Source organism: Mustelus asterias, chromosome 16 (assembly GCF_964213995.1).
Source record: "Mustelus asterias chromosome 16, sMusAst1.hap1.1, whole genome shotgun sequence".
NCBI classification, from domain to species: Eukaryota; Metazoa; Chordata; class Chondrichthyes; order Carcharhiniformes; family Triakidae; genus Mustelus; species Mustelus asterias.
This window is the reverse complement of record NC_135816.1, coordinates 102975289-103047377: the sequence shown is the minus strand read 5'-3', so window position 1 is coordinate 103047377 and position 72089 is coordinate 102975289. Positions and strand designations below refer to the sequence as shown.

Below are 72089 nucleotides of genomic sequence, written 5' to 3'. Positions count from 1 at the left end.
CTCCTACACTAAACAGAGACTTTAAACAGTGTCCTACACTAAACAGAGATTTTAAACAGTGCCCTACACTAAACAGAGACTTTAAACAGTGTCCTACACTAAACAGAGATTTAAAACAGTGTCCTACACTAAACAGAGATTTAAAACAGTGACCTACACTAAACAGAGATTTTAAACAGTGTCCTACACTAAACAGAGACTTTAAACAGAGTCCTACACTAAACAGAGATTTAAAACAGTCTCCTACACTAAACAGAGACTTTAAACACTGTCCTACACTAAACAGAGATTTAAAACAGTCTCCTACACTAAACAGAGACTTTAAACACTGTCCTACACTAAACAGAGATTTAAAACAGTCTCCTACACTAAACAGAGATTTTAAACAGTGTCCTACACTAAACAGAGATTTTAAACAGTGTCCGACACTAAACAGAGATTTTAAACAGTGCCCGACACTAAACAGAGATTTTAAACAGTACCCTATGATAAACAGATCTTTTAGACAGTGTCCTACATTAAACAGAGATTTTAAGCAGTGTCATCCACTAAACAGAGATTTTAAGCAGTGTCATCAACTAAACAGAGATTTTAAGCAGTGTCCTACACTAAACAGAGATTTTAAACAGTTGCCTACTCTAAACAGGTATTTTAAGCAGTGTCTTACATGAAACAGTGATATTAAACAACGTCCTACACAAAACAGCGATTTTAAACAGTGTTCTACCCGAGACATATATTTTAAACTGTGTCGTGCACTTAACAGAGATTTTAATCACTGTCATAGACTAAACAGAGATTTTATGTGTGGAAAGAATTTTGGCCCAGACTAAACCGAGATTTTAGCAGTGTCGTACACTGAACAGAGATTTTAAACAGTGTTCGACACTAAACCGAGATTTGAAACAGTGCCCTAAACTAAACAGAGATTTTAAACAGTTTTCGACACGAAACAGATTTTAAACAGTGCCCAACACTAAACAGAGATTTTAAACAGTGTCCTACACTAAACAGAGATTTTAAACAGTGTCCGACACTAAACAGAGATTTTAAACAGTGCCCTACACTAAACAGAGATTTTAAACAGTGCCCTACACTAAACAGAGATTTTAAACAGTGTCTGACACTAAACAGAGATTTTGAACAGTGTCCGACACTAAACAGAGATTTTAAACAGTGCCCGACACTAAACAGAGATTTTGAACAGTGTCCGACACTAAACAGAGATTTTGAACAGTGTCCGACACTAAACAGAGATTTTAAACAGTGCCCGACACTAAACAGAGATTTTAAACAGTGCCCGACACTAAACAGAGATTTTAAACAGTGCCCGACACTAAACAGAGATTTTAAACAGTGTCCGACACGAAACAGATTTTAAACAGTGCCCCACACTAAACAGAGATTTTGAACAGTGTCCTACACTAAACAGAGATTTTAAACAGTGTCCGACACTAAACAGAGATTTTAAACAGTGCCCTACACTAAACAGAGATTTTAAACAGTGCCCGACACTAAACAGAGATTTTAAACAGTGCCCGACACTAAACAGAGATTTTAAACAGTGTCCTACACTAAACAGAGATTTTAAACAGTGCCCGACACTAAACAGAGATTAAACAGTACCCCACACTAAACAGAGATTTTAAACAGTGTCCTACACTAAACAGAGATTTTGAACAGTGTCCTACACTAAACAGAGATTTTAAACAGTGCCCCACACTAAACAGAGATTTTAAACAGTGTCCTACACTAAACAGAGATTTTAAACAGTACCCTACACTAAACAGAGATTTTGAACAGTGCCCGACACTAAACAGAGATTTTAAACAGTGCCCGACACTAAACAGAGATTTTAAACAGTACCCGACACTAAACAGAGATTTTAAACAGTGTCCTACACTAAACAGAGATTTTGAACAGTGTCCTACACTAAACAGAGATTTCAAACAGTGTCCTACACTAAACAGAGATTTTAAACAGTGCCCCACACTAAACAGAGATTTTAAACAGTGTCCTACACTAAACAGAGATTTTAAACAGTACCCTACACTAAACAGAGATTTTGAACAGTGCCCGACACTAAACAGAGATTTTAAACAGTGCCCGACACTAAACAGAGATTTTAAACAGTACCCGACACTAAACAGAGATTTTAAACAGTGTCCTACACTAAACAGAGATTTTGAACAGTGTCCTACACTAAACAGAGATTTTAAACAGTGCCGCACACTAAACAGAGATTTTAAACAGTGTCCTACACTAAACAGAGATTTTAAACAGTGCCGCACACTAAACAGAGATTTTAAACAGTTTCCTACACTAAACAGAGATTTTAAACAGTGTCCTACACTAAACAGAGATTTTAAACAGTGTCCTACACTAAACAGAGATTTTAAACAGTGTCCTACACTAAACAGAGATTTTGAACAGTGTCCTACACTGAACAGAGATTTTAAACAGTGCCCGACACTAAACAGAGATTTTAAACAGTACCCGACACTAAACAGAGATTTTAAACAGTGCCCTACACTAAACAGAGATTTTAAACAGTGCCCGACACTAAACAGAGATTTTAAACAGTGCCCTACACTAAACAGAGATTTTAAACAGTGTCCTACACTAAACAGAGATTTTAAACAGTGCCTCACACTAAACAGAGATTTTAAACAGTGTCCTACACTAAACAGAGATTTTAAACAGTACCCTACACTAAACAGAGATTTTAAACAGTGCCCTACACTAAACAGAGATTTTAAACAGTGCCTCACACTAAACAGAGATTTTAAACAGTGTCCTACACTAAACAGAGATTTTAAACAGTGCCCGACACTAAACAGAGATTTTAAACAGTGCCCTACACTAAACAGAGATTTTAAACAGTGTCCTACACTAAACAGAGATTTTAAACAGTGCCTCACACTAAACAGAGATTTTAAACAGTGTCCTACACTAAACAGAGATTTTAAACAGTACCCGACACTAAACAGATTTTAAACAGTACCCTACACTAAACAGAGATTTTAAACAGTACCCGACACTAAACAGAGATTTTAAACAGTGCCCTACACTAAACAGAGATTTTAAACAGTGTCCTACACTAAACAGAGATTTTGAACAGTGTCCTACACTAAACAGAGATTTTAAACAGTGTCCTACACTAAACAGAGATTTTAAACAGTGCCCGACACTAAACAGAGATTTTAAACAGTGCCCGACACAAAACAGAGATTTTAAACAGTACCCGACACTAAACAGAGATTTTAAACAGTGTCCTACACTAAACAGAGATTTTAAACAGTGTCCTACACTAAACAGAGATTTTAAACAGTGCCGCACACTAAACAGAGATTTTAAACAGTGTCCTACACTAAACAGAGATTTTAAACAGTGCCGCACACTAAACAGAGATTTTAAACAGTTTCCTACACTAAACAGAGATTTTAAACAGTGTCCTACACTAAACAGAGATTTTAAACAGTGTCCTACACTAAACAGAGATTTTAAACAGTGTCCTACACTAAACAGAGATTTTGAACAGTGTCCTACACTGAACAGAGATTTTAAACAGTGCCCGACACTAAACAGAGATTTTAAACAGTACCCGACACTAAACAGAGATTTTAAACAGTGCCCTACACTAAACAGAGATTTTAAACAGTGCCCGACACTAAACAGAGATTTTAAACAGTGCCCTACACTAAACAGAGATTTTAAACAGTGTCCTACACTAAACAGAGATTTTAAACAGTGCCTCACACTAAACAGAGATTTTAAACAGTGTCCTACACTAAACAGAGATTTTAAACAGTACCCTACACTAAACAGAGATTTTAAACAGTGCCCTACACTAAACAGAGATTTTAAACAGTGCCTCACACTAAACAGAGATTTTAAACAGTGTCCTACACTAAACAGAGATTTTAAACAGTGCCCGACACTAAACAGAGATTTTAAACAGTGCCCTACACTAAACAGAGATTTTAAACAGTGTCCTACACTAAACAGAGATTTTAAACAGTGCCTCACACTAAACAGAGATTTTAAACAGTGTCCTACACTAAACAGAGATTTTAAACAGTACCCGACACTAAACAGATTTTAAACAGTACCCTACACTAAACAGAGATTTTAAACAGTACCCGACACTAAACAGAGATTTTAAACAGTGCCCTACACTAAACAGAGATTTTAAACAGTGTCCTACACTAAACAGAGATTTTGAACAGTGTCCTACACTAAACAGAGATTTTAAACAGTGTCCTACACTAAACAGAGATTTTAAACAGTGCCCGACACTAAACAGAGATTTTAAACAGTGCCCGACACAAAACAGAGATTTTAAACAGTACCCGACACTAAACAGAGATTTTAAACAGTGTCCTACACTAAACAGAGATTTTAAACAGTGTCCTACACTAAACAGAGATTTTAAACAGTACCCTACACTAAACAGAGATTTTGAACAGTGTCCTACACTAAACAGAGATTTTAAACAGTGCCTGCACTAAACAGAGATTTTAAACAGTGCCTGCACTAAACAGAGATTTTAAACAGTGTCCTACACTAAACAGAGATTTTAAACAGTGTCCCACACTAAACAGAGATTTTAAACAGTATCCGACACTAAACAGAGATTTTAAACAGTGTCTGACAATAAACAGAGATTTTAAACAGTGCCCGACACTAAACAGAGATTTTAAACAGTGCCCGACACTAAACAGAGATTTTAAACAGTACCCGACACTAAACAGAGATTTTAAACAGTGTCCTACACTAAACAGAGATTTTGAACAGTGTCCTACACTAAACAGAGATTTTAAACAGTGCCGCACACTAAACAGAGATTTTAAACAGTGTCCTACACTAAACAGAGATTTTAAACAGTGCCGCACACTAAACAGAGATTTTAAACAGTTTCCTACACTAAACAGAGATTTTAAACAGTGTCCTACACTAAACAGAGATTTTAAACAGTGTCCTACACTAAACAGAGATTTTAAACAGTGTCCTACACTAAACAGAGATTTTGAACAGTGTCCTACACTGAACAGAGATTTTAAACAGTGCCCGACACTAAACAGAGATTTTAAACAGTACCCGACACTAAACAGAGATTTTAAACAGTGCCCTACACTAAACAGAGATTTTAAACAGTGCCCGACACTAAACAGAGATTTTAAACAGTGCCCTACACTAAACAGAGATTTTAAACAGTGTCCTACACTAAACAGAGATTTTAAACAGTGCCTCACACTAAACAGAGATTTTAAACAGTGTCCTACACTAAACAGAGATTTTAAACAGTACCCTACACTAAACAGAGATTTTAAACAGTGCCCTACACTAAACAGAGATTTTAAACAGTGCCTCACACTAAACAGAGATTTTAAACAGTGTCCTACACTAAACAGAGATTTTAAACAGTGCCCGACACTAAACAGAGATTTTAAACAGTGCCCTACACTAAACAGAGATTTTAAACAGTGTCCTACACTAAACAGAGATTTTAAACAGTGCCTCACACTAAACAGAGATTTTAAACAGTGTCCTACACTAAACAGAGATTTTAAACAGTACCCGACACTAAACAGATTTTAAACAGTACCCTACACTAAACAGAGATTTTAAACAGTACCCGACACTAAACAGAGATTTTAAACAGTGCCCTACACTAAACAGAGATTTTAAACAGTGTCCTACACTAAACAGAGATTTTGAACAGTGTCCTACACTAAACAGAGATTTTAAACAGTGTCCTACACTAAACAGAGATTTTAAACAGTGCCCGACACTAAACAGAGATTTTAAACAGTGCCCGACACAAAACAGAGATTTTAAACAGTACCCGACACTAAACAGAGATTTTAAACAGTGTCCTGCACTAAACAGAGATTTTAAACAGTGTCCTACACTAAACAGAGATTTTAAACAGTACCCTACACTAAACAGAGATTTTGAACAGTGTCCTACACTAAACAGAGATTTTAAACAGTGCCTGCACTAAACAGAGATTTTAAACAGTGCCTGCACTAAACAGAGATTTTAAACAGTGTCCTACACTAAACAGAGATTTTAAACAGTGTCCCACACTAAACAGAGATTTTAAACAGTATCCGACACTAAACAGAGATTTTAAACAGTGTCTGACAATAAACAGAGATTTTAAACAGTGTCTGACAATAAACAGAGATTTTAAACAGTGTCTGACAATAAACAGAGATTTTAAACAGTGCCCGACACTAAACAGAGATTTTAAACAGTGTCCCACACTAAACAGAGATTTTAAACAGTATCCGACACTAAACAGAGATTTTAAACAGTATCCGACACTAAACAGAGATTTTAAACAGTGTCTGACAATAAACAGAGATTTTAAACAGTGTCCTACACTAAACAGAGGTTTTAAACAGTGCCCGACACTAAACAGAGATTTTAAACAGTGTCCGACAATAAACAGAGATTTTAAACAGTGTCCTACACTAAACAGAGATTTTAAACAGTGTCCTACAATAAACAGAGATTTTAAACAGTGTCCTACACTAAACAGAGATTTTAAACAGTGTCTGACGCTAAAGAGAGATTTGAAACAGTGCCCTACACTAAACAGAGGTTTTAAACAGTGCCCTACACTAAACAGATTTTAAACAGTGTTGTGGTGAACCATCGTTGGTTCCCACTGGATAGTACTGAGCCAGGGTCTGGCCAGTACTACAAGGATGTATGTATGTTGCTGTTGGGTTAGGGATGGGTTATGCTACTTGTTGCTGTTGGGGTTAGGGTGGGGTTGTTACACCTTTGTACTGTAGTGCTGTGGTACATCCCAGTCGGGCTCCGCCTACTGGGAGAGGTATAAAAGTCCCTGCTCTGGCTGGGACCCCTTCAGTCTGGGATAGTGTATATAATTATTGGCTGCTTCATTACAGTAAATAAAAGCCTTTTATTTCCCGAGCATCTGGCCTCGTGTTTGAGAAGCGCATCAATTTTATTTACTGTTGTTAAACTCTCGTCGAAGAAAAAAAAAGAGAGTATGGAGCAGATCCTGAAGCCGGAACGCCTTACACTAGATCCACGTGCGGTGGGCGCTTCTAACACCTTCGACCACTGGCTGAAGTGCTTCGAAGACTACCTGGCAGCCTCCGCAGCGGTCACCACAGATGATGATAGACTCCAGGTCCTCCATGCGAGGGTAAGCGACACTGTCTACCTCGCGATCCGTGCGGCCACCGATTACACAAAGGCCCTCGAGCTTCTGAAGAAGCATTATATCAAACCACCCAATGAAATACACGCTCGTTACCTCCTAGCCACTCGACGACGGCAGTCTGGCGAAACGATGGAGGAATATGCGAACGAGCTCCTACAGCTAGCCAGGGGCTGTAACTGCAAAGCTGTGTCGGCTGAGCAGAGCATGTACGACCTCGCCCGAGATGCGTTTGTGGCGGGAGTCGGATCGTCGTACATTCGACTTAAACTATTGGAGAAGGGTAACCTTAATCTTACCCAGGCAATCCAGCTAGCGGAGATGCTGGAGACGGCCTCCAAAAGCTTAGTATTGTATCCGGAAGACCACGTGGAGACAACGTGGCAGGAGCAGTCGCCAATCCCTCCTCGTCCCTCGGGTTCGGAATGCTGCGTAATGGCGTGCTCACACTCGGGCCAGACGACGGCAGCAGCTCCGGGCGGCCCGCGGTGCTACTTCTGTGGGGGAGCGAAGCATGCTCGGCAACGGTGTCCCGCTAAGGCTGTGTTGTGCACCGCATGCGGTAAGAAAGGGCACTATTCGAAAGTGTGCCGATCTAAACCTAGGAATGGCAGTGCGGCCTCCGATTCTTCAGAGCTCGGGTCTTCGTCGTCGAAGTCATCGAGGGGTTCGTCCACGTGCGAGACCAGGACGACGCCATTACGGTCGACGGAGTCGGAGGTGTGTGAGCACCAGGGGTCGCTGAGTTTGGCGCCAACACCCACGTGCAACTCATGGGAGCGGCCATGTTCGTCGGCACTGACCGCGAACGACCAGCAGGGATCCTCCTCATCAATTTCAGCTGCCTGCAGTGGCGCTCATGAACCAACGGTGGCGTCGATCATCCCAGACCAGGCCAAGCCTCATAGACTTGACAAATCTATGATGAATATCCAGGTAAATGACCACGTGATTTATTGTCTGTTTGACAGCGGGAGCACTGAGAGCTTTATCCACCCAGACACTGTGAAGCGGTGTGGACTCCAGATTCAACCTGCCAAACAGACAATCTCTATGGCATCGAGGTCCCAGTCTGTCACCGTGCTAGGGAGTTGCGTGGTAACTTTGAAGGTGCAAGGCACAGTTTACGAGCGTTTCAAGCTCCTAGTATTGCCGTATCTTTGCGCGCCAATACTTCTGGGACTAAACAATACGGTCCACTTGAGGAGTGTAACCCGACAGTACGGTGGGCCACTCCCTTCACTGGCAGTGGGAAAACAGCAGCAGCCTCCAAATTGCCTGTAACTTCTCGACGCTGAAGGTCACCACACCCTCCTTGTTCCAGAATCTTGTGCCAGGCTGCAAGCCCATCGCGACTAAAAGTAGGCGTTACAGCGCTGAGGATCGGATCTTCATTAGATCTGAGGTTCAGCGGCTCCTCAAAGAAAGGATCATACAACCCAGCGCTAGTCCGTGGAGAGAGCAGGTCGAGGTGGTCAAGAGCGGGATCAAACCCCGGATGGTCATTGACTACAGTCAGACCATTAATCGATATACGCAGCTGGATGCGTATCCCCTCCCGCGCATATCTGATATGGTCAATCAGATTGCGCAGTACCGGGTGTTCTCCACCATAGACCTCAAGTCTGCCTACCACCAACTCCCCATTCGCCCAGAGGACCGACAATACACGGCTTTTGAGGCGGATGGTCGCTTGTATCACTTTCTCAGGGTTCCCTTTGGTGTCACCAATGGGGTCTCGGTCTTCCAGCGTGCTATGGACCGAATGGTGGACCAGAACGGGCTGCGGGCTACCTTCCCGTACCTGGATAATGTCACCATCTGCGGCCATGACCAGCAGGACCACAACACGAATCTCCTGAACTTCTTACGCACTGCATCTCGCCTGAACTTGACCTACAACAGGGAGAAGTGTGTGTTTCGTACGCGCCGTTTAGCCATCCTAGGATACGTGGTGGAAAACGGGGTCATTGGCCCTGATCCAGACCGTATGCGCCCCCTTTCTGAACTTCCCTTGCCTGTGAGTGCAAAAACACTGAGAAGATGCTTAGGCTTCTTCTCTTATTATGCGCAGTGGGTTCCCAATTACGCGGACAAAGCCCGTCCGCTCATTAAGTCAACGACTTTTCCCCTAATGCCAGAGGTCCGATTGGCCTTCGATAAATTGAAAGCCGACATCGCGAAAGCTACGATGCATGCTGTTGACGAGTCCATCCCCTTTCAGGTGGAGAGCGATGCATCTGATTTCGCCCTGGCCGCCACACTTAAGCAGGCGGGGAGGCCCGTCGCATTTTTTTCCCGCACCCTCCAAGGCCCCGAAATTCGGCATTCAGCGATGGAAAAGGAGGCCCAGGCCATTGTGGAGGCCGTCAGGCACTGGCGCCATTACTTGGCGGGAAAACGGTTCACCCTGATCACGGTCCAGCGGTCCGTGCCGTTCATGTTTAACAACACGCAGAGGGGCAAGATCAAGAATGACAAGATCTTGCGGTGGAGAATTGAACTCTCCACCTATAACTACGATATCATGTACCGTCCAGGGAAACTCAATGAGCCCTCGGATGCCCTCTCACGTGGAACATGCGCCAGTATACAGGAGGACCGTTTGCAGGCTCTCCATAATGACCTATGCCATCCTGGGGTCACTCGGCTCTACCACTTTGTAAAAGCCCGCAACCTGCCTTACTCGGTGGAGGACGTCAGGTCCATAACAAGAAGCTGTCGGGTATGCGCGGAATGCAAACCGCACTTTTACCGACCTGACCGGGCACATTTAGTCAAGGCCACTCGTCCCTTCGAGAGACTGAGTGTGGATTTTAAGGGCCCACTTCCCTCAACAGATTGGAATGTGTACTTCCTCAATATCATTGACAAGTACTCTCGGTTCCCTTTTGTTGTTCCCTGCTCTGATACATCCGCTGCCACGGTTATCAAGGCATTCCGTGATCTCTTTACCCTGTTCGGGTACCCCGGCTACATCCATAGCGACAGGGGCTCGTCGTTCATGAGCGATGACTTGAGGCAATTCCTGTTCTCATACGGGATTGCCTCTAGTAGGACCACGAGCTACAACCCTAGGGGTAACGGACAGGTGGAACGTGAGAATGCTACAGTCTGGAAGGCTGTCTTACTGGCGTTGAAGTCAAAAAGTCTTCCAGTCTCCCGTTGGCAAGAGGTGCTCCCTGATGCGCTCCATTCTATTCGCTCCCTCCTGTGTACGGCAACCAATGCTACTCCCCACGAGAGGATGTTCTCATTCCCTCGGAAGTCTTCCTCGGGGACCTCATTACCGTCTTGGTTGACGTACTCAGGACCCGTCCTCCTGCGGCGACATGTAAGGGCCCGCAAGTCCGACCCTTTGGTCAAACAGGTCCATCTCCTCCACGCCAACCCTCAGTATGCCTATGTGGCATACCCTGACGGGCGAGAGGACACGGTCTCGATCCGAGACCTGGCGCCAGCAGGGGACGTAGCAACCCCTGTCGCTCCCATACCCCCTGTTACAAACCCCTTAACTCTTGTTTCCCCCCCGGACACGGCGCGGGCAGCATCGGGACCATTGCTTAACCCTTTTACTCCCGTGTACAGCTTGCCTGAGCCCAGAAGATGGTCGCCACTGCAAGGCGTGTCAGGACCCCATGGACTACCGTCACCTCAGGGTCAACCGGCCTGTGAGTCCGTGGAAGAACAGCTGGACGCCGCCTTGGGGAGAACGCCACCGCAAGTGCCTACTCCGGTGTCACCGCCGGTATTGAGGAGGTCACAACGACGGTGCGGTCCCCCTGACCGTCTGAACTTATAGCCTGATGACACTTTATTCTGTTTTGTACCCCGCCGGCCTTTGTTCTCAAAGGAGGGGTGAATGTGGTGAACCATCGTTGGTTCCCACTGGATAGTGCTGAGCCAGGGTCTGGCCAGTACTACAAGGATGTACATATGTTACTGTGGGATTGTGCTATTGTTGCTATTGGGTTAGGGTGGGGTTGTTACACCTTTGTACTGTAGTGTTGTGGTACATCCAAGTCGGGCTCCGCCTCCTGGGAGAGGTATAAAAGTCCCTGCTCTGGCAGGGATCCCTTCAGTTTGGGATCGTGTATATAATTATTGGCTGCTTCATTACAGTAAATAAAAGCCTTTTATTTCCCGAGCATCTGGCCTCGTGTTTGAGAAGCGCATCAAGCGTCCGACACTAAACAGAGATTTTAAACAGTGCCCACACTGAACAGAGATTTTAAACAGTGCCCACACTGAACAGAGATTTTAAACAGTGCCCACACTGAACAGAGATGTGAAATTGTGCCCACAATAAACAGAGATTATAAACAGTGTCCTACACTAAACGGAGATTTTAAACAGTGTCCTACACTAAACAGAGATTTTAAACAGCACCCTACATGAAACAGAGATTTTAAACAGTGCCCAGCAATAAACAGAGATTATAAACAGTGTCCTACACTAAACGGAGATTTTAAACAGTACCCAGCAATAAACAGAGATTTTAAACTGTCGCCAACACTAAACAGATGTTTTAAGCAGTGTCCTACACTAAAGAGAGATTTTAAACAGTGTCCTACGCCAAACAGAGATTTTAAACAGTGTCCTACAGTAAACAGAGATTTTAAACAGTGTCCTACACTAAACAGAGATTTTAAACAGTGTCCTACAGTAAACAGAGATTTTAAACAGTGTCCTACAGTAAACAGATTTTAAACAGTGCCCGACACTAAACAGATATCTTAAACAGTACCCTACATTAAGCAGAGATTTTAAACAGTGCCCGACGCTAAACAGAGATTTTAAACAGTGTCCTACACTAAACAGCCATTTTAACAGTCTCCTACATTAAGCAGACATTTTAAACAGCATCCAACACAAAGCAGAGATTTAAAACAGTCTCCTACATGAAACAGAGATTTTATACAGTCTCCTATACTCAGCAGAGATTTTAAACAGTGCCTTACGCTAAACAGGGATTTTAAACAGTGTCCTACGCTAAACAGATCTTTCAGACAGTGTCCTACACTAAGCAGAGATTTTAAACAGTGCCCCACACTAAACAGAGATGTTAAACAGTGTCCGACACTAAACAGAGATTTCAAACGGTGTCCTGCACTAAACAGAGATTTTAATCAGTGCCCGACACTAAACAGAGATTTTAAACAGTGCCCTACACTATACAGAAATTTTCAACAGTTGCCGACACTAAACAGATATTTTAAGCAGTGTCCTACACTAAGTAGAGATTTTAAACAGTGTCCTACACTAAACAGAGATTTTGAACAGTGTCCTACACTAAGTAGAGATTTTAAACAGTGTCCTACACTAAACAGAGATTTTAAACAGTGCCCTACACTAAACAGAGATTTTAAACACTGTCCTACACTAAGCAGAGATTTTAAACAGTGTCCTACACTAAACAGAGATTTTAAACAGTGCCCTACACTAAACACCTATGTGGTGAACCAAAAATGGTTACCACTATGGGTACTGAACCATAGATGGTTATCATGATGGGTACTTGTACACATGTTACTCTTGTCACTGTTGGGGTTAGGGTTGGGCTGTTCCACCTGTTGGTATTGTTCTGTGGGACACTCCAGTTGGCTCCACCTACCTGTAGGAGTATAAAGGTCACTGCGCTGCCTCGTGACCCTTTAGTCTGGGATTGTATTGTTAAGCAGTGTGCTCCATTCTTGTTACTAATAAAAGCCTTTATTTCCCGGGTACGATCCAGCCTCCCGAGTGATTTAATCGCGCATCAATTTTATTAGTAACAATTTTGGTTGAAGAAAAAAAACCATGGAGCAAATGTTAAAACCCGATCGGCTTACCTTAGATCCGCGTGCCGCTGGAGCGTCGAACACTTTCGACCATTGGTTGAAGTGTTTCCAGGATTATATCGATGCCTCAACAGCAATTCAAAACGACACTGATAGATTGCGGGTCCTCCACGCAAGGGTAAGCGACACTGTGTATGCAACAATCCGTGATTCCCAAGACTACAAAGGGGCCATTGAATTACTTAAGAAGCTGTACAACAAACCGCCAAACGAGGTTCATGCTCGGCACCAACTAGCCACTCGACGGCGGCAGCCCGGCGAAACGACGGGACAGTACCTGTGCGAACTTCAGCAGCTAGCCAGAGCCTGCAATTGCAAGTCAGTGTCGGCTACTCAATATACTAACGATTTGATCCGAGATGCGTTCGTGGCGGGAATCGGCTCATCCTATATTCGCCTGCGGCTGCTAGAGCAAGGTAACTTAGACCTAGCTAAGAGGGTGGAATTGGCTGATGCGATGGAAACGGCCTCCAGAAGTCTTGAAACTTACCCCACCGACCACGTGGGAACATCATGGCAAGTACAGCCACCGACTCAACGCTACCCAGCGGCTCCTAGGAACTGCGCGATCGTGCTTTCAACCTCGGACCTGACGGCGGCGGCAGCTCCAGGTGGCCCGCGGTGCTATTTCTGTGGATTGGCAAAGCACCCTCGTCAGCGATGTCCGGCCAGAACGGTATTTTGCTCCGCGTGTGGGAAGAAAGGGCACTATGCTAAAGTGTGCCAAGCTAAACCACCTTTGAAGCCAAGCAGTGCGGCGTGTGACTCTCCAGGATCTGTCTCCTCGTCTCCGGCTTCATCGAGGTCTTCAACCACGTGCGATTCACGAGCGCCACCATTCCTGAGGACGCAAGACACGTGCGACCTGCGAGTGCCACCACTTTCAACGTCATCGACCACGTGCGATCCATGGGCGCAGCCATTTTGGTCGACACCGACCGCAGACGACCAGCAGGGGTCATCATCATCGACCATCTCAGCTGCCTGCAGTTGCACTCAAGATTCAACGGTGGCGTCAATCATCCTGGACCAGGCCAAGCCTCACAGACTCGACAAGTCCATGATGGACATAGAGGTAAACGGATGCCTGATACATTGTCTGTTTGACAGCAGGAGCACGGAGAGTTTCATTCACCCTGACACCATGAAACGGTGTGGTCTCCGAGTACAGACTGTCAGACAGACAATTTCGATGGCGTCGAGGTCCCGATCTGTTACCGTTCTTGGGAGCTGCGTGGTAAATCTTACGGTGCGGGGCAGAGTTTATGAGAACTTCAGGCTCCTCGTGTTACCGCACCTTTGCGCTCCGATACTCCTGGGACTAGACTTTATGGTCTAAACCATAAAGGGCAATTCGGCCCATCGAGTCTGCACCGACCACAATCCCACCCAGGCCCTACCCCCACATATTTACCCACTAATCCCTCTAACTACGCATCTCAGGGACAATTTTTAACCTGGCCAATCAACCTAACCCGCACATCTTTGGACTGTGGGAGGAAACCGGAGCACCCGGAGGAAACCCACGCAGACACGAGGAGAATATGCAAACTCCACACAGACAGTGACCCAAGCCGGGAATCGAACCCGGGACCCTGGAGCTGTGAAACAGCAGTGCTAACCACTGTGCTACCGTGCCGCCCACATTCAGGTTCAGCGGCTCCTCAGGGAAGGGATCATTCAACCTAGCACTAGCCCATGGAGAGCGCAAGTCGTGGTGGTTAAGACTGGAGATGGTCATAGACTATAGTCAGACCATTAACAGATATACGCAGCTGGATGCGTATCCCCTCCCGCGCATATCTGACATGGTCAACCAGATTGCGCAGTACCGGGTGTTCTCCACCATTGACTTGAAGTCAGCCTATCACCAGCTCCCCATTCGCCCAGAGGACCGAAAATATACGGCCTTTGAGGCGGATGGTCGTCTCTACCACTTCTTAAGGGTTCCTTTGGCGTCACGAATGGGGTCTTGGTCTTCCAGCGTGCAATGGACCGAATGGTGGACCAAAACGGGCTACGGGCTACCTTCCCGTACCTGGACAACGTCACTATCTGCAGCCATGACCAGCAGGACCATGATGCCAACCTCCTAAAGTTTTTATGCACTGCGTCTCGCCTGAATCTGACCTATAACAGGAAGAAGTGTGTATTCAGCAAGCGTCGCCTAGCAATTCTCGGATACGTGGTGGAAAACGGGGTCCTTGGTCCTGATTCAGACTGTATGCGTCCCCGCCTTGAACTTCCCCTACCTACTAGCGTCAAAGCACTGAGAAGATGCTTAGGCTTCTTTTCGTATTACGCACAGTGGGTTCCCAATTATGCGGACAAAGCCCGTCCGCTCATAAAATCTACCTCTTTTCCCCTGGCAGCAGAGGCTCGCTTAGCCTTTGAAGGGATAAAAGCTGACATTGCGAAAGCCACGATGCACGCTGTCGATGAGTCCATCCCCTTCCAGGTGGAGAGCGATGCATCTGATTTCGCCCTGGCCGCCACACTTAACCAGGCGGGCAGGCCCGTCGCCTTTTTCTCTCGCACCCTCCTAGGCCCTGAAATTCGGCACTCCGCTGTGGAAAAAGAGGCTCAGGCCATTGTGGAGGCCGTCCGGCATTGGCGCCATTACTTGGTGGGAAAACGATTCACCCTGCTCACGGACCAGCGGTCCGTGGCGTTCATGTTCAACAACACGTTAAGGGGTAAGATCAAAAATGATAAAATATTGAGGTGGAGAATCGAACTCTCCATCTACAACTATGATATCATGTACCGTCCGGGGAAGCTCAATGAGCCCTCAGATGCCCTGTCGCGTGGAACATGTGCCAGTGTGCAGGAGGACCGGCTACAGGCCCTCCACAATGATCTCTGCCATCCGGGGATCACTCGGCTCTTCCATTTTGTAAAGGCCCGGAATCTACCCTACTCCGTAGAGGATGTTAGGTCGATAACTCGAAGCTGCCAGGTATGTGCTGAATGCAAGCCGCACTTCCACCGACCTGACAGGGCACACCTCATTAAGGCCACTCGCCCTTTTGAAAGACTGAGTGTTGATTTCAAGGGCCCCCTTCCTTCGACAGACCGGAATGTGTACTTCCTCAACGTGGTTGACGAGTACTCCCGATTCCCTTTTGCCATTCCCTGTTCAGACATGACCGCTGCCACGGTTATCAAAGCTTTGCGGGAACTTTTCACCCTGTTTGGTTACCCCAGTTATATCCACAGTGATAGGGGTTCGTCGTTTATGAGTGACGACTTGAGGCAATACCTGCTCTCTAAAGGGATTGCCTCAAGTAGGACTACGAGTTACAACCCCAGGGGTAACGGGCAGGTCGAAAGAGAAAATGCTACAGTCTGGAAGGCTGTCTTATTGGCGTTGAGGTCTAAGGGTCTTCCAGTCTTCCGTTGGCAAGAGATACTTTCTGATGCGCTCCATTCCATCCGGTCCCTCCTGTGTACGGCAACCAACGCTACCCCACATGAGCGGATGTTTACCTTCCCTAGGAAGTCTTCCTCTGGGACCTCACTGCCATCTTGGTTGACGTACTCAGGACCTGTCCTCCTGCGGCGGCATGTTAGGACCCGCAAGTCCGACCCTTTGGTTGAACAGGTCCATCTCCTCCACGCCAACCCTCAATATGCCTATGTAGCATATCCTGACGGGCGAGAGGACACGGTCTCTATTCGAGATCTGGCACCTGCAGGGGACCTGGAAACACCCGTCGCTCCCGCACCCCTGGTTAGGGACCCCTTGCCCTTTCTCTCCCCTCCTGACACGGCGCGGGCAGTATCGGGACCACAACTTAATCCTCTTATTCCCGTGTACAGCTTTCCTGAGTCCAGGAGATTGTCGCCACCTCGTGGTCCACCCGTCGGTGAGGATCTGGAGGAGTCACTGGACACCGCCTTGGAGAGAGGGTCATCACGGACACCAGAACCAGCGCTACCGCCAGTGTTGAGGAGGTCGCAGAGACGGTGCGGCCCACCAATACGACTGAACTTGTGAATATATGGACAGTTCGTACTGTTTTTTTGACCCACCAGCCTTTGTTTTAAAGGAGGGGTGAATGTGGTGAACCATAGATGGTTACCACTATGGGTACTGAACCATAGATGGTTATCATGATGGGTACTTGTCACTGTTGGGGTTAGGGTTAGGGTGTTCCACCTGTTGGTATTGTTCTGTGGTACACTCCAGTTGGCTCCGCCTACCTGTAGGAGTATAAATGTCACTGCGCTGCCCAGTGACCCTTTAGTCTGGGATTGTATTGTTAAGCAGTATGCTCCATTCTTGTTACTAATAAAAGCCTTTATTTCTCGGGTATGATCCAGCCTCCCGAGTGAATTAATCGCGCATAACCCTACACTAAACAGAGATTTTAAACAGTGCCCTACACTAAACAGAGATTTTAAAGTGTCCGACACTAAACAGAGATTTTAATCAGCGCCCTACAGTAAACAGAGATTTTAAACAGTACCCGACACTAAACAGAGATTTTAAACAGTGCCCTACACTAAACAGAGATTTTAAACAGTGACCTACACTAAACAGAGATTTTAAACAGTGACCAACACTAAACAGAGATTTTAAACAGTGACCAACATTAAACAGAGATTTTAAACAGTGTCCTACACTTAACAGTGATTTTAAACAGTGACCAACACTAAACAGAGATTTTAAACATTGTCCGATGCTGAAGAGAGCTTTTAAACAGTGCCCCACACTAATCAGAGGATTTAAACAGTGCCCTACATTAAACAGAGGTTTTAAACAGTGCCCTACACTGAACAGAGATTTTAAACAGTACCCTACACTAAACAGAGATTTTAAACAGTGTCCTCCACTAAACAGAGGTTTTAAACAGTGCCCCACATTAAACAGAGATTTTAATCAGTGTCTGACGCTAAAGAGAGATTTTAAACAGTGCCCTACACTAAACAGAGATTTTAAACAGTGCCCTACACTAAACAGAGATTTTAAACAGCGCCCTACACTAAACACAGATTTTAAACAGTGCCTACACTAAACAGAGATTTTAAACAGTGTCCTCCACTAAACAGAGGTTTTAAACAGTGCCCCACATTAAACAGAGATTTTAATCAGTGTCTGACGCTAAAGAGAGATTTTAAACAGTGCCCTACACTAAACAGAGATTTTAAACAGTGCCCTACACTAAACAGAGATTTTAAACAGCGCCCTACACTAAACACAGATTTTAAACAGTGCCCGACACTAAACAGAGATTTTAAACAGTGCCCCACACTAATCAGAGGTTTTTAACAGTGCCCTACACTAAACACAGATTTTAAACAGTGCCCTACACTAAACAGAGATTTTAAACAGTGCCCTACACTAAACAGAGATTTTAAACAGTGCCTCACACTAAACAGAGATTTTAAACAGCGCCCTACACTAAACACAGATTTTAAACAGCGCCCTACACTAAACACAGATTTTAAACAGTGCCTACACTAAACAGAGATTTTAAACAGTGTCCCACACTAAACAGAGGTTTTAAACAGTGCCCTACACTAAACAGAGATTTTAATCAGTGTCCTACACTAAAGAGAGATTTTAAACAGTGTCCTACACTAAACAGAGATTTTAAACATTGTCCTACACTAAACAGAGATTTTAAACAGTGTCCTACACTAAACAGAGATTTTAAACAGTGTCCTACACTAAACAGAGATATTAAACAGTGTCCTACACTAAACAGAGATTTTAAACAGTGCCTCACACTAAACAGAGAATGTAAAATTTGACCCACACTAAACAGATATTTTAAACATTGTCCGATGCTAAACAGAGCTTTTAAACAGTGCCCGACACTAAACAGAGATTTTAAACAGTGCCCGACACTAAACAGAGAATGTAAAATTTGACCCACACTAAACAGAGATTTTAAACATTGTCCGATGCTAAACAGAGCTTTTAAACAGTGCCCTACACTAAACAGATATTTTAAACAGTGCCCCACACTAAACAGAGATTTTAAACAGTGCCCTACACTAAACAGATATTTTAAACAGTGTCCTACACTAAACAGATATTTTAAACAGTGTCCTATACTAAACAGAGATTTTAAACAGTTCCATGCACGAAACAGAGATTTTAAACAGTGTCCTACACTAAACAGAGATTTTAAACAGCGCCGCACACTAAACAGAGATTTTAAACAGTGCCCTACACTAAACAGAGATTTTAAACAGTGTCCTACACTAAACAGAGATTTTAAACAGTGCCCTACACTAAACAGTACCTACACTAATCAGAGATTTGAAACGGTGCCCCACACTAATCAGAGATTTTAAACAGTGTCCAAAACTAAACAGAGATTTTAAACAGTGCCCTGCACTAAACAGACATTTTAATCAGTGCCCTACACTAAACAGAGATTTTAAACAGTGTCCTACACTAAACAGACATTTTAAGCAGTGCCCGATACTAAACAGAGATTTTAAACAGTGTCCTACACTCAACAGAGATTTTAAACAATGTCCGACACTCAACAGAGATTTTAAACAGTGCCCTACACTAAACAGAGATTTTAAACAGTGCCCTACACTAAACAGAGTTTTTAAACAGTGCCCCGCACTAAACAGAGATTTTAAACAGTGCCCTACTAATGCGCTTCTCAAACACGAGGCCAGATGCTCGGGAAATAAAAGGCTTTTATTTACTGTAATGAAGCAGCCAATAATTATATACACTATCCCAGACTGAAGGGATCCCTGCCAGAGCAGGGACTTTTATACCTCTCCCAGGAGGCGGAGCCCGACTGGGATGTGCCACAACACTACAGTACAAAGGTGTAACAACCCCACCCTAACCCCAACAGCAACAAGTAGCACAACCCAACAGTAACATATGTACATCCTTGTAGTACTGGCCAGACCCTGGCTCAGTACTATCCAGTGGGAACCAACGATGGTTCACCACATTCACCCCTCCTTTGAGAACAAAGGCCGGCGGGGTACAAAACAGAATAAAGTGTCATCAGGCTGTAAGTTCAGACGGTCAGGGGGACCGCACCGTCGTTGTGTCCTCCTCAATACCGGCGGTGACACCGGAGTAGGCACTTGCGGTGGCACTTGCGATGGGCTTGCAGCCTGGCACAAGATTCTGGAACAGGGAGGGTGTGGTGATCTTCAGCGTCGAGAGGCTACAGGCGGGGCACGTTGGGCAATTTGGAGGCTGCTGCTGTTCACTGCCAGTGAAGGGAGTGGCCCACCGTACTGTAGGGTTACACTCCTCAAGTGGACCATGAAGTTTAGTCCGAGAAGTATTGGCGCGCAAAGGTACGGCAACACTAGGAGCTTGAAATGCTCGTAAACTGTGCCTTGCACCTTCAAAGTTACCACGCAACTCCCTAGCACGGTGACAGACCGGGACCTCGATGCCAGAGAGATTGTCTGTTTGGCAGGTTGAATCCGGAGTCCACACCGCTTCACAGTGTCTGGGTGGATAAAGCTCTCAGTGCTCCCGCTGTCAAACAGACAATAAATCACGTGGTCATTTACCTGGATATTCATCATAGATTTGTCAAGTCTATGAGGCTTGGCCTGGTCCAGGATGATCGACGCCACCGTTGGTTCCTGAGCGCCACTGCAGGCAGCTGAAATCGATGAGGAGGACCCCTGCTGGTCGTTCGCGGTCGGTGCCGACCAACATGGCTGCTCCCATAAGTCGCACGTGGGTGATGGCGCCAAACTCAGCGACCCCTGGTGGTCACACACCTCCGACTCCGTCGACCGTAATGGCGTCGTCCTGGCCTCGCACGTGGACGAACCCCTCGATGATTTCGACGACGAAGAGCCGAGCTCTGAAGAATCGCAGGCCGCACTACCGTTCCTAGATTTAGATCGGCACACTTTCGAATAGTGCCCTTTCTTACCGCAGGCGGAGCACAACACAGCCTTAGCGGGACACAGTTGCCGAGTATGCTTCGCTCCCCCACAGAAGTAACACCGCGGGCCGCCCGGAGCTGCTGCCGTTGTAGGTAGGTGGTGTTGTGGATAGTTTGGAGGGATGTCAGAAGTTGCAGCGAGACATAGATAGAATGCAAGACTGGGCGGAGAAGTGGCAGATGGACTTCAACCCGGATAAGTGTGTGGTGATCCATTTTGGCAGATCCAATGGGATGAAGCAGCAGTATAATATGAAGGGTACCATTCTTAGCAGTGTAGAGGATCAGAAGGACCTTGGGGTCCGGGTCCATAGGACTCTTAAATCGGCCTCGCAAGTGGAGGATGCGGTCAAGAAGGCGTACGGCGTACTGGCCTTCATTAATCGAGGGATTGAGTTTAGGAGTCGGGAGATAATGCTGCAGCTTTATAGGACCCTGGTTAGACCCCACTTGGAGTACTGCGCGCAGTTCTGGTCACCTCATTACAGGAAAGATGTTGAAGCCATTGAAAGGGTGCAGAGGAGATTTACAAGGATGTTGCCTGGATTGGGGGGCATGCCTTATGAGGATAGGTTGAGGGAGCTTGGTCTCTTCTCCCTGGAGAGACGAAGGATGAGAGGTGACCTGATAGAGGTTTACAAGATGTTGAGAGGTCTGGATAGGGTAGACTCCCAGAGGCTATTTCCAAGGGCTGAAATGGTTGCTACGAGAGGACACAGGTTTAAGGTGCTGGGGGGTAGGTACAGAGGAGATGTCAGGGGTAAGTTTTTCACTCAGAGGGTGGTGGGTGAGTGGAATCGGCTGACGTCGGTGGTGGTGGAGGCAAACTCGTTGGGGTCTTTTAAGAGACTTCTGGATGAGTACATGGGATTTAATGGGATTGAGGGCTATAGATAGGCCTAGAGGTGGGGATGTGATCGGCGCAACTTGTGGGCCGAAGGGCCTGTTTGTGCTGTGGCTTTCTATGTTCTATGTTCTATGTCTGGCCCGAGTGTGAGCACGCCATTACGCAGCATTTCGAACCCGAGGGACGAGGAGGGATTGGCGACTGCTCCTGCCACGTTGTCTCCACGTGGTCTTCCGGGTACAATACTAAGCTTTGGAGGCCGTCTCCGCTAGCTCGATTGCCTGGGTAAGGTCAAGGTTACCTTTCTCCAATAGTTTAAGTCGAATGTACGACGATCCGACTCCCGCCACAAACGCATCTCGGGCGAGGTCGTTCATGCTCTGCTCAGCTGACACAGCTTTGCAGTTACAGCCCCTGGCTAGCTGTAGGAGCTTGTTCGCATATTCCTCCATCGTTTCGCCAGACTGCCGTCGTCGAGTGGCTAAGAGGTAACGAGCGTGTATTTCATTGGGTGGTTTGATATAACGCTTCTTCAGAAGCTCGAGGGCCATAGTATAATCGGTGTCCACACGGATCGCGAGGTAGACAGTGTCGCTTACCCTCGCATGGAGGACCCGGAGTCTGTCATCATCTGTGGTGACCGCTGCGGAGGCTGCCAGGTAGTCTTCGAAGCACTTCAGCCAGTGGTCGAAGGTGTTAGAAGCGCCCACCGCACGTGGATCTAGTGTAAGGCGTTCCGGCTTCAGGATCTGCTCCATACTCTTTTTTTTTTCGACGAGAGTTTAACAACATTTCCCAAACATAGATTGGAATATCCCTAGGGCTAGGGGTTTGGATGGAGAGGAGTTTGTTAGGTGTGTCCAGGAGAGTTTCCTGACACAGTATGTGGATAAGCCTACTAGAGGAGAGGCTGTACTTGATCTGGTGCTGGCTAATGAACCTGGACAGGTGGAGGATCTCTCGGTGGGTGAGCATCTTGGGGATAGCGATCATAATTCTATCTCCTTCACGATAGCATTGGAAAGAGAAAGGATCAGGCAGGCTAGGAAAGTGTTTCTCTGGAGTAAAGGGAAATACAGTGTCATCAGGGAGGAAATTAGACGGGTAAATTGGAAGGAGGCATTCTTGGGGAAAAGTACCGAAGGAAAGTGGAGGATTTTCAAGGAATGTTTGTCTGGAGCTCTGCATGACAACGTTCCGATGAGACAGGGGGGTGTTGGTAGGGTACGGGAACCGTGGTGCACGAAGGTTGTGATGAACCTGGTGAATAAGAAAAGAGAGGCGTACAGAAGGTTCAGAGAGCTAGGAGGTGTTAAGGATTTAGAGGAGTATACGGGATGTAGGAAGGAGCTTAAGAAGGAAATTAGGAGAGCGAGAAGGGGTCATGAGAAGGCCTTGGCGGGTAAGATTAAGGAGAATCCCAAGGCTTTCTACAAATATGTCAAGAGTAAAAGGATGAGATGTGAAGGCATAGGACCCTTAAAAGGTGAAGGGGGAAAAGTTTGTGCGGAACCGTTAGAAATGGCGGAGCTGCTTAATGAATACTTTACCTCGGTATTCACGGTGGAAAGGGATCTGGGTGGTTGTACTGCTGGTTTGCGGTGGACAGAAAGGATCGAGCATGTGGACATAAAGAAAGAGGATGTGTTGGAACTATTGAATTGCATCAAGGTTGGTAAGTCGCCGGGACCGGATGGGATGTACCCCAGGTTACTGTGGGAGGCGAGGGAGGAGATTGCGGAGCCTTTGGCGATGATCTTTGCATCGTCGATGGAGACGGGAGAGGTTCCGGAGGATTGGAGGATTGCAGATGTGGTCCCTATATTCAAGAAAGGGAACAGGGACAGCCCGGGAAATTACCGACCGGTGAGTCTAACCTCAGTGGTTGGTAAGTTGATGGAGAGGATCCTGAGAGACAGGATTTATGATCATCTAGAGAAGTTTAGTATGATCAAAAGTAGTCAGCACGGCTTTGTCAAGGGCAGGTAATGCATTTTGGTCGATCAAACCAGGGCAGGACTTACTCAATTAATGGTAGGGTGTTTGGAGGAGTTATAGAACAAAGATACCTCGGAGTACTGGTTCATAGCTCCTTGAAAGTGGAATCACAGGTGGACAGAGTGGTGAAGAAGGCATTCGGCATGCTTGGTTTCATTGGCCAGATCATTGAATACAGGAGTTGAGATGTCTTGTTGAAGTTGTACAAGACATTGGTAAGGTTAGGTGGATTGGCCATGCTAAATTACCCCTTAGTGTCATGGGGACGAGCTAGAGTAAATGCATCGGTTAATTGGGATAGGGCCTGCTTGGGATTGTTGTCTGTGCAGACTCTGTGCAGACTCGATGGGCCGAATGGCCTCTTTCTGCACTGTTGAAGACTATGATTCTATTCTAAATGTCACAAATCAAACTTGATAACATGCATTACAGACTGCAGGCAAACTATACATTGCATTTCCATCCTGGGAAATGGGGATATTTTTATATTATCTAATTTCACAATAAAAATCACACAGAATTTTAACTTTGCTTGTGTTATTCTTCCAATGTCCTAATGTGACTAAACTGGAATTTGATATCGGGGGGAGAGCATTAAGATCAAGGTGCTGCTCTGACAAAGCAGCCTGGCTTTAAAAACCCTGCAGTGATGAGACTGGAGAGGGGTGAGGAGCAGAGGCCGGCATTGCAGCTTCTCACCATTGAAACTGGGATTTTTGCTCCATCTCCTCACCATCCAATGGGGCAATGTGAGCAATGGCGAGAGGAAGCCTGTACTGAGCATGCGCGCCCGGCACCCCCACCCAGATCGGCGGCCATCTTGCGTTGCCCGGGGAGACAGTGTCAATGAGCGAAAGGTGCTGCGCAGGGGCAGCTTTTTAAAAACTCTTGATTTACTTTCACATCCTCTCCGTTCTGAGCTGTCGCCGCCTGGGTTTTTAATTCTGTCATTCGATTTTTTTTTGAGTTGGTGGTTGGTCCGCGCGGTGCGCTGTGGGAGATGCTGCGCCGCATGCGCAGTTCCGCCGCTGCGCATTAAAAAAATTTTTTTTTTCCAAATTTGTTTTTAAATTCCCCTCGCAGCTCTGACGTCATTCCAATATAGCGGTTGCTCTGACATCACTCCAAGATGGCGGCCGCGCCTCGGGCTCCGCCTCCCTTCCCCGAGGCACCGGATGTTCTGACCTCACCAATATGGCGGACACTGACGTCACGTTAATATGGCGTTCCCGCTGACGTCACTCCATTTTGTCGGACGCTTCTATGGCCACGCCCCCATCACTTGGGCCCCGGATGTTCCAGCACAGAGCAGCCGCCCAGCCCCAGTTGTCCACAAAACCACAGTAAGGAGTCTACCAACACCAGGTTAAAGTTCAACAGGTTTATTTGGTAGCAAAAGCCACCAGCTTTCGGAACAGGCTGCTCCTTCGTCAAGTGCGTGGGAGTTCTGATCACAAACAGGGCACAAAGACACAAACTCAATTTACAGAATAATGGTTGGAATGCGAGTCTTTACAGCTAATCAAGTCTGAAAGGTACAGACAATGTGAGTGGAGAGAGGGTTAAGCACAGGTTAAAGAGATGTGTATTGTCTCCAGACAGGACAGTTAGTGAGATTTTGCAGCCCAGGCAAGTCGTGGGGGTTACAGATAGTGTGACATGAACCCAACATCCCGGTTGAGGCCGTCCTCATGTGTGCGGAACTTGGCTATCAGTCTCTGCTCAGCGACTCTGCGCTGTCGTGTGTCGTGAAGGCCGCCTTGGAGAACGCTTACCCGGAGATCAGAAGCCGAATGCCCGTGACCGCTGAAGTGCTCCCCAACAGGAAGAGAACACTCCTGCCTGGTGATTGTCGAGCGGTGTTCATTCATCCGTTGTCGTAGCATCTGCATGGTCTTCGAGCTGACACTGGGTGGTGCTGCAGCAGTGGCGGTGACCCCTAGCGGCCAGGAGGGGAAACAGCAGCAGCAGGCTCAGTCTCTCTTCCCCAAAGGCTTCCCCAATTCAGTTTGTTCAGGGAGACTGGGGATCCTCTTCAAATCTAAACTTCAGCTTCTCAAATTCACCCCATTCATCCATCCACACAACAAGAACCATTCACCCTGCAGCAGCTTCACCCTCACTCTGTATCCCCCCCCCTCTGTGTGAAGTGGTGGCGGTTGGCATTTTGCAGAATTGACAGATTGAAAACAGGTATTTGGGCCGTGCTGCCTGGCAGTGGCCTTTCTGTTCTGCATGAGCCTCCTCTCATCCCTGCCTCCCCCCCATTTCATCTCACCCCGCCAACATATCCTCCTGTTACCCTCCCCTGGGGCATTTATCCACCTTCCTCTCAAATGCAACGAGCAAGACTGGGCAAATTCAAAGGTAATGCCAATGAGCTCCACAAATCAGCCAGAACCGGGGTCCGGGGTTGTTTTCCTGACAGCAAAGGTGAGATACAGCAGAGGTGTAACTCACCCCCTGACTCCCCAAAGCCTGTCCACCACCTACACGGCACAAGTCAGGAGTGTGATGGAATACTTCCCCAGTTGCCTGGAAGGGTGTGGCTCCCAACAACACTCAAGAAGCTTGACACCATCCAGCACAAAGCAGCCTATTTGATTGGCAACACATCGACAAACATTCAATCCCTCCAGCACCGACTCTCAGGTCCATCCACTACTATCCACAAGATGCACTGCAGTAACTTACCAAAGATCCTTAAACAGCACCTTCCAAACCCACGACCATTTCCATCTAGGACAAGGGCAGCAGATAAATGGAAACACCACCTCCTGCAAGTTCCCCTCCGAGCCACTCACTATCCTGACTTGGAAATATATCGCCGTTCCTTCGCAGTCGCTGTGTCAAAATCCTGGAATTCCCTCCCTAACGACATTGTGGGTCATCCCACAGAATATGGACTGCAGCGATTCAAGAAGGCAGCTCACCACCACCTTCTCAAGGGCAACTAGGGGTGGGCAATAAATGCTGTCCCAGCCAGCAATGCCCACATTCCACAAATGAATAAAACAAGGTGTTCAACATGAGGTCCTGTGTGGTCGTATGATTGCTTTGAGTGCCATGATTTGATGGTGATGTCATTGGGGTGTTTCAGAGCTTTCAGTTTGGATTCTGCACAGGGAACATTTCGTTCAGGATCTGTTTCTCCGGATGTTGCCCCATCTCAAGGGCATTGGCTGTGAGGAGAGGTTGAATAAACTTGGATTTTCTTTCCACTGGAAAGACGGAGGCTGAGGGGAGCCCTGATAGAGGTCTACAAAATTATGAGAGGCATAGACAGGGTGGATAATCAGAGGCTTTTTCCCAGGGTGGAAGTGTCAGTTACACGGGGGAGGGGGGGGGGCACAGGTTCAAGGTGAGAGGGGGAGAGTTTAAGGGAGATGTGCGGGGGAAGTTTTTCACGCAGAGAGTGGTGGGTGCCTGGAACGCGCTGCCAGAGGAGGTGGTGGAAGCAGGCACATTAGCAACTTTTAAGAGGCATCTGGATGGGTGAATGAATAGGGAGGGAATGGAGGGATACGGACCGAGTAAGGGCAGAAGGTTTTTTTTTGTTTAGCTGGGGTATCATGATCGGCACAGGCTTGGACGGCTGAAGGGCCTGTTCGTGCGCTGTTCTTTGTTCTTTCAATAAACCTGTTGTGCGTTATTCTGAATCCATGTGTGCAAACCATGTCATAGAAGTCATCGAAGCACTACAGTACAGAAAGAGGCCATTTGGCCCATCGAGTCTGCACTGACCACAATCCCACCCAGGCCCTACCCCCATATCCCTACATATTTACCCACTAATCCCTCTAATCTATGCATCTCAGGACACTAAGGGGAAATTTTAGCATGGCCAATCAACCTAACCCGCACATCTTTGGACTGTGGGAGGAAACCGGAGCACCCGGAGGAAACCCACGCAGACAAGAGGAGAATGTGCAAACTCCACACAGACAGTGACCCAAGCCGGGAATCGAACCCAGGTCCTTGGAGCTGGGAAGCAGCAGTGTTAACCACTGTGCGACCGTGCCGCCCACCTCATTTTCGGAACACGTTAGGACATTTACAGGTGCATTAGCAGAGTGAGTACAGAGAAACTGCTTTTCCTGGCAAAATATCGAGTGGGTGATGAGGAGGAATCTCTTCGTACATCACAGGTTGTGATCTCGAACTGCACAGGTACGTGGAGAGATGAATTTGCAGGACTATGGAGCGAGAGTTAGTATCTTAGACAAAAATGGACAGTTGTTTCAAGACATTGGCAGAGGCGCCATTATAATTCAGTGAGACAGAGGGAGCTGGAAAGAGTAAGGGAGAATTCCCAAGCTGAGGTCTTGGATGGCTGGGGGCCAGACCGCCAATGAGGACGGGATGAATGTTGCAAATGTGACGGGAAGCCAGATGCAGAGGAGGCAGAGTTCCTGGAGGGGCTTACGGGAGGTAACAGAGATAGAGAGGAATGCAGGGGCTGGAAGAGGTTACAGAGATAGGGAGGGGTGCAGGGGCTGGAGGAGGTTACAGAGATAGGGAGGAGTGTAGGGGCTGGAGGAGGTTACAGAGATAGGGAGGGGTGTAGGGGCTGGAGGAGGTTACAGAGATAGGGAGGAGTGTAGGGGCTGGAGGAGGTTACAGAGATAGGGAGGGGTGTAGGGGCTGGAGGAGGTTACAGAGATAGGGAGGGTTGTAGTGGCTGGAGGAGGTTACAGAGGAGGGAGGGGTGTAGGGGCTGGAGGAGGTTACAGAGGTAGGGAGGGGTGTAGGGGCTGGAGCAGGTTACAGAGATAGGGAGGGGTGTAGGGGCTGGAGGAGGTTACAGAGGTAGGGAGGGGTGTAGGGGCTGGAGGATGTTACAGAGATGGGGAAGGTTGTAGGGGCTGGAGGAGGTTACAGAGATAGGGAGGGGTGTAGGGGCTGGAGGAGGTTGCAAAGATAGGGAGGGGTGTAGGGGCTGAAGGAGGTTACAGAGATGGTGAGGATTGTAGGGGCTGGAGGAGGTTACAGAGATCTGGGTGGGGTGTAGGGGCTGGAGGAGGTTACAGAGATAGGGAGGGCTGTAGGGGCTGGAGGAAGTTACAGAGGTAGGGAGGGGTGTAGGAAGTTACAGAGATAGGGAGGGGTGTAGGGACTGAAGGAGATTACAGAGATAGGGAAAATTGTAGGGGATGGAGGAGGTTACAGAGATAGGGAGGGGTGTAGGGGCTGGAGGTTACAGAGATAGGGAGGGTTGTAGGGGCTGGAGGAAGTTACAGAGGTAGGGAGGGGTGTAGGGGCTGAAGGAGGTTACAGAGATAGGGAGGGATGTAGGGACTGGAGGAGGTTACAGAGATAGGGAAGGGTGAAGGGACTGGAGGAGATTACAGAGATAGGGAAAATTGTAGGGGATGGAGGAGGTTACAGAGATAGGGAGGGGTGTAGGGGCTGGAGGAGGTTACAGAGATAGGGAGGGTTGTAGGGGCTGGAGGAGTTTATAGAGGTAGGGAGGGCTATAGGGGCTGGAGGAGGTTACAGAGATAGGGAGGGGTGTAGGGGCTGGAGGACGTTACAGAGATAGGGAGGGGTGTAGGGGCTGGAGGAGGTTACAGAGATAGGGAGGGGTGTAGGGGCTGGAGGAGGTTACAGAGATAGGGAGGGGTGTAGGGGCTGGAGGAGGTTACCGAGATAGGGAGGGGTGTAGCGGCTGGAGGAGGTTACAGAGATAGGGAGGGGTGTAGGGGCTGGAGGAGGTTACCGAGATCTGGGTGGGGTGTAGGGGCTGGAGGAGGTTACCGAGATCTGGGTGGGGTGTTGGGGGCTGGAGGAGGTTACAGAGATAGGGAGGGGTGTAGGGGGCTGGAGGAGGTTACCGAGATCTGGGTGGGGTGTTGGGGGCTGGAGGAGGTTACAGAGATAGGGAGGGGTGTCGGGGCTGGAGGAGGTTACAGAGATAGGGAGGGGTGTAGGGGCTGGAGGAGGTTACCGAGATAGGGAGGGGTGTAGGGGCTGGAGGAGGTTACAGAGATAGGGAGGGGTGTAGGGGCTGGAGGAGGTTACAGAGATAGGGAGGGGTGTTGGGGGCTGGAGGAGTTGACAGAGATAGGGAGGGGTGTAGGGGGCTGGAGGAGGTTACAGAGATAGGGAGGGGTGTAGGGGCTGGAGGAGGTTACAGAGATAGGGAGGGGTGTTGGGGGCTGGAGGAGGTTACAGAGATAGGGAGGGGTGTAGGGGGCTGGAGGAGGTTACCGAGATCTGGGTGGGGTGTAGGGGCTGGAGGAGGTTACTGAGATAGGGAGGGGTGTAGGGGCTGGAGGAGGTTACAGAGATAGGGAGGGGTGTAGGGGCTGGGGGAGGTTACAGAGATAGGGAGGGGTGTAGGGGCTGGAGGAGGTTACCGAGATCTGGGTGGGGTGTCGGGGCTGGAGGAGGTTACCGAGATCTGGGTGGGGTGTAGGGGCTGGAGGAGGTTACAGAGATAGGGAGGGGTGTAGGGGCTGGAGGAGGTTACAGAGATAGGGAGGGGTGTGGGGGCTGGAGGAGGTTACAGAGATAGGGAGGGGTGTTGGGGGCTGGAGGAGGTTACAGAGATAGGGAGGGGTGTAGGGGAGATTTGAAAATAAAGATATGGAATATTAAAACAGAGTCAGTGCCGCACCCTGATGCATGGTAAGGCAGAGAGCGGCTGTTACCCAGCCCGCGTTACAGTACAGGAACTGTAGGGTATCCTGGTGGGTGGGCGGTCAGGCCCCTTGTCCCCAGAGGGGTTGTTGAAACAATAAGGAGCATTTGCCGATTCTCCCTCGTGGTGCAATGTTTAATACTGAAGAAATGTACAGACTGGCAGCCCCGGTCTCCAGGGCTCTCAGACAAACACATTTACACCAATACACATCCCTGTGAGGGTCCGGGCTTTCGTACTGGGCAGCTCAGTTAGCTCAAGATCAGCCCAGACATCAGGGTGGTCCGGTCTCCTCTGCTGCTCCTTATTTACTGCCCCCTCCCTTCCCAGTGTCAGGCAATCCTCAGGCTGCCGGTGCCAGTCCACGGATACGTCCTGTCACTGTGGCTGCAAAGGCAGGAAACAAAACATCACGGAGTGTGGGGGACATGGGGGAACGCACGAGAACGACACAATTATCCTGGGTCAAAAGCAGCCTCAACCTCCTCCAGTCCCGACACCCGTCCCTATCTCTGTAACCTCCTCCAGCCCCAACACCCCTCCCTATCCCTGTAACCACCTCCAGCCCCCACACCCCTCCCTATCTCTGTAACCTCCTCCAGCCCCTACACCCCTCCCTATCTCTGTAACCTCCTCCAGCCCCTACACCCCTCCCTATCTCTGTAATCTCCTCCAGCCCCTACACCCCTCCCTATCTCAGTAACCTCCTCCAGCCCCCTACACCCATCCCTATCTCTGTAACCTCCTCCAGCCCCTACACCCCTCCCTATCTCTGTAACCTCCTCCAGCCCCCTACACCCATCCCTATCTCTGTAACCTCCCCCAGCCCCTACACCCCTCCCTATCTCTGTAACCTCCTCCAGCCCCTACACCCCATCTCTGTAACCTCCTCCAGCCTCTACACCCCTCCCTATCTCTGTAACCTCCTCCAGTCCCTACACCCCTCCCTATCTCTGTAACCTCCTCCAGCCCCCTACACCCCTCCCTATCCCTGTAACCACCTCCAGCCCCCACACCCCTCCCTATCTCTGTAACCTCCTCCAGCCCCCTACACCCCTCCCTATCCCTGTAACCACCTCCAGCCCCGACACCCCTCCCTATCTCTGTAACCTCCTCCAGCCCCTACACCCCTCCCTATCTCTGTAACCTCCTCCAGCCCCTACACCCCTCCCTATCTCTGTAACCTCCTCCAGCCCCTACACCCCTCCCTATCTCAGTAACCTCCTCCAGCCCCCTACACCCATCCCTATCTCTGTAACCTCCCCCAGCCCCTACACCCCTCCCTATCTCTGTAACCTCCTCCAGCCCCTACACCCCATCTCTGTAACCTCCTCCAGCCTCTACACCCCTCCCTATCTCTGTAACCTCCTCCAGTCCCTACACCCCTCCCTAGCTCTGTAACCACCTCCATCCCCTAAACCCCTCTCTACCTCTGTAACCTCCTCCAGCCCCTACACCCCTCCCTATCTCTGTAACCTCCTCTAGCCCCTACACCCCATCTCTGTAACCTCCTCCAGCCTCTACACCCCTCCCTATCTCTGTAACCTCCTCCAGTCCCTACACCCCTCCCTAGCTCTGTAACCACCTCCATCCCCTACACCCCTCTCTACCTCTGTAACCTCCTCCAGCCCCTACACCCCTCCCTATCTCTGTAACCTCCTCCAGCCCCTACACCCCTCCCTATCTCTGTAACCCCCTCCAGCCCCTACACCCCTCCCCATCTCTGTAAACTCCTCCAGCCACTTCACCCCTCCCTATCTCTGTAACCTCCTCCAGCTCCTACACCCCTCCCTATCTCTGTAACCTCCTCCAGCCCCTACACCCCTTCCTATCTCTGTAACCTCCTCCAGCCCCTACAGCCCTCCCTATCTCTGTACCCTCCCCAGCCCCTACACCCCTCCCTATCTCTGTAACCTCCTCCAGCCCCTACACCCCTCCCTATCTCTGTAACCTCCTCCAGCCCTGCCATCCCTCCCTATCTCTGTAACCTCCTCCAGCCCCTACACCCCTCACTATCTCTGTAACCTCCTCCAGCCCTGCCATCCCTCATCTCTGTAACCTTCTCCAGCCCCTACGCCCCTCCCTATCTCTGTAACCTCCTCCAGCCCCTACACCCCTCCCTATCTCTGTAACCTCCTCCAGCCCCTACACCCCTCCCTATCTCTGTAACCTCCTCCAGCTCCTGCAACCCTCCCAAAGTGCTCAGCAGTGCATAGAACAATCCCCAACTGTGCGCATGTCACTGTAAAGCATGCATCCAGTATTGTGGTTGGATGAATAGGAGCTTTTTCTTTTATTAATTCCTGGGACATGGGCGTCGCTGGCTGGGCCAGCGTTCATTGTCCATCCCTAGTTGCCTGAGGGCAGTTGAGAATCAACCACATTGCTGTGGCTCTGGAGTCACATGTCGGCCAGACCGGGTAAGGACGGCAGATTTCCTTCACTAAAGGACATTAGTGAACCAGATGGGTTTTTCCAACAATTGACAATGGGTCATCAGTAGATCCTTAATTCCAGATATTTTTCTTTGTCCCTTTTGTGGGGACCATGAACTGGATTGAGATTGAATTTGAATGGAAGCAAGCAAGAGATGGATTAAGGATTGCCCCGCCCACTCTGTACCTCCGAAAAAGGAATACCTTTTGCACGGTAGCACAGTGGTTAGCACTGCTGCTTCACAGCGCCAGGGACCCGGGTTCGATCCCTGGCTCGGGTCACTGTCTGTGTGGAGTCTGCACATTCTTCCCGTGTCTCCATCGGTTTCCTCCGGGTGCTCCGGTTTCCTCCCAGTCAGAAAGACGTGCTGGTTAGGGTGCATTGGCCGTGCTAAATTCTCCCTCAGTGTAACCCGAACAGGCGATGGAGTGTGGCGACTCGGGGATTTTCACAGTAACTTCATTGCAGTGTTAATGCAAGCCTACTTGTGTCAGTAATAAATAAACTTTAAACCCATTGGGCGTCTCACCCTGAAGGGGTATGGTTTCTTTCAGAGGGTATTATTGTCCTGAGTTGAATTGTTAACTATCTCAATCACATTCCCAGTTGCCATTTGGAAAGATACAGGGTGGGGGGTGTTCTGATTGTTTTGACCAGTGTGGAGACACCAGAAACAGCGTCCAACATCAAGACACCGCTATCAGGTTCCACAGAGCGGGGAATGCTCCCTACACGAGAGCGTATCATTCAGCCCAATCACTTTTCTGATGAGTGATGGGTTGGTGATTTGCCGGGTTGGATTTGTGCTGCGTTTTTGTGGACATTAGTATGGAGGTAGTGGCAGGATGTTTCGAAAACCATCATACAATCGGACAGCATCAATATGGTTTTGTGAAAGGGGAATCACTTTTGACAAATTTGATCGAATTCTTGTAACAAGCAGGATGGATAAAGGGGAACCAGTAGATGCGGTGCATTTGGATTTCCAAAAAGCATTTAATAAGGTGCCACCACAAGATAAGAGCTTCATGGTGCCAACGGTAAAGGTATGGTACAAAGTGGAAGAGTACAATAGAAATCATAGAAACCCTACAGTACAGAAAGAGGCCATTTGGCCCATCGAGCCTGCACCGACCACAATCCCACCCAGGCCCTACCCCCATATCCCTACATATTTACCCACTAATCCCTCCAACCTACGCATCTCGGGACACTAAGGGCAATTTTTAGCATGGCCAATCAACCTAACCCGCGCATCTTTGGACTGTGGGAGGAAACCAGAGCACCCGGAGGAAACCCACGCAGACACGGGGAGAATGTGCAAACTCCACACAGACAGTGACCCAAGCCGGGAATCGAACCCAGGTCCCTGGAGCTGTGAAGCAGCAGTGCTAACCACTGTGCTACCGTGCTGCCCACTTAATAACTTAATAATAACGTTATAATATTATAATAATATAACAATACAGTATCATTCCCAGAGTAATACAGAGACGGGAACTGTGCACAGTGACTCCCAGTGTGATACGGACACCGGAACTGTGCACAGTGACTCCCAGTGTGATACAGAGACCGGAACTGCGCACAGTGACTCCCAGTGTGATACGGAGAGCGGAATTGTGCACAGTGACTCCCAGTGTGATACAGAGACTGGAACTGTGCACAGTGACTCCCAGTGTGATACGGAGACTGGAACTGTGCACAGTGACTCCCAGTATGATACAGAGACCGGAACTGTGCACAGTAACTCCCAGTGTGATACGGAGACCGGAATTGTGCACAGTGACTCCCAGTGTGATACGGAGACTGGAACTGCGCACAGTGACTCCCAGTGTGATACGGAGACTGGAACTGTGCACAGTGACTCCCAGTATGATACAGAGACCGGAACTGTGCACAGTGACTCCCAGTGTGATACAGAGACCGGAACTGTGCACAGTGACTCCCAGTGTGATACAGAGACTGGAACTGTGCACAGTAACTCCCAGTGTGATACGGAGACCGGAATTGTGCACAGTGACTCCCAGTGTGATACAGAGACTGGAACTGTGCACAGTGACTCCCAGTGTGATACGGAGACTGGAACTGCGCACAGTGACTCCCAGTGTGATACGGAGACTGGAACTGTGCACAGTGACTCCCAGTATGATACAGAGACCGGAACTGTGCACAGTGACTCCCAGTGTGATACAGAGACCGGAACTGTGTACAGTAACTCCCAGTGTGATACAGAGACCAGAACTGTGCAGTGATTCCCAGTGTCATCTCACCAGGGTTCTGTAGAAGTTTAATATAACTTGCCTGCAATTTAAAATCATTGCCTGAAAAATAAATCCCAGTGTTCTGTTTGTCTCTTTTATGTCCTTTCTAAACAGGGTCATTAATTTTCTGATGAAATCTGCATCCCACATCTCCCTCTCGTGATGTCTCTACTCGTTCCTGTTGACATTATTGATAAACAGAATGCCAAGCGGTTTTGGCACAGTTGGCAGGAAGGATTGTGGCATAAATTCAGCCCACCGCCCACTTCCCCAGTGATCGCTGCGCCCCACTGCTCCCTGGTTAACACTCTTACCGATATCAAGTTGAGGTTGCAGCAACGAAACAGGTTCCTGCCAATGATAATGGCACACGCGATGGCCATCACCAACTCTGCCACCGTGTACAGCTGTAGCAAGATCACAAATGCCACCTGTGCCAGCTGTGGGTGAACGAAAAATGATGTGAATGTGGTTTGCCGCTGCTGGGAGAGACACTTGAGGGCACTCGTACACAGGTGAAGATAAAGACGGGCTGATAGAAATTGGAGCCCGTGCCTTTGCCCCGCCTCTCGCCATCTTGTCTGGCGCTGCTTAGTGATCACTGCCCTTTCGATAGTCTCCCACGTTGCTTGCGTTCCTGTCCTTTCGGCTGGGCTCAGTGCTTTATCGCCAAGTCCTCTCCAATCCTTTAGCTCTCGCATTCCCTCCCCTCCCCACCCACAAATGCCAGCTCTCAAAATCGTGTCTGGCTGCCCATCTGCTTCTAAACAGCTCCTCGTCTTCCCTCTGCACCTTGTCGGCATCTTACCCCTTGCTTCACATCACAAAACCAAGAGAAACAGAACCCACCCCACCCCTCCCCTCCGGTCACCGTTCACACTCTCCGTCTGTTAGAATTACAGAATCATCGAATCCCAACAGTGCAGAAGGAGGCCATTCGGCCCATCGAACCTGCACTGACCACAATCCCACCCAGACCCTATCCGAGTAACCCCATGTATTTACCCTCCTAATCCCCGATACTAAGGGGCAATTTAGCACGGCCAGTCCACCGAACCTGCACATCTTTAGACACTAAGGGGCAATTTAGCATGGCCAATCCACCTAACCTGCACATCTTTGGACACTAAGGGACAATTTAGCATGGCCAATCTATCTAACCTACACATCTTTGGACACTAAGGGACAATTTAGTATGGCCAATCCCCGTAACCAGCATATCTTTGGACACGAAGGGACAATTTAGCATGGCTAATCCACTTAACCTACACATCTTTGGACGCTAAGGGACAATTTACCGTGGCCAATCCACCTAACCTGCACATCTTTAGACACTAAAGGGCAATTTAGCATGGCCAATCCACCTAACCCCACATCTTTGGACACTAAGGGGCAATTTAGCATGGCCAATCCACCTAACCCCACATCTTTAGACACTAAAGGGCAATTTAGCACGGCCAATCCACCTAACCCGCACTACGTTGGAGTGTGGGAGGAAACCGAAACACCCGGAGGAAACCCATGCAGACATGGGGAGAACGTGGTGCTCCAGTTTTATCCCACACTCCAAAGATGTGCAGGTTAGGTGGATTGGCCATGCTAAATTGCCCCTTAGTGCCCAAAGATGTGCAGGTTAGGTGGATTGGCCAGGGTAAATTGTCCCTTAGTGTCCAAAGATGTGCAGGTTAGGTGGATTGGCCAGGGTAAATTGACGCTAGTGTCAGGGGGATTAGCAGGGTAAATAAGCGAGGTTATAGGAATAGGGCCTGGGTGGGATTGTGGTTGGTGCAGACTCGATGGGCCGAATGGTCTCCTTCTGCACTGTAGGATTCTATGAAAGATTCTAAACTTTCTAAATGCTTTTTAAAAGACAGAATTGTACCCGCCTCTAATGCTGCCTCTGGCAGCTCGTTCCAGAGACTCACCAGCCTCTGTGAAAAAATTGCCCCTCTGGACCCTTTGGTATCTCTCCCCTTTCACCTTAAACCTATGCCCTCTAGTTTCAGACTGATTGAATGGCAGAACAGGCTCAAAGGGCTGAATGGCCTACTTCTGCTCTTAGTTCCTATGTCCTATAAAATGAAGTGTGTACCACACGGCTGCAGTCAGAACAGAACAATGGTACTCACCGGCCGGTGCACTCCATGGTAATCATTATAAACCAGTGGATAATATAGAGACATGGAGTACGCAATGATGCCCAGTCCTGCCAAAATGGCACTGAAAACATTTGATCCAAACGCCACCTTCACCTGTAAAACAAACAAGCTGAGGTTATAGCTTGACACATCACGTAAAAAATAACCTTTCATTCACATATGGTGCTTGTAGTAGCCTATCAGCTGCAGGTGCTGGCCTAACGGTAACACCTCTGGACTAATAACCCAGAAGCCCAGGTGCATGCTCTGGAGAAACAGGTTCAAATCCAACCGTGGCACCTGGTGGAATTTGAGGTCGGTGAATAAATCTGGAATTGAAAACTGCTCTCGGTAATATTCAAATCATAAGATCTCTTAGAGTGCCCAAAGGGACAATTTAGCATGGCCAATCCACCTAACCTACACGTCTTTGGACACAAAGGGGCAATTTAGCATGGCCAATCCACCTAACCTACACGTCTTTGGACACTAAGGGGCAATTTATCATGGCCAATCCACCTAACCTACACATCTTTGGACACTAAGGGGCAATTTACCATAGCCAATCCATCTAACATGCACATCTTTGGACACCAAGGGACAATTTAGCATGGCCAATCCACCTAACATGCACATCTTTGGACACTAAGGGGCAATTTACCATAGCCAATCTACCTAACATGCACATCTTTGGACTGTGGGAGGAAACCGGAGCACCCAGAGGTAACCCATGCAGACAGGGGGAGAATGTGCAAACTCCACACAGACAGTAACCTGAGGTCGGAATTGAAACCGGGTCCCTGGCGCTGTGAGGCAGCAGTGTTATCCACTGTGCCGTGATAGAGAATTTGTAACTGACAAGGGAATTAAAGAGTATGGGGCGGGGGGGACAGACTGGAAAGTAGAGTTGTGGCCATAATCAGGTCAGCCATGAACTTATCACATGGTGCAGTAGGGTTCAGAGGTTGAATGGCTGACTCCTGCTCCTAACGCGTGGGTTTGTGAGTGTGCCATTGTGGTTTCCAGTGTCCGGAACATGCCAGGTGTGAGTGCGTGATTGTGGTTTCCAATGCCCGGGTCCATGCCAGGCGGTCTATCCGGTTTTGTTTGGTACAGCTGCTGGTTTGTTGGGTCATTTCAGGGTCGCATTTTGCCCAGACCAGATAAGGGCCGATTTCCATTCCTAAAGGACATTCGGTGGGGTTTCCAGCAATGCAGTAGTTTCACAATCACTGTTACCGGAACTAACTCTTCATTCCAAATTTAGGAATTAATTGAATTTAAATTCCACCAGCTGCCGTGGTTGGATTTGAACTCATGTCTCTGGATCATTCATCTGGGCCTCTGGTCCACCTCTATGCCCCCTACTCTGTTACTTTTTATTATTCATCCGTGGGACATGGGCGTCGCTGGCTGGCCAGCATTTATTGCCCATCCCTAGTTGCCCTTGGAGGGCAGTTGAGAGTCAACCACATTGCTGTGGCTCTGGAGTCACATGTCGGCCAGACCGGGTAAGGACAGCAGATTTCCTTCCCTGAAGGACATTAGTGAACCAGATGGGTTTTTCCGACAATTGACAATGGGTCATCAGTAGATTCTTAATTCCAGATTTTTTTGTTGAATTCAAGTTCCACCATCTGCCGTGGTGGGATTTTAACCCGGGTGCCCAGAACATTAGCCGAGGTTCTGGATTAATAGTCCAGCGATAATACCATAACTGACACACCAATAGGAGTACTGGCTTGAAAACTAACCTTGAACGAGTTTGACAAATCTTTAATTTCAGTTGACAATGCTCCTGAAATGATGTACTGCAAAAGAGACCAGTGCAGAGGTTAGTATTCGTTCACCAGACAATGATACTTCAATTTGCCGCATTCTCGGTTACTTGGGGCTACATCTAGCTCGCAACAACTTTCTGTTTCAAACCAATTTCTCACAGACTGGTCCGAGCTCAAAGAGAAACCGTGCTTCTATTTCAATCCAATATCCCCCCCTTTCCATGGCAAATAAATTTGCAAGCACTATCACGTGTAACTGTGAGTTACCCAAGTTATCCACCATACAATGGTTCTCATGCATTAAGAAACTATTTTAGTTAGTTTATGCGTGCACATGCGTTGTGTACACAGTCATTAAAGCATGCTGGTCTTGCAACGGTCTGCATGCATGTTAATTTGGGTCATGTTCCATCTCCGAGGAGTGCCATTCCTATGGCACTTGTTGTTGCCATAGTAACTGCTTTGTTCCATTTCCGTTGCCAGGACTGGTGGACCGCTGGGAATAATGGCCGTTCTGTACTCTGTGCAGCTGGTGAGATCCTATCCTCCTGACATTAGTCTTTGTACTGGATTACTTTCCATTCCTTCAGTCGGTGTGTTTCCCCACTTGAGGATTGTCATGTATACATGTGTTAGATTTGCTAGATCGCTTGATGATTCTTTTGCCGATTTTCACCAATGTCTCCTTTCGAATGGGGATGATGGGTAGTGTTGAAATTTCCCAATCTTCTGTGATGCAGTTGGATTCCTCACTTGTGAACTGAGGGCCATTGTCACTCATCGCAACGATGTTACAGTGACTCAAGCCAGGTCCCTGGCAGCACAGTTGTTGGCACTGCTGCCTCACAGCACCGGGGACCCAGGTTCGATTCCCAGCTTGGGTCACTGTCTGTGCGGAGTCTGCACGTTCTCCCTGTGTCTGCGTGGGTTTCCTCCGGGTGCTCCGGTTTCCTCCAACAGTCTGAAAGGTGTGCGGGTTAGGTGCTAAATTTTCCCTCAGTGTACCCAAACAGGCACCAGAGTGTGACGCCGAGGGGATTTTTCACAGTAACTTCATTGCAGTGTTAACGTCAGCCTACTTGTAACACTAATAAATAAACTTTTTTTTAAATTGAAGTGTGCTTTGAGGCATTCTACGATCTCATCGATCATCTTTGAAGTTTGTAGTTGAGTGTGATAAGATAGTCAGTTCATGCTGGAGTAAAGGGGTCTACTCCCAGCTGCATCCACTGTCTATCTGGGATGGCATGCATCATTAGTGCCTTGCGAACTTGCTTCGTTTGTGATTCACTGGCTGATGTGGTCCTTTAGTTTGATTGCTTATGTTTGGCCAGGAGAACACTTATCTTGCCTTCCTCAGACTCGACTCAATTCCTTGATGGCTTGCATGGCTGTGCCTCAGTATCTCTCAAAGAACAAAGAACAATACAGCACAGGAACAGGCTCTTCGGCCCTCCAAGCCTGCACCGATCATGTGTTCCTAACTAGACCATTCGTTTGTATCCCTCTATTCCCAGTCTGTTCATGTGGCTATCTAGATAAGTCTTAAATGATCCTAGCGTGTCTGCCTCAATCACCTTGCTTGGCAGTGCATTCCAGGCCCCCACCACCCTCTGTGTAAAATACATCCCCCGCATATCTGTATTGAACCTTGCCCCCCTTACCTTGAACTTGTGACCCCTTGTGTTTGTCATTTCTAACCTGGGAAAAAGCTTCCAACTGTTCACCCTATCTATGCCCTTCATAATTTTATAAACTTCGATTAGGTCGCCCCTCAACCCCATCTTTCCAGGGAGAACAACCTAGTTTACTCAATCTCACCTCATAGCTAATTCCCTCCATACCAGGCAACATCCTGGTAAACCTTTTCTGCACTCTCTCCAAAGCCTCCATGTCCTTCTGGTAGTGTGGCGACCAGAACTGGACGCAGTATTCCAAATGTGGCCTAACCAACGTTCTATATAACTGCAACATCATATGCCAACTTTTATACTCTATGCCCCGTCCAATAAAGGCAAGCATGCCTTCTTCACCACCTTTTCCACCTGTGTTGCCACCTTTAAGGATCTGTGGACTTGCACACCCAGATCCCTCTGTGTGTCTATACTCCTGATGTTCCGCCATTTATTGTATAGCTCCCCCTTACATTAGATCTACCAAAATGCATCACTTCACATTTATCTGGATTAAATTCCATCTGCCATTTCTCCGCCCAATGTTCCAGCCTATCTATATCCTGCTGTATTCTCTGACAATGTTCATCACTATCCGCAACTCCAGCAATCTTTGTGTCATCCGCAAACTTACTGATCAGACCAGCTGTATCTTCTTCCAAATCATTTATATATATCACAAACAGCAGAGGTCCCAGTACGGAGCCCTGCGGAACAACACTAGTCACAGACCCTCCAATCAGAAAACGACCCCTCCACTGCTACCCTCTGTCTTCCACGGCTAAGCCAGTTCTGTACCCATCTCGCTAGTTCACTTTTGATCCAGTGAGATTTAACCTTTTGCACCAGCCTGCCATGAGGGACCTTGTCAAACGCTTTACTAAAATCCATATAGACGACATCCACGGCCCTTCCCTCGTCAATCATTTTTGTCACCTCCTCAAAAAACTCAACCAAATTTGTGAGGCATGACCTCCCTCGTACAAAACCATGTTGTCTATCGCTAATAAGACTATTCAGTTCTAAATGTGTATAGATCCTATCTCTAAGAATCTTCTCCAACAATTTCCCTACCACGGACGTCAAGCTCAGTGGCCTATAATTACCCGGGTTATCCTTGCTACCCTTCTTAAACAACGGGGCCACATTTGCTATCCTCCAATCCTCTGGGACCTCACCTGTGTCCAATGAAGAAACAAAGATTTCTGTTAGAGGCCCAGCAATTACATCTCTTGTCTCTCTCAGCAATCTAGGACAGATGCCATCTGGCCCTGGGGATTTGTCTACCTTAATGCTTCCTAAAACACCTAACACTTCCTCCCTTGTAATTGCAATTTGTTCTCACGGGTCGACACATCTCTCTGAGACACTACCAATCAACGTGTCCCTCTCCTTTGTGAATACTGATGCAAAGTATTCATTTAGGATCTCACCTACTTCCTTGGGTTCTAAGCATAATTCCCCTCCTTTGTCCCTGAGAGGTCCGACTCTTTCTCTGACAACCCTCTTGTTCCTAACGTATGTATAAAATGCCTTGGGATTCTCCTTAATCCTGTCTGCCAAGGACATTTCGTGACACCTTTTTACCCTTCTAACTCCCTGTTTGAGTTCTTTTCTACTTTCTCTGTATTCCTCCAGTGCTTCATCTGTTTTTAGCTGCCTGGACCTTATATATGCCTCTTTGTTCTTTTTGATTAGACCCACAATTTCTCTGGTTATCTACGGCTCTCGAATCCTACCTTTCCTATCCTTCCTTTTGACAGGCACATGCCTGTCCTGCAGTCCTATCAACTGCTCCTTAAAAGACTCCCACATGCCAGGTGTGGATTTACCCTCGAACAGCCTCTCCCAATCAACAGCCACCAAATCCTGCCTAATCCGGCTGTAGTTAGCCTTCCCCCAATTCAGCACCTTACCCATCGGACAACACTCATCCTTTTCCATGACTATCCGAACGTTTACAGAATTGTGGTCACAGTTCGCCACATGTTCCCCCGCCTGGCCCAGATGTTTTTTCCTGGATGGCCTCACCCACGCGGTAGGATATCAGCCCTGTCCCAGAGACAACTGTTGCTGGTAGCCATGGACACTTGGTGAAATTCTTTACCAATACTCTTACACCAGCCTCCAATTGGCTCTCCCAGCTGCTGTTGTCGTGGCCTTTGCACTGGGCTTCTTGCTGCCTTTACACCTTTCTCCTCCTCCGTCCCATTCCCCCCCTTCCCCACCCCCGGCCCCATGTTCGGGAAGGTCAATCTCAATCTCGTGCGGTGTCAGTTGCCCATGAGGGCTGCTATTCCCCTAGTGGCATGGGGAGGTTGTCCTATAATCAAATCAGCACTGAGAGAGCTCGGTGTCCATTGAGGCTGCCGGCTCATTCTTTAAACCAGCTTTCAAAGTCTGGGCCGTTCAACGATGGGCGGTATGGTGCCGTCCTGATGTGTCGAATCCCATTCAACTTCATGAAGCTGAACTCCTGGTTGGCAAAAGATGTCCCATTGCCAGAGACCAGTACCTCTGGGATCCCATCCTTGTCGCCAGTTGAATAACTCCTCCGAGGCCAGTGTCCCTGCACCAGATTGCCTTTATTTACAAACTCTATTCCACTCCTGAGACTGCTTCAGGGACACAGTCACAATCAGGAGTGCCAGTGGACCTGACAGTCTCCAGTATATTTCAAGTGAGACCCCCTGATTGGGCAGGCAATCAAGGGGCTTATACTCCAAAAGGCCAACCTCATGGGCCTTGTTGCCTTTTGTCTTCCAACTGTGAAGACAGGTACAAAATATTTGACCAAAGACTCTGCCATCTCTTTGTTGTGCATTATTAATTCCACCCCACCCCTGCACAGGCGTCCCACTCTGAGCACAAAGGGAGAGTACACTGGAGAATCAGCATTACGGATGCCATTTTTCTGATGCGTACTGATGGCCAAGGAGGTAGGATTTGAGAATTCTCCCTTCGGAGTGTCACTGAGTGCAAATCTGTGAACAAACCCATATCCCCGTCCAAAAGGGAGTGGCGATATTCGATCCAAAGGAATTCCTTGCAGCAAAGAAGAAGGGAACGCCAAATGTCACCTGGATAACTCCCAGCATTATCTGTGTGACCTGCGATGGAAGGAAGATTAAACAGTTACCATTCGAACCAGCCACAGTGAAAAGCATCACTTTCACTTCTACACTGATAACTGAGTTGATTTGAACAAATATACAAACAAGCATTACAGTGAAATAAGGAACTCATGGTCATGACAGGTTTCTTAATGATATCAATAGGTGCTCAATATTTTGCAAGATAGAGACATATTTTGCTGTGGAAAGACATTATTTTTCTAGCGAAGGTACATTTTGCGAGACAAAGGTTTACTTTAATTCACTTGCGGGATGTGGGTGTCGCTGGCCCATCGAGTCTGCACCAATCCTCCGACAGCATCTTGCCCAGCTCCCATACCCATAACACCATATATTTATCCCACTAACCTACACATCTTTGGACACTAAGGGACAATTTAGCATGGCCAATCCACCTAACCTGCACATCTTTGGACACTAAGGGGCAATTTAGCATGGCCAATCCACCCAACCTACACATCTTTGGACACTAAGGGACAATTTAGCATGGCCAATCCACTTAACCGACACATCTTTGGACACTAAGGGACAATTCCCCATGGCCAATCCACTTAACCTACACATCTTTGGATACTAAGGGACAATTTAGCATAGCCAATCCACCCAACCTACACATCTTTGGACACTAAGGGACAATTTCCCATGGCCAATCCACCTAACCCGCACATCTTTGGACACTAAGGGACAATTTAGCATGGCCAATCCACTTAACCTACACATCTTTGGACACTAAGGGACAATTTAGCATGGTCAATCCACTTGACCTACACATCTCTGGACACTAAGGGACAATTTAGCATGGCCAATCCCCCTAACCTGCACAACTTTTGACACTAAGAGGCAATTTTAAAATGGCCAATCCACCGAACCTGCACATCTTTGCACATTAATGGAAAATTTTGCACGGTCAATCCACCTAACCTGCACATCTTTGGAGTGTGGGAGGAAACCAGAGCACCCGAAGGAAACCCACAGAGACACAGGAGAACTCTGCCCAAGTCCAGAATCAAACCCGGGTCCCTGGCACCGTGAGGCAGCAGTGCTAACCACTGTGCCACCGTGCTGCCGAATGGATGAAAGGTAAGATAAGGACATGAAAGAGATGAGCTCAGATTTACAGAGGGGAGGACGTTGGAGGTGGGAAGACTACATCAGAATCGGAGTGGAGTTGGGTGATGTTCTGGAGGTGGACATCAGTGGTCTTAATGACGAGTATGCAGTCGGAATAGCCTCTCGGACTCAGGTTTGACACCAAGGTTGTAAACAGCCTGGCTCAACCGCGAGTAATTGTCAGCGTAAGATTGCGGTGAGGAGGGAGGGCATTCGTGGTGGGACTCTGCTCTTCCCAATGTGTAATTGGATGAAATTTCTCCTCGTCACACGCTGGATATTGGACAGGCCAGTCTGACAATCTGGTGACTGTGGCTGCTGTCAGGAGTGGGGGTGTCGAGAGGGAACTGGATGCAATTGGAGCCGACATTGTGTTTGGGAGAATGTCACTGAGGAGTAACGGGTCGGTAGGAAGTAGCCTCCACTCCGCCACAGCCCAGTCCATCACGCAAACCAGCCTCCCATCCATGCTAAATTGCCCCTTAGTGTCAGGGGGATTAGCAGGGTTGTACATGGAGTTATGGGGATAGGGCCTGGGTGGAATTGTGGTCAGTGTAGACTCGATGGGCCGAATGGCCTCCTTCTGCACCTGTAGGGATTCTATGATCCATTGACTCTGTCTATACTTCCCGCTTCAGGGACATCAGAGGTGATGGTGTGGGACTAAGTGGAGAAACTGTCGATTTGATTTGATTTATTATTGTGACATGCATTGGGATGCAGTGAAAACTATTGTTTCTCGTGCACTATGCTGACAAAGCATACCATTCACAGAGTACAGAGGGGAGGAGGAAAGGAGAGGTGCAGAATGTAGTGTTACAGTCATAGCTAGGGTGTAGAGAAAGATCAACTTAATATAAGGTAGGTCCATTCAAAAGTCTGACAGCAGCAGGGAAGAAGCTGTTCTTGAGTCGGTCGGTACGTGACCTCAGACTTTTGTATCTTTTTCCCGACGGAAGAAGCTGGAAGAGAGAATGTCCGGGGTGTGTGGGGTCCTTAATTATGCTGGCTGCTTTTCCCGAGGCAGCGGGAAGTGTAGACAGAGTCAATGGATCATAGAATCCCTTCAGTGCAGAAGGAGGCCATTCAGCCCATCGGTTCTGCACCGACCACAATCCCACCCAGGTCCTATCCCCATGACCCCATGCATTTACCCTCACTGGTCCCCTTGGCACTAAGGGGGTAATTTAGCATGGATGGGAGGCTGGCTTACGTGATGGACTGAGCTATGGCGGAGGGGTGGCGAGTGTCTAAGACGCAGAGGGTATGTAACTCGGGATGTAAGCATGTGGCTGCCCGCAGACGTCAGGCGGGGAGAAGACAATTTCTAAACAAGACGTGCGTTTTAAACCCAGTGTGCAGGGAAAGAAGGAGTCAGCAGTGGAGGACGGTGAGTGAGGGAAGAGCAGGATTCAGGCCAGGTGACTCTGATCCAGTTGTGGTTCGTGTCTTGTGGGGGAAGTTGGGATAAGGAGGTCTTTGGAGGGTTTAAGCTGCAGGGGGTGGGAGGTGAAACATTTCGAGATGTTGCGGGTGCATCTGAAGAAACTGAAGAGAAAACAAAAGGCTCTTACTCCTAAGGAACTCAGTTCTCGACTCAGACCCTTTGACGACATGCTGGACTCTCACTCTCCAAATTCACATCGACTGCAACACGCAAAAGGAAACAACTGGTCAAAATAGCAAGTATGTCAACGCAACGTTATACAGAAAACATTCAGAAATCAGCAGACGCATTTCAATTCCTACTTCCTCTCCGACTCGGTCACCAGCCTGGAGATTAACCCCAACGGATCCGCAACTGATGGGACCTCAGGCAGTGCACGTTACAGCACAGCAACAGGCCCTTCACACCAGCTCTATGCCAGTGCTAATGCTAGAATTGGGCATCCTCACACTTCCCACCCCTCTCCACATCCTCCTCCACCCCCACACCACGTTCCACATCCTCCTCCACCCCCACACCCCGTTCCACACCCTCCTCCACCCCCACACCCCGCTCCACACCCTCCTCCACCCCCACACTCCGCTCCACACCCTCCTCCACCCCCACACTCCGCTCCACACCCTCCACCACCCCCCAGCTCCACATCCTCCTCCACCCCCACACCCCGCTCCACATCCTCCTCCACCCCCACACCCCGCTCCACACCCTCCTCCACCCCCACACCCCGCTCCACACCCTCCTCCACCCCCACACTCCGCTCCACATCCTCCACCACACCCCGCTCCACATCCTCCTCCACCCCCACTCCCCGCTCCACATCCTCCTCCACCCCCACACCCCGCTCCACATCCTCCTCCACCCCCACACCCCGCTCCACATCCTCCTCCACCCCCACACCCCGCTCCACATCCTCCTACACCCCCACACCCAGCTCCACATCCTCCTCCACCCCCACACCCCGCTCCACACCCTCCTCCACCCCCACACCCCGCTCCACATCCTCCTCCACCCCCAGCTCCACATCCTCCTCCACCCCCACACCCAGCTCCACATCCTCCTCCACCCCCACACCCAGCTCCACATCCTCCTCCACCCCCACACTCCGCTCCACATCCTCCTCCACCCCCACACCCCGCTCCACATCCTCCTCCACCACCACAGCTCCACATCCTCCTCCACCCCCCAGCTCCACATCCTCCTCCACCCCCACACCCCGCTCCACATCCACCACCACCCCCCCAGCTCCACACCCTCCTCCACCCCCCAGCTCCACATCCTCCTCCACCCCCACACCCCGCTCCACATCCTCCTCCACCCCCCAGCTCCACATCCTCCTCCACCCCCACACCACATCCTCCACCAACCCCCAGCTCCACATCCTCCTCCACCCCCACATCCCGCTCCACACCCTCCTCCACCCCCACACCCCGCTCCACATCCGCCCCCACACCCCGCTCCACACCCTCCTCCACCCCCACACTCCGCTCCACATCCTCCTCCACCCCCACACCCCGCTCCACACCCTCCTCCACCCCCACACCCAGCTCCACATCCTCCTCCACCCCCACCCCCCGCTCCACATCCTCCTCCACCCCCACACCCCGCTCCACACCCTCCTCCACCCCCACACTCCGCTCCACATCCTCCTCCACCCCCACACTCCGCTCCACATCCTCCACCACCCCCACACCCCGCTCCACATCCTCCACCACCCCCACACCCCGCTCCACATCCTCCACCACCCCCACACCCCGCTCCACATCCTCCTCCACCCCCACCCCCCGCTCCACATCCTCCTCCACCCCCACACCCCGCTCCACATCCTCCTCCACCCCCACACCCCGCTCCACACCCTCCTCCACCCCCACACTCCGCTCCACATCCTCCTCCACCCCCACACCCCGCTCCACACCCTCCTCCACCCCCACCCCCCGCTCCACATCCTCCTCCACCCCCACACCCCGCTCCACATCCTCCTCCACCCCCACACTCCGCTCCACATCCTCCTCCACTCCCACACCCCGCTCCACACCCTCCTCCACCCCCACACCCCGCTCCACATCCGCCCCCACACCCCGCTCCACATCCTCCTCCACCCCCACACCCCGCTCCACATCCTCCTCCACCCCCACACCCCGCTCCACATCCTCCTCCACCCCCACACTCCGCTCCACACCCTACTCCACCCCCACACTCCGCTCCACATCCTCCTCCACCCCCACACCCCGCTCCACACCCTCCTCCACCCCCACACCCCGCTCCACATCCTCCACCACCCCCACACCCCGCTCCACACCCTCCTCCACCCCCACACTCCGCTCCACACCCTCCTCCACCCCCACACTCCGCTCCACATCCTCCTCCACCCCCACACCCTGCTCCACACCCTCCTCCACTCCCACACCCCGCTCCACATCCTCCTCCACCCCCACACCCCGCTCCACATCCTCCACCACCCCCACACCCCGCTCCACACCCTCCTCCACTCCCACACCCCGCTCCACATCCTCCTCCACCCCCACACCCAGCTCCACATCCTCCTCCACCCCCACACCCCGCTCCACATCCTCCTCCACCCCCACACCCCGCTCCACACCCTCCTCCACTCCCACACCCCGCTCCACACCCTCCTCCACCCCCACACCCCGCTCCACACCCTCTTCCACTCCCACACCCCGCTCCACATCCTCCTCCACCCCCACACCCAGCTCCACATCCTCCTCCACTCCCACACCCCGCTCCACATCCTCCTCCACCCCCACACTCCGCTCCACATCCTCCACCACCCCCACACCCCGCTCCACACCCTCCTCCACTCCCACACCCCGCTCCACATCCTCCTCCACCCCCACACCCCGCTCCACATCCTCCTCCACCCCCACACTCCGCTCCACACCCTCCTCCACTCCCACACCCCGCTCCACATCCTCCTCCACCCCCACACTCCGCTCCACATCCTCCTCCACCCCCACACTCCGCTCCACATCCTCCACCACCCCCACACCCCGCTCCACACCCTCCTCCACCCCCACACCCCGCTCCACATCCTCCTCCACCCCCACACTCCGCTCCACATCCTCCACCACCCCCACACTCCGCTCCACATCCTCCTCCACCCCCACACTCCGCTCCGCATCCTCCACCACCCCCACACCCCGCTCCACATCCTCCTCCATCCCCACACCCAGCTCCACATCCTCCTCCACCCCCACACCCCGCTCCACATCCTCCTCCACCCCCACACTCCGCTCCACACCCTCCTCCACCCCCACACCCCGCTCCACATCCTCCTCCACCCCCACACCCCGCTCCACATCCTCCTCCACCCCCACACCCCGCTCCACACCCTCCACCACCCCCACACCCCGCTCCACATCCTCCTCCACCCCCACACCCCGCTCCACATCCTCCTCCACCCCCACACCCCGCTCCACACCCTCCACCACCCCCACACTCCGCTCCACATCCACCTCCACCCCCACACCCCGTTCCACATCCTCCTCCACCCCCACACCCCGCTCCACATCCTCCTCCACCCCCACACCCCGTTCCACATCCTCCTCCACCACCACACTCCGCTCCACATCCTCCTCCACCCCCACACCCCGGTCCACACCCTCCTCCACCCCCACACCCAGCTCCACATCCTCCTCAACCCCCACAACCTGCTCCACACCCTCCTCCACCCCCACACCCCGCTCCACATCCTTCTCCACCCCCCAGCTCCACATCCTCCTCCACCCCCCCAGCTCCACACCCTCCTCCACCCCCAGACCCCGCTCCACATCCTTCTCCACCCCCCACACCCCGCTCCACACCCTCCTCCACCCCCACACCCCGCTCCACACCCTCCTCCACCCCCACACCCTGCTCCACACCCTCCTCCACCCTCACACCCCGCTCCACATCCTTCTCCACCCCCCAGCTCCACATCCTCCTCCACCCCCCCAGCTCCACACCCTCCTCCACCCCCACACCCCGCTCCACATCCTTCTCCACCCCCCACACCCCGCTCCACACCCTCCACCACCCCCACACCCCGCTCCACATCCTCCTTCACCCCCACACCCCGCTCCACATCCTCCTCAAACCCCACACCCCGCTCCACATCCTCCTCCACCCCCACACCCCGCTCCACACCCTCCACCACCCCCACACCCCGCTCCACATCCTCCTCCACCCCCACACTCCGCTCCACATCCTCCTCCACCCCCACACCCCGCTCCACATCCTCCTCCACCCCCCACACCCCGCTCCACACCCTCCACCACCCCCACACCCCGCTCCACATCCTCCTCCACCCCCACACCCCGCTCCACACACTCCTCCACCCCCACACCCCGCTCCACACCCTCCTCCACCCCCACACCCCGCTCCACACCCTCCTCCACCCCCACACCCCGCTCCACACCCTCCTCCACCCCCACACCCCGCTCCACACCCTCCACCACCCCCACACCCCGCTCCACATCCTCCTCCACCCCCACACCCCGCTCCACATCCTTCTCCACCCCCCAGCTCCACATCCTCCTCCACCCCCCCAGCTCCACATCCTCCTCCACCTCCACACCCCGCTCCACATCCTCCTCCACCCCCACACCCCGCTCCACATCCTCCTCCACCCCCACACCCCGCTCCACATCCTCCTCCACCCCCACACCCCGCTCCACATCCTCCTCCACCCCCACACCCCGCTCCACATCCTCCTCCACCCCCACACCCCGCTCCACATCCTCCTCCATCCCCACACCCAGCTCCACATCCTCCTCCACCCCCCACACCCCGCTCCACACCCTCCTCCACCCCCACACCCCGCTCCACACCCTCCTCCACCCCCACACCCCGCTCCACATCCTCCTCAACCCCCACACCCCGCTCCACATCCTCCTCCACCCCCACACCCAGCTCCACACCCTCCTCCACCCCCACACCCCGCTCCACACCCTCCACCACCCCCACACCCCGCTCCACATCCTCCTCCACCCCCACACTCCGCTCCACATCCTCCTCCACCCCCACACCCCGCTCCACACCCTCCACCACCCCCACACCCCGCTCCACATCCTCCTCCACCCCCACACTCCGCTCCACATCCTCCTCCACCCCCACACCCCGCTCCACATCCTCCTCCACCCCCACACCCCGCTCCACACCCTCCACCACCCCCACACCCCGCTCCACATCCTCCTCCACCCCCACACACCGCTCCACATCCTCCTCCACCCCCACACCCCGCTCCACACCCTCCACCACCCCCACACCCCGCTCCACATCCTCCTCCACCCCCACACCCCGCTCCACATCCTCCTCCACCCCCACACCCCGCTCCACACGCTCCACCACCCCCACAGCCCGCTCCACATCCTCCTCAACCCCCACACCCCGCTCCACACCCTCCTCCACCCCCACACCCCGCTCCACACCCTCCTCCACCCCCACACCCCGCTCCACATCCTCCTCCACCCCCACACCCAGCTCCACATCCTCCTCCACCCCCACACCCCGCTCCACATCCTCCTCCACCCCCACACCCCGCTCCACATCCTCCTCCACCCCCACACCCCGCTCCACATCCTCCTCAACCCCCACACCCCGCTCCACACCCTCCTCCACCCCCACACCCCGCTCCACATCCTCCTCCACCCCCACACCCCGCTCCACATCCTTCTCCACCCCCCAGCTCCACATCCTCCTCCACCCCCCAGCTCCACATCCTCCTCCACCTCCACACCCCGCTCCACATCCTCCTCCACCCCCACACCCCGCTCCACATCCTCCTCCACCCCCACACCCCGCTCCACATCCTCCTCCACCCCCACACCCCGCTCCACATCCTCCTCCACCCCCACACCCCGCTCCACATCCTCCTCCACCCCCACACCCCGCTCCACATCCTCCTCCATCCCCACACCCAGCTCCACATCCTCCTCCACCCCCCACACCCCGCTCCACACCCTCCTCCACCCCCACACCCCGCTCCACACCCTCCTCCACCCCCACACCCCGCTCCACATCCTCCTCAACCACCACACCCCGCTCCACATCCTCCTCCACCCCCACACCCAGCTCCACACACTCCTCCACCCCCACACCCCGCTCCACACCCTCCACCACCCCCACACCCCGCTCCACATCCTGCTCCACCCCCACACTCCGCTCCACATCCTCCTCCACCCCCACACCCCGCTCCACACCCTCCACCACCCCCACACCCCGCTCCACATCCTCCTCCACCCCCACACTCCGCTCCACATCCTCCTCCACCCCCACACCCCGCTCCACATCCTCCTCCACCCCCACACCCCGCTCCACACCCTCCACCACCCCCACACCCCGCTCCACATCCTCCTCCACCCCCACACTCCGCTCCACATCCTCCTCCACCCCCACACCCCGCTCCACACCCTCCACCACCCCCACACCCCGCTCCACATCCTCCTCCACCCCCACACCCCGCTCCACATCCTCCTCCACCCCCACACCCCGCTCCACACCCTCCACCACCCCCACACCCCGCTCCACATCCTCCTCAACCCCCACACCCCGCTCCACACCCTCCTCCACCCCCACACCCCGCTCCACACCCTCCTCCACCCCCACACCCCGCTCCACACCCTCCTCCACCCCCACACCCCGCTCCACATCCTTCTCCACCCCCACACCCCGCTCCACATCCTCCTCCACCCCCACACCCCGCTCCACATCCTCCTCCACCCCCACACCCCGCTCCACATCCTCCTCCACCCCCACACCCCGCTCCACATCCTCCTCCACCCCCACACCCAGCTCCACATCCTCCTCCACCCCCACACCCCGCTCCACATCCTCCTCCACCCCCACACCCCGCTCCACATCCTCCTCCACCCCCACACCTCGCTCCACATCCTCCTCAACCCCCACACCCCGCTCCACACCCTCCTCCACCCCCACACCCCGCTCCACATCCTTCTCCACCCCCACACCCCGCTCCACACCCTCCTCCACCCCCACACCCCGCTCCGCATCCTCCTCCACCCCCACACCCCGCTCCACATCCTCCTCAACCCCCACACCCCGCTCCACACCCTCCTCCACCCCCACCCCGCTCCACACCCTCCTCCACCCCCACACCCCGCTCCACACCCTTCTCCACCCCCCAGCTCCACATCCTTCTCCACCCCCACACCCCGCCCAAATCCTCCTCCACCCCCACACCCCGCTCCACACCCTCCTCCACCCCCACACCCCGCTCCACAGCCTCCTCCACACCCACACCCCGCTCCACATCCTCCTCCACCCCCACACCCCGCTCCACACCCTCCTCCACCCCCACACCCCGCTCCACACCCTCCTCCACCCCCACACCCCGCTCCACACCCTCCTCCACCCCCACACCCCGCTCCACATCCTCCTCCACCCCCACACCCCGCTCCACACCCTCCTCCACCCCCACACCCCGCTCCACATCCTCCTCCACCCCCACACCCAGCTCCACATCCTCCTCCACCCCCACACCCCGCTCCACACCCTCCTCCACTCCCACACCCCGCTCCACATCCTCCTCCACCCCCACACCCCGCTCCACATCCTCCTCCACCCCCACACACCGCTCCACATCCTCCTCCACCCCCACACCCCGCTCCACATCCTCCTCCACCCCCACCCCGCTCCACACCCTCCTCCACCCCCACACCCCGCTCCACATCCTCCTCCACCCCCACACCCCGCTGCACATCCTCCTCCACCCCCACACCCCGCTCCACATCCTCCTCCACCCCCACCCCGCTCCACACCCTCCTCCACCCCCACACCCCGCTCCACATCCTCCTCCACCCCCACACCCAGCTCCACATCCTCCTCCACCCCCACACCCCGCTCCACACCCTCCTCCACCCCCACACCCCGCTCCACATCCTCCTCCACCCCCACCCCGCTCCACACCCTCCTCCACCCCCACCCCGCTCCACACCCTCCTCCACCCCCACACCCCGCTCCACACCCTCCTCCACCCCCACACCCCGCTCCACATCCTCCTCCACCCCCACACCCAGCTCCACATCCTCCTCAACCCCCACACCCCGCTCCACACCCTCCTCCACCCCCACCCCGCTCCACACCCTCCTCCACCCCCACACCCCGCTCCACACCCTTCTCCACCCCCCAGCTCCACATCCTTCTCCACCCCCACACCCCGCTCCACATCCTCCTCCACCCCCACACCCCGCTCCACACCCTCCTCCACCCCCACCCCGCTCCACACCCTCCTCCACCCCCACATCCCGCTCCACATCCTCCTCCACCCCCCACACCCCGCTCCACATCCTCCTCCACCCCCACACCCCGCTCCATATCCTTCTCCACCCCCCAGCTCCACATCCTCCTCCACCCCCACACCCCGCTCCACATCCTCCTCCAAACCCAAACCCCGCTCCACATCCTCCTCCACCCCCACACCCCGCTCCGCATCCTCCTCCACCCCCACACCCCGCTCCACATCCTCCACCACCCCCCCAGCTCCACATCCTCCTCCACCCCCACACCCCGCTCCATATCCTTCTCCACCCCCCAGCTCCACATCCTCCTCCAAACCCAAACCCCGCTCCACATCCTCCTCCACCCCCTCACCCCGCTCCACATCCTCCTCCACCCCCACACCCCGCTCCACATCCTCCTCCACCCCCACACCCCGCTCCACATCCTCCACCACCCCCCCAGCTCCACATCCTCCTCCACCCCACACCCCGCTCCACATCCTTCTCCACCCCCCAGCTCCACATCCTCCTCCACCCCCCCAGCTCCACACCCTCCTCCACCCCCACACCCCGCTCCACACCCTCCTCCACCTCCACACCCCGCTCCACATCCTTCTCCACCCCCACACCCCGCTCCACACCCTCCACCACCCCCACACCCCGCTCCACATCCTCCTCCACCCCCACACCCCGCTCCACATCCTCCTCCACCCCCACACCCCGCTCCACATCCTCCTCCACCCCCACACCCCGCTCCACATCCTCCTCCACTCCCACACCCCGCTCCACACCCTCCTCCACCCCCACACCCCGCTCCACATCCTCCTCCACCCCCACACCCCGCTCCACATCCTCCTCCACTCCCACACCCCGCTCCACACCCTCCTCCACCCCCACACCCCGCTCCACATCCTCCTCCACCCCCACACCCCGCTCCACACCCTCCTCCACCCCCACACCCCGCTCCACATCCTCCTCCACCCCCACACCCCGCTCCACACCCTCCTCCACCCCCACACCCCGCTCCACACCCTCCTCCACCCCCACGCCCCGCTCCACACCCTCCTCCACCCCCACACCCAGCTCCACATCCTCCTCCACCCCCACACCTCGCTCCACATCCTCCTCCACCCCCACACCCCGCTCCACATCCTCCTCCACCCCCACACCCCGCTCCACATCCTCCTCCACCCCCACACCCCGCTCCACACCCTCCTCCACCCCCACACCCCGCTCCACATCCTCCTCCACCCCCACACCCCGCTCCACATCCTCCTCCACCCCCACACCCCGCTCCACATCCTCCTCCACCCCCACACCCCGCTCCACATCCTCCTCCACCCCCACACCCCGCTCCACATCCTCCTCCACCCCCACACCCCGCTCCACATCCTCCTCCACCCCCACACCCCGCTCCACATCCTCCTCCACCCCCACACCCCGCTCCACATCCTCCTCAACCCCCACACCCCGCTCCACACCCTCCACCACCCCCACACCCCGCTCCACATCCTCCTCCACCCCCACACCCCGCTCCATACCCTCCTCCACCCCCACACCCCGCTCCACATCCTCCTCCACCCCCACACCCCGCTCCACACCCTCCTCCACCCCCACACCCAGCTCCACATCCTCCTCCACCCCCCACACCCCGCTCCACACCCTCCTCCACCCCCACACCCCGCTCCACACCCTCCTCCACCCCCACACCCCGCTCCACATCCTCCTCAACCCCCACACCCCGCTCCACATCCTCCTCCACCCCCACACCCAGCTCCACACCCTCCTCCACCCCCACACCCAGCTCCACATCCTCCTCCACCCCCACACCCCGCTCCACACCCTCCACCACCCCCACACCCCGCTCCACATCCTCCTCAACCCCCACACCCCGCTCCACACCCTCCTCCACCCCCACACCCCGCTCCACACCCTCCTCCACCCCCACACCCCGCTCCACACCCTCCTCCACCCCCACACCCCGCTCCACACCCTTCTCCACCCCCCAGCTCCACATCCTTCTCCACCCCCACACCCCGCTCCACATCCTCCTCCACCCCCACACCCCGCTCCACACCCTCCTCCACCCCCACCCCGCTCCACACCCTCCTCCACCCCCACACCCCGCTCCACATCCTCCTCCACCCCCACACCCCGCTCCACATCCTCCTCCACCCCCACACCCCGCTCCATATCCTTCTCCACCCCCCAGTTCCACATCCTCCTCCACCCCCACACCCCGCTCCACATCCTCCTCCAAACCCAAACCCCGCTCCACATCCTCCTCCACCCCCACACCCCGCTCCGCATCCTCCTCCACCCCCACACCCCGCTCCACATCCTCCACCACCCCCCCAGCTCCACATCCTCCTCCACCCCCACACCCCGCTCCATATCCTTCTCCACCCCCCAGCTCCACATCCTCCTCCAAACCCAAACCCCGCTCCACATCCTCCTCCACCCCCACACCCCGCTCCACATCCTCCTCCACCCCCACACCCCGCTCCACATCCTCCACCACCCCCACACCCCGCTCCACACCCTCCTCCACCCCCACACCCCGCTCCACATCCTCCTCCACCCCCACACCCCGCTCCACATCCTCCTCCACCCCCACACCCCGCTCCACATCCTCCACCACCCCCCCAGCTCCGCATCCTCCTCCACCCCCACACCCCGCTCCACATCCTCCTCCACCCCCACACCCCGCTCCACATCCTCCTCCACCCCCACACCCCGCTCCACATCCTCCTCCGCACCCACACCCCGCTCCACACCCTCCTCCACCCCCACACCCCGCTCCACATCCTCCTCCACCCCCCACCCCCCACACCCCACTCCACATCCTCCTCTTCCCGTCTGTCTCATGTACCACGCCAGGCGGTCGTGTGTTCAACATTCTCACCACACTCTCTCTCAAAAGAAGATCCAAAAATGCTACTAATGTGACCATATATTTAGCAACAGGAGGAGGCCTCATTCAGCCCCTTCTCCAGCCTGTTACACAGGAACAGGAGGAGGCCATTCAGCCCCTTCTCCAGCCTGTTACACAGGAACAGGAGGAGGCCATTCAGCCCCTTCTCCAGCCTGTTACACAGGAACATGAGGTGGCCCCTTTCAGCCCCTTCTCCAGCCTGTTACACAGGAACAGGAGGAGGCCCCATTCAGCCCCTTCTCCAGCCTGTTACACAGGAACAGGAGGAGGCCCCATTCAGCCCCTTCCCCAGCCTGTTACACAGAAACAGGAGGAGGCCATTCAGCCCCTTCCCCAGCCTGTTACACAGGAACAGGAGGAGGGCACATTCAGCCCCTTCCCCAGCCTGTTACACAGGAACAGGAGGAGGCCCCATTCAGCTCCTTCTCCAGCCTGTTACACAGGAACAGGAGGCCATTCAGCCCCTCCTCCAGCCTGTTACGCAGGAACAGAAGGAGGCCATTCAGCCCCTTCCCCAGCCTGTTACACAGGAACAGGAGGAGGCCCCATTCAGCTCCTTCTCCAGCCTGTTACACAGGAACAGGAGGAGGCCCCATTCAGCCCCTTCTCCAGCCTGTTGCAAAGGAACAGGAGGAGGCCATTCAGGCCCTTCTCCAGCTTCTTACATAGGAACAGGAGGAGGCCCCATTCAGCCCCTTCTCCAGTCTGTTACACGGGAACAGGAGGAGGCCCCATTCAGCCCCTTCTCCAGCCTGTTACACAGGAGCAGGAGGAGGCCATTCAGCCCCTTCTCCAGTCTGTTGCACGGGAACAGGAGGAGACCCCATTCAGCCCCTTCTCCAGTCTGTTGCACGGGAACAGGAGGAGACCCCATTCAGCCCCTTCTCCAGCCTGTTACACAGGAACAGGAGGAGGCCCCATTCAGCCCCTTCTCCAGTCTGTTACACAGGAACAGGAGGAGGCCATTCAGCCCCTTCTCCAGCCTGTTACACAGGAACAGGAGGAGGCCATTCAGCCCCTTCTCCAGCCTGTTACACAGGAACAGGAGGAGGCCCCATTCAGCCCCTTCTCCAGCCTGTTACACAGGAACAGGAGGAGGCCATTCAGCCCCTTCTCCAGCCTGTTACACAGGAACAGGAGGAGACCCCATTCAGCCCTTTGCAACTGTCCCACCATTCAATGAGATCATGTCCTGACCTGCGTTCTAACTCCGTTTACCCGCCTTCTCCCCATGTGCCTGTATACCTTTGGATAAGGAAATCCTCTCGCTCTGGGTTGGAACATTAACAATCGATCCAGCTTCTATTACCGTCTGTGGGAGAGAGTTTCCAAACTGCTCCCTCCCTTTGTGTGGAAAATCTTTCTGAATTTGCCTCGTACTGGCTCCGAATTTCAGACTGTGTTTCCCCACCACCACCTCCATCCCAGACTCCCACCAACCTGCGGCAAGTTGCTCTCTATTGGCCTCCGCGTGTTCCCAATAATATCCTGTAAACTTGGCTCAAATCACCCTTAGGCTTCTAAATTCCAAGCTTGTGTAATTTAACCCCCGTAATTCCAAGCATCCCCTGCTTTCCGCCCAGGGCAGTATCTCCTTCTGAAGGTGTGGTGTCCAGAACTGTCCACAGTGACTCCAGCTGCGGCTGAACCAGGGCCTTGTCCAGTTGAGACATGGGCCTGCACCCCCCCGCCCCCCCCGCAGAGTTCCATCAGCCTTCTTGGTTACTCTCTCTCCCTGTTTGTGACATTTGAATGATCTGTGTGCCGGGCCCCCAGTTATCGAATCTACAGTGCAGAAGGAGGCCATTCAGCCCATTAAGCCAGCACCAACAACAATCCGACCCAGCTCCTATCCCCGTAACCACATACATTTACCCTCCTAATTCCCCTGACACTAAGGGGGAATTTAGCATGGCCAATGCACCTCATGTCCACTTCTTTGGACTGTGGGAGGAAACTGGAGCACCCGGAGGAAACCCACGGAGACACGGGTGAATGTGCAGACTTCACAGAGACAGTGACCCAAGCCAGGAATTGAACACAGGTCCCTGGCACTATAGGCAGCAGTGCTAACCACCATGCCACCCGTGCGGACCTCCAGCTTCCCACCATATGGAAAGGCCCCTGTTTCATCCTTTTCTGAAATCCCTTTGTCCTTGTATTTCTCATTCACTCCATCAATCTACCTCTCCTTGGAGTTTTACCCCTGCACCTACACGGTCACGATGCCGGCCATCTCCAAACTGTCAGTCCCATCCACCTGTGGTTCGGATGGTGGAGGACCCAGCACAGACTCCTGAGGGATACCACAAGTCACGTCCTGCCAGTGAGAGAACCTGCTATTGCTCCCACTCTGTCCCCTTCCAACCGTGCCCTTCATTCCGTGAGCTTTGACTTTAGTCTGTTCTGGACTCCCCACTTTTCCGTGGGTTTGTTTTATGCCAAAGGGGAGGGTAGAACAGTGACCGGTGGTTTTCCAAAGTGCCCACCAGAGCTTGTTTTGTTCAGATTTAAGACTACAGTTCTGGACTGAGGTGGAAACAGAGTCATACAGCACAGAAAGAGGCCATTCGGCCCATCATGTCTGTGCTGGCCCCTATCTATTCTAATCCCAGTTTCCAGCACTTGGTCCGTGGCCTTGTACACTACGGCATTTCAAATGCTCAACTAAATGTTTCTTAAATGTTGTCAGGGTTCCCGCCTCTACCACCCTTTCAGGCAGTGAGCTCCAGATTCCCACCACCCTCTGGGTGAAAAAGTCTTTCCTCAAATCTCCCCGAGATTTCGTGCCCCTGGTTCTTGACCCCTCTTCGAAGCGGAAAAGTTGCTTCTTATCCACCCTATGTCCCTCATAATTGTACACCTCGATCAGATCCCCCCTCAGCCTTCTCTGCTCGAAGGAAACTAACCCCAGTCTATCTAACCTCTCTTCAAAGCTGAAACACTCCATCCCAGGCAATATCCTGGTGACTCTCCTCTGCAGCCTCTCCAGTGCGATCACATCCTTCCTATAACGTGGTGACCAGAACTGCACCCAGTGCTCCAGCTGTGCCTATCCAGTGCTTTATACAGCTCCAAAATAACGTCCCTGATCTTATATTCTATGCCTCGGCTAATAAAGGCAAGTGTCGCGATTGCCTTCTTATGATGTGGAGTTGCCGGTGTTGGACTGGGGTGGGCACAGTAAGAAGTCTCACAACACCAGGTTAAAGTCCAACAGGTTTATTTGGAATCACGAGCTTTCGGAGCACTGCTCCTTCAGCAGGTGATCATTGGCCATGCATCACAAGATCCCTCTGGTCCTCTGTGCTTCCTAGTGGGCAACCGTTCATTGTATATTCCCCCCTTGCCTTCTTATTCCTCCCAAAATGCATCACCTCACACTTTTCAGGGTTAAACTCAATTTGCTGCTGTTCTGCCCATCTGTCCAGCCTGCTGCTATCATCCTGTCATCTGAGGCTTTACTCCTCACGATTTACACCATCAATTTTTCTGTCATCTGCGAACTTACTCATCATAACCCCCCCACATTCACATTTAGATCATTGAATGTCCATTGCAAACAGCAAGGGCCCCAGCACTGACCCTGCGGTACATCACTGGACAAGGTCTTCCAGTCACAAAACCAACCTTCGCCCAGCACTCTGCCTCCTGCCACTGAGCCAATTGTAGGTCTAATTTCCCAGGTTGCCCTTCTTTGACCATTCACCCATGCAAGGATTGTCAAAAGCCTGACTGAGGTCCATGTAAGCGACATCAACTGCATTGCCCTCCACTGCTCACCTCGTCACCTCCTCAAACAATTCAAACCAATTTTGTGAGACATCTTTCGCCCGCCCACATAGCAGCTGAAATTACCCCTCAGAGGCCAGCATCCCCTCACCAGATTTCCTTCATCTCGAAACACAATTCAGGAAGACAGCCCGAATCCGGAGTGTCAGTAGCCCTGACACTCCTCAATGTAGATCTCCTGGTGAGGCTCCCTGATTGGGCCGGCAGTCATTATCTCAATCAGGGAGCTCATACTCCAAGAGGTCAACCTCCTGGGCCTGGGTGAGGTTGGTACAGAAGCCCACTTCAGGTCATCTTTCAGTTTTCTCGTACACGGAGACAAAGCCTCAGACTTAACTTCATCGAAACCCTCCAGTGCAGAAGGAAACCATTTGGCCCATCGAATGCACTGACAACAATCCTACCCAAGGCCCGATCCCTGTAACCCCACATATTTACCCTGCTAATCCCTCTAATCTAGACATCCCGGGAAACTAAGGGGCAATTTAGCATGCCCAATCCACCTAACCCGCACATCTTTGGACAGTGGGAGAAACCTGGAGTACCCGGAGGAAACCCACGCAGACACGGGGAGAACGTGCAGACCCCACACAGACCCGAGCCGGGAATTGAACCCGGGTCCCTGGCGCTATGAGGCAGCAGCGCTAACCACTGTGATCAACCGTCATTTCTGAATTCCAGTTAACATCCCAATTGGCCATCCATTTGCAATTTCCTCCAATTATTTTAATGGCCTTCCTTCTCCCGGTGCAGAGGATGCGGCTGCTCACAACTTCCAGCAAGGACGAACCAGGCTTCTACATCAATTCAACCCTATATCAGCGCAATGCAACAAAGGGACCTGGCTGGCTCATCAAGTAACACTCCAGTGAGTACCTCCCCAAGTGGCCACTCCAGTGGACATAAAACGGATGATAATAGCAGGGGGAAGAGAATTTGACAAAAGGAAGAGCCATATTACAGAGATTGGGATTGTCCAAATTTTCTTCCAGGTAATTCCTCCAAAACTCCATTACATTCTGGTGACCGGAACTGTGCACAGTGACTCCCAGTGTGATACGGAGACTGGAACTGTGCAGTGACTCCCAGTGTGATCCAGAGACTGGAACTGTGCACAGTGACTCCCAGTGTGATACGGAGACCGGAACTGTGCACAGTGACTCCCAGTGTGATACAGAGACTGGAACTGTGTACAGTGACTCCCAGTGTGATACGGAGACCGGAACTGTGCACAGTGACTCCCAGTGTGATACGGAGACTGGAACTGTGCACAGTGACTCCCATTGTGGTAAGGAGACCGGAACTGTGCACAGTGACTCCCAGTGTGATACGGAGACTGGAACTGTGCACAGTGACTCCCAGTGTGATACAGAGACTGGAACTGTGCACAGACTCCCAGTGTGATACGGGGACCGGAACTGTGCAGTGACTCCCAGTGCGATACAGAGACCGGAACTATGCACAGTGACTCCCAGTGTGATACGGAGACCGGAACTGTGCACAGTGACTCCCAGTGTGATACAGAGACTGGAACTGTGCACAGTGACTCCCAGTGTTGTAAGGAGACCGGAACAGTGCACAGTGACTCCCAGTGTGATACAGAGACTGGAACTGTGCACAGTGACTCCCAGTGTGATACGGAGACCGGAACTGTGCACAGTGACTCCCAGTGTGATACGGAGACCGGAACTGTGCACAGTGACTCCCAGTGTGATACGGAGACTGGAACTGTGCACAGTGTCGCCCAGTGTGATACGGAGACTGGAACTGTGCACAGTGTCTCCCAGTGTGATATGGAGACTGGAACTGTGCACAGTGACTCCCAGTGTGATACGGAGACCGGAACTGTGCACAGTGACTCCCAGTGTGATACGGAGACCGGAACTGTGCACAGTGACTCCCAGTGTGATACAGAGACTGGAACTGTGCACAGTGACTCCCAGTGTGATACGGGGACCGGAACTGTGCACAGTGACTCCCAGTGTGATACGGGGACCGGAACTGTGCACAGTGACTCCCAGTGTGATACAGAGACCGGAACTGTGCACAGTGACTCCCAGTGTGATATGGAGCCGCAAAGCCAGGGTGGGGTGGGGTGGGGTGGGGAGGGCGGGAAGGCTGGTAGGGTGCAGCCATAAGTAGATTCATACATGTTTACAGAATTGAAACAGGCCCTTTGGCCCAACTTGTCCACATCCCCCAGTTTTTACCAATGAGCTTGTCCCAATTGCCCACATTTGGCCTGCATCCCTCTATACCCTCAGAAATCATAGAATCCCTCCAGTGCAGGAGTCCATTTGGCCCATTGTGTCTGCACCGACCATAATCCCACCCAGACTCTGTCCCCATAACCTCACCCATTTACCATGCTAGTCCCACTGAGGGACAATGTATCATGGCCAATCAACCCAATCCGCACATCCCCCGGACTGCGGGAGGAAACCGGAGCACCCGGATGAAATCCAAGCAGAGACGGGGAGAACGCGCAGACTCCACACAGACAGCCACCCGAGGCTGGAACTGAACCCAGGTCCCTGGCGCTGTGAGGCAGCAGCACCAACCACTGTGCCACCGTGCCGCCCATCTTACCCATGTAACTGTCTAAATGCTTTTTAAAAGACAAAATTATACCCATCTCTACTTCTGCCTCGGGCAACTTGTTTGTAATAAGTGACTTTTTAACAAAGGGTAACTTCATTGCGGTGTTAATGTAAGCCTACTTGTGACTAATAAATAAACTTTAAGCTTTAAAAGTTGTCATCTTTGATAAATAGTAAGATAAAAGCAAAATACCGCGAATGCTGGAATCTGAAACAAAAACAGAAAATGCTGGAAAATCTCAGCAGGTCTGACAGCATCTGTGGGGAGAGAATAGAGCCAGCATTTTAAATCGAGATAACCATTTGTCAGACTCACAAATGTTGCCTCGATTCTCTCTTCTGTCTGTGTGGAGTTTACACATTCTCCCCGTGTCTGCGTGGGTTTCCTCCGGGTGCTCTGATTTCCTCCCACAGTCCAAAGATGTGCGGGTTAGGTGGATCGACCATGATAAATCGCCCCTTAGTGTCAGGGGGACTAGCAGGGTAAATATGTGGGGTTACGGGGATAGGGCCTGGGTGGGATTGTTTTCGGTGCAGGCTCGATGGGCTGGATGGCCTCCTTCTGCACTGTAGGGATTCTATGATTCACAGATGCTGTCAGACCTGCCGGGATTTTCCAACATTTTCCGTTCTTGATAAACAGTTATAGCTCCCAAAGTAAACAGACAGTGGAAACAGAAGGTCCCTTATTTCATACCAAAATGGTGATTCTTGGACCAGAACATTCGGACATACAGTGATGAAAAATAAACAACATCATAATCTTTGTAAACTATTCAGTTTCCTTTCATTCACTGGTACTGGAGTGTGAAAACACTGCAATGTGACCAGCACATATTCATCCAGCAAAAGCTAGTCACATTCTAATAGATGTATCATAAAGAGTGCATTACAGATGCTGAATTCCAAGATCACAGCATTTCCGTGAACCAGAGAACCACGGCAGTGCAGAAGGAGACCATACAGCCCATCCATTAACTGTTCCACCAATGCTATCTTGGTGAAAGGTGCTGCCACAACAATGGAAACCAAGAGTGGAAACACAAGTGCCAATATTTCACACTCAAATGTCACTCAGCACAGCGCTCTCCTGAATTGCCAAGCTGAATGTGAATGCTGCTGTTAAATCCCATTCCTGTTTCAATGATTCTTGTCGAATAACTCATGACAGAAACCTAATTATACGTGGAAAGATCAACATGCTGTCAAAGTGAAAAGTCTTGTTTCTTGCACGCTCTACAGACAAAGCATACCGTTCATAGAGAACGAGAGAATTCAGAATGTAGTGTTACAGTCATAGCTAGGGTGTAGAGAAAGATCAACTTACTGCAAGGAGGTCCATTCAAAAGTCTGACAGCAGCAGGGAAGAAGCTGTTCTTGAGTCAGTTGGTACGTAACCTCAGACTTTTGTATCTTTTTCCCAACAGAAGAAGGTGGAAGAGAGAATGTCCGGGGTGCGTGGGGTCCTTGATTATGCTGCCTGCTTTTCCCCGAGGCAGCGGGAAGCGTAGACAGAGTCAATGGATGGGAGGCTGGTTTGCGTGATGGATTGGGCTACGTTCACAACCCTTTGTAGTTTCTTGTGGTCTTGGACAGAGCAGGAGCCCATACCAAGCTGTGATACATCTGGAAAGGATGCTTTCTATCGTGCATCTGTAAAAGTTGCTGAGAGTCGTAGTGGACATGCCGAATTTCCATAGCTTCCTGAGAAAGTAGAGGCATTTGTGTGCTTTCTTAACTATAGTGTCTGCATGGGGGGACCAGGGCAAGTTGTTGTGATCTGGACACCTAAAAACCTGAAGCTCTCAATCATTTATATTTCATCCCTGTTGATGTAGACAGGGACATGTTCTCCTTTACGCTTCCTGAAGTTGATGCTTATCTCCTTCGTTTTGCTGGCATTGAGGGAGATATTCTTGTTGCCGCACCAGTTCACCAGATTCTCTATCTCATTCCTGTACTCTGTCTCGTCATTGTTTGAGATCCGACCCACTACGGTGGTGTCATCAGCAAACTTGAAAATCGAGTTGGAGTGGAATTTGGCCGCACAGTCAAAGGTGTATAAGGAGTATAGTAGGGGGCTGATAACACAGCCTTGTGGGGCACCGGTGTTGAGCATGATCATAGAGGAGGTGTTGTTGCCTATCCTTCCTGATTGTGGTCTGTGAGTTAGCAAGTCTTGGATCCAGTTGCAGAGGGAGGAGCCGAGCCCCAGGCCACGAAGTTTGGAGATGAGTTTCGTCGGAATAGTGGTGTTGAAGGTTGAGCTGTACTCTATGAATATGAGTATGTATCATGTACCATGTTTGTTTTAATCTGAACTACTGCAGTATTCTGTTGTTTCAGTGTTCCCCTGGGATAGCAGAGTAGGGCTTGATTGGGAGAATTTGCAGGTCAGGTCATATGACTAGGGACCTCTATGCTTTCACAGAGTATCTTACCCAGGCCTCTCCCACACCCTATCCCCATAGCCCCACACATTTAGCACGGCCAATCCACCCAACCTACACATCTTTGGACAGTAAGGGACAATTTAGCATGGCCAATCCACCTAACCTACACATCTTTGGACAGTAAGGGACAATTTAGCATGGCCAATCCACCAAACCTACATATCTTTGGAAATGGTTGCAATGTTCTCATTACTGTACTTAAGGACCTCAGAGTCCATCTCGATCCCTGAAGAATTTGCGAATGACATTGCACTCACTTGTTACGATGAGTCTGAAATGTTTTGCAATGTCTTTAGATTTCAATGTGAATAAAATGTAAACATTTTCCTTTGCAATAAATCAGTCACTCTGGCTACAGTTCCACCACTGTGCAACAGGGCGGCGCTCCTCCGCCTCTTCCTCGCCTGGAAGCGCCATGGGCGCCAGTGCGCAGGCTCCGCCCTGACCCCGCCCTCTACATGGGTTCTATTGCGCAGGCGCACCCCGCGCCCTTCCAGTTCGACGCAGTCCGCAGACGCAAATCCGGCTCCGCCCCCTTTCCAGTTAGGCCCAGCGCGCAGGCGTCAGAGATCCTCCCGCTCTCTCCAGTTTGAGCGACGCTTCCCATCCCCCCCTCCTGTGGCCCAGTCTTTCCCCTCCCGCACTCCCGTCCCTCTAGGTGTCACTCAGCCCCATTCCGGATCTTCATTACGCCCTAAACCCCCCTCCCCCACCCCGGGCGGACTCACCCGCAGTGCTGCTCCAGCTCTCTGTGTGTTTAGGAAGGGAGGCTGCGCGGGGGCTCCGTGCTGGGGGGAGGGGCGCAGCGGTCGCTGATGATTTGAAAAAGGCGCCTCGCGCCTTTCACAACCGCCACACCCTCTGGCACGCGTGGGCGGCCAGGACGCATGCGCTGGGCGGCTATTGGCGGGGGGGGGGGGGGGTGAACAGGGTTTCCGAAGCGGTGCGCATGGAGTGGGCGTTTACCGTAACAATGCGCATGCTCCGATTGGAGAGCGGGCGATTCCCGGAGCGGCGCTCATCGTTGATCCCTGATCAATGCGCATGCGAGGAGGGGGGCGGTTCCAGGAGCAGTGCGCATGCGGGGCAAGGGCCCGAGAGTCGTGCACATGTGCGGCAAGGGCCGGTTGTCGGAGCAGTGCACATGCGGGGGGGGGGGGGGGCGGATCCCGGATCAGTGCGCATGCGGGGCAAGGGCCGGTTCCCGGAGGAGTGCGCATGCGGGGAGAGGGCCGGTTCTCGGAGCAGTGCGCATGCGGGGGGGATGTGGTTCTTCCTCTTTTTCTTCGGTTGCTGATTAAAACCGGGAGAAGAAGCTGTCAGGCTGTCGGGCGGGTGGGATATATATGTAGCTGCCTCCAGAGCCAGCAGTGTTAGCGGTTTGTGGGATGCCAGAGTCACTCATGGCAGACATTGGCTCTTCAAAGACATCATTGCCTGAAACACCATGAGGAGGTCCATTGCCTTCTTCACTTTCCTGAGGCTCCATCTTAACTTGACTTAGGTTCCACAGTGGAGAGCTGCTCACCTCAGATGTCTGTGGCGATGCATCAACCTCCAGTGCAGCAGCAAAGCGTTCATGAACCTGTGCCAGAACCCCAAGCTGCAAGGCTTGTTCGCCTGCAGACAGATCAGACTCGTTCTCTTTCATTGACAGGGAAAGCAATATCACTGATGGGTTCATCCTTTATCTTATAATGGTTTACTGTCCTCAGTTGACACATTCTCGGGACCAACCAGTTTCTCATATTCTTCAGCCAGCTGCTTGCTCACCTGCAGAGTGTAGCTGTGATAGTCCTTGATACGATGTTGCCAGAACCTCTGCAAGGAGAGCATGCTGCCGATCCCCACCTCATGGAACACCTGCTCCATCACGTCCTGGAAGGGGGTCTGCCCGACCCGTGCTTCTCGATCCGTGGCGGAGCGCAGAAGCCGCGTGAATTTGAAGTACGAATTGCTGGCGATATCGGTCAGCGTTTCCAGAACGCCCTCGTGGGCAAACTCGAAGCCTGCATGTGCCAGGACTGTGACAACTGACTGGTCGAGGAGCTGCCGACAAGATGTCCAACTGAGTTCCGTCACTGGCTCACCTTTCCCTCTGTAGAAGTCACTCTCCGGGTCACTGTGCCTCAACTGGAAAGGCAGCTTTGGGCTTTTACTGTTAAGAGGTAGCAGTTCTTCTGGGATGGGTTGTGAGTTGGGTACTGGCGGCAGAGCTTCAGCCTCCTCTGCCTTCACTCCTTCCAGCTGCGGCTGGCCCTGTGCTTGAGCGGCAGCAACGAGGCTCCGGAGCCGCCGGTTGTGCTGCAGCAGTTGAATGGTGTGGACTGTCGGCCGCAGGGCTCAGACGGCACGTCCAGTGTGGTCGCTGGCTGGGGCCTGTCGGCCGAGGGCTGGTGCAGTGGAGGATCCTGGATCTCCACCGTCCGGAACTCCCGCTGCAACAGGTCGAAAGAGATCCGGCTGGGCTGAGCGGAGGCCACTGGGATCTCACCCCAGTACTTTATCATCTTCACTCTCTCCCCAGCTTTGGGTCAAATGGAGATTTGTACAGAGAAAGCCGAGATGAATGAATTTAAATAAAGCAGAGTCAAAGCAATGTGTGTGAGTTAAAGTGAGTTAAAGTGTGTTGAGTTAACGACAGATTTGCTAAGGACATGCGGCTGTTAGGATTTTCCAGGAGTAGTGAAAAGTCATGAATCAATAAATTGACAGGACTTTTTCATAAAAGCAGGAGTAAAGGATCATTCTTCTGTATTGCCAACTACCTTCAGGCTCCTTCAAACTGGCTGCAATGTCTCTGGTGAAATCTGCAGCCACTAATTCTGAATTCTTCGCCCTGTACCGTCACCAGGGGCGGCTCCACGGCAAACTCCGAAGTTTAACGTGAAGTGAATCTGGGAGGGGGTGACGTGGTTGTCACCGCGGGCCACCACCCCTCTCAGGCACGGTTGGAGCAACAAGGGGCAACAGAGATGGTCGGAGAGCGCATGCGCACTCGAGACAGGTGGCGGGCTGCCCAGCTGTGACGAGAGGAATAGGGGTTCCTCGCTGGCGACAGAGCCAGTTTGATCCCCACCTCCAGTGTCCAGAACGCATGCGCACCACCCACTGCTAATCACGTGGCCAGGAGCGGGCTGCTGCCAGGTGAGTCCTCATGACATCAGAAGAATAGACACCAAACTGGGGTTGAGAGAGAGGTCAGGGGTCAAGTGTGAGTATTGCCATTAGGGCAATAAAAGATAGGAGGAGGCCATTTGGCCCTTTGCGCCTGCTCCGCCATTCATCACGATTATGGCTGATCATCCAACTACGTAATGGCAGAAATCAGTGCTGCTAGAATCATGAATTTCACCATCTACAGACAAGTCAAAGGCTGATTCGTATATTTTTTTCCAAAATACATTTACATGTGTTTTATTATATTCCTCGTGTTTTGTAACGAATAAGCACACTGTCCTGGTCCCTCCATGCTGACGCTATAGATAAGAAAGCCCACCAATGCCTATACTTTCTCAGATAAGGAAATTGGTGCACTGCCAATCTCACCAACATTTCCAGATGTATCATAGAAAGCATTCTTTCTGGTTGTATCACAGCTTTGTATGTGTCCTGCTCTGCCCAAGACCACAAGGAACTACAAAGGGTTGTGAATGTAGCCCAATCCACCACGCAAACCAGCCTCCCATCCATTGACTCTGTCTACACTTCCCGCTGCCTCGGCAAAGCAGCCAGCATAATCAAGGACCCCACACACCCCGGACATTCTCTCTTCCACCTTCCATCAGGAAAAAGATACGGAAGTCTGAGGTCACGTACCAACCGACTCAAGAACAGCTTCTTCCCTGCTACCATCAGCCTTTTGAATGGACCTACCTTATATTAAGCTGATCTTTCTCTGCACCTTAGCTATGACTGTAACACTATGTTCTGCACCCTCTCCCCTGTGTACTCTGTGAACGGTATGTTTTGTGAGGTGTGCACTTTGGGAGATCAAATGTTAAGGGTAAGTATACAGTTAATGGCAGGATCTTGAACAGCATTGATATACAGAGAGATCATGAGGTTTAAGTCCATAGCTCCCTGAAAGTGGCCACACAAATAGAAAGGGTAAAGAATGCGTGTGGCCCGCTTGCCTTTATTGGTCGGGGTATTGAGTACAAGAGTCAGGATGTCATGTTGCATCTTTATAAAACTTTGGTTAGGCTGCATTTCAGAGTATTGTGTTCAATCCTGGTCGCCACATTACAGGAAGGATGTGGAGGCTTTGGAGAGGGTGCAGAAGAGGTTTCCCAGGATGCTGCCTGGATTAGAGGGTATGAACTATGAGAAGAGGCTTGACAAACTAGAGTTGTTTTCTCTGGAGCGGCGGAGACTGAGGGGAGACCTGATAGGAGTCTATAAAATGATGAGAGGCATAGATAGGGTTGACAGAACCATTTTCCCAGAGTTGAAATGTCAAATACTAGGGCTGTTTAAGTTAAACCCCTTCCTGACTTAACAGTCAGTTCACAAGACCATGAACCTTGTAAAGTTAAGCCCAGATTTCTGCAGTACATCCTGTTCAAGCTGAATTCTGTTCATCAGAACCTTGCAGGCTTTATCACCAACTCAACACTTGAGTAGGAGACTGAATATTTGGTTGACTTGATCGAGATGATTCACCAACTCCCCCGGAGGTGGCACAGTGGTTAGCACTGCTGCTTCACAGATCCAGGGACTCAGGTTCAATCTCTGGCTTGGGTGAACATGTGGAGTCTGCACATTCTCCCCATGTCTGTGTGGGTTTCCTCTGGGTGCTCTGGTTTCCTCCCACACTCCAAAGATGTCCAAATGGTAAGGTGGATTGGCCATGCTAAATGTCCCTTAGTGTCCAAAGATGTGCAGGTTAGGTGGATTGGCCATGCTAAATGTCCCTTAGTGTCCAAAGATGTGCAGGTTAGGTGGATTGGCCATGCTAAATGTCCCTTAGTGTCCAAAGATGTGCAGGTTAGGTGGATTGGCCATGCTAAATTGTCCCTTAGCGTCCAAGGATGTGCAGGTTAGGTGGATTGGCCATGCTAAATTGTCCCTTAGTGTCCAAAGATGTGTAGGTTAGGTGGATTGGCCATGGTAAATGTGTGTGATTACGGGGATAGGGTGGAGAGTGGGGCCTGGATGGGATGCTTTTTTGGAGTCGATGCAGACTGGATGGGCCAAATGGCCTCTTTCTGCACTGTCGGTTGTCGGTGATAACTCCAATAGCTCCTTCAGGTTAGTGAGCAGAATCATGTTATCAACATATTGAAGTTTCCCACCTTTTATCTATCGTGTCTCTCTCATAACCATTTCATGCCAGAGAGGACACATCTGTCTTGACACTCTTTTGACTCTGAACGATTCTGAGACTGCTACAACCGGGACATTGAGTACAAAAGTTGGCAAATCGTGTTGCAGCTATATAAAACCTTGGTTAGGCTGCATGTGGAGTATTGCGTGCAGTTCTGGTCACCACACTACCAGGACGTGGAAGCTTTGGAGAGAGTGCAAAGAAGGTTCACCAGGATGTTGCCGGGTCTCGAGGGCATTGACTATGAGGAGAGGTTGAATAAACTAGGATTGTGTTCACTGGAAAGATGGAGGCTGAGGGGAGACCTGGTAGAGGTTCACAAAATGATGAGAG

The 72089-nt window shown here is 51.9% G+C and overlaps 1 long non-coding RNA gene and 1 pseudogene across 1 annotated transcript; both read right to left on the bottom strand.

The window, feature by feature from the left end:
- Positions 1-30583: 30583 nt before the first annotated feature.
- LOC144505557 (uncharacterized) lies at positions 30584-37288 on the bottom strand. Its single transcript, XR_013499823.1, has 3 exons — positions 37263-37288; positions 35448-35573; positions 30584-30823 (listed from the first exon to the last, which is right to left on the bottom strand). It is a non-coding gene; the product is annotated as an uncharacterized LOC144505557 (long non-coding RNA).
- Positions 37289-68079: 30791 nt separating this feature from the next.
- Positions 68080-68937, bottom strand: LOC144505555 (STAGA complex 65 subunit gamma pseudogene; annotated as a pseudogene).
- Between the last annotated feature and the right edge of the window lie 3152 nt (positions 68938-72089).